Below are 72,089 nucleotides of genomic sequence, written 5' to 3'. Positions count from 1 at the left end.
AATAAAAGCCGTAGGTTGTATAGACCCTTATACAGAATATAAGGGTCACCATCCCTCCTGTTGAGGCATGAGTACAACCATGGCTCAAAAGTGCTGCCCACTTATATAATCTTGGTTTATTAATGTATATCTTTCAATATAATAAATATTGGGCTTTTTTATTTCACAATAACTACTAAGTGTTATTTACTACATATTATTTACTTTTATTCATATATAATAATAACATTGTCTTAGAAAATAATATTGTCTTATAAGAAACAATTGTTTCAAAAATAAAATTGTTTTAAATTATTTTTGTTATAAAAATAACATAATATATTATTTTAAATTATATTGGCCCAAAAACATTGTTTTATAAGTAGTGTTTTAAAATAAAAAATTATAAATATTGTTTTAATAATAACATTGTTTTAATTGATTTTTGTTATAAAAAGAACATTGCCTTAGAAAATAATGTATTTTTTAAAAATGATATTGTTCTAAAAAAAACATTGTTCTATAACATCTGTTTTAAAATATTATTTTTAAATTGTATTGTTTTAAAAAATAACGCAGAAAATATTTTAAGAATAAGTTTTTAAAATTATGCTGTCTTATAATTGTTTTATAAAGTTTGTTTTAAAAAATAATATTTTTTTTAAATATTGTTGTTATAAAAACAACATTGCCTTAGAAAATACATATTTTTAATGATATTGTCCTAAAAAAACATTGTTTTAAAAATATTATTTGTAAGATACTTTGTAAATGATATTGTTTTAAAAATAAGATAGACAATATTGTTTTAACAATAATACATTTTTAAAATGATACTGTTTAAAAATAATATTTTTGAAGTGTTTTGAAAAATATTTTAATTTTTTTTATAAATATATATATATATATATATATATATATATATATATATATATATATATATATATATATATATATATATATATATATATATATATATGCATATATATATATAGTTTTAAAAATAATTGTCTCAAAAATATAATTGTTTATAAAATTATATTGCATACAAATAAAATTATTTTTTAAAGTATGTTTTAAAATATATATACAGTTTTAAAAATAACATTGTCTTAGAAAATAATATTGTCTTATAAAAAACAATTGTTTCAAAAATAATAATTGTTTTAAATTATTTTTGTTATAAAAAGAACATAATATATATTTTCTAATTATATTGGCCTAAAAACATTGTTTTATAAGTAGTGTTTTAAAATAAAAAATTCTAAATATTGTTTTAATAATAACATTGTTTTAATTGATTTTTGTTATAAAAAGAACATTGCCTTAGAAAATAATATATTTTTTTAAATTATATTGTTCTAAAAAAACATTGTTTTATAACATGTGTTTTAAAATATTATTTTTAAATATTGTTTTAAAAATAACGTAGAAAATGTTGTTTTTAGAATACATTTTTAAAATTATGCTGTCTTATAATTGTTTTATAAAGTATGTTTTAAAAATAATATTTTTTTTTTTCAAAATATTGTTGTTATAAAAAGAACATTGCCTTAGAAAATATATATTTTTAATGATATTGTCCTAAAAAAACATTGTTTTAAAAATATTATTTGTAAGAAACTTTGTAAATGATATTGTTTTAAAAATAAGATAGACAATATTGTTTTAACAATAATACATTTTTAAAATGATACTCTTTAAAAATAATTATATTTTTGAAGTGTTTTGAAAAATATTTAAAAAAAAATTATAAATATATATATATATATATATATATATATATATATATATATATAAACATATATATGTACATAGTTTTAAAAATAACAATGTCTCAAAAATATAATTGTTTGTAAAATTATATTGCATACAAATAAAATTATTTTTTAAAGTATGTTTTAAAAAATATATACAGTTTTAAAAATAACATTGTCTTAGAAAATAATATTGTCTTATAAAAAAAATGTTTCAAAAATAATTATTTTAAGTTATTTTTGTTATAAAAAGAACATAATATATATTTTTTAATTATATTGGCCTAAAAACATTGATTTATAAGGAGTGTTTTAAAATAAAACATTCTAAATAATATTGTTTTAATAATAACATTGTTTTAAATGATTGTTGTTATAAAAAGAACATTGCCTTAGAAAATAATGTATATTTTTAAAAGATATTGTTGTAAAAAACCATTGTTTTGTAACATTTGTTTTAAAATATTATTTTTAAATGATATTGTTTTAAAAATAACGTAGAAAATGTTGTTTTTAGAATACATTTTTAAATGTATGCTGTCTTATAATTGTTTTATAAAGTATGTTTTAAAAATAATATTTAAAAAAAAAAAAATTGTTATAAAAAGAACATTGCCTTAGAAAATATATTTTTTAATGATATTGTCCTAAAAAAACATTGTTTTAAAAATATTTATTTGTAAGAAAATTTGTAAATGATAGTGTTTTAAAAATAAGATAGACAATATTGTTTTAACAATAATACATTTTTAAAATGATACTGTTTAAAAATAATATTTTTGAAGTGTTTTGGAAAATATTTTTTAAAAATGTATAAATGAATATATATATAATTTTAAAAATAACATTGTCTCAAAAATATAATTGTTTATAAAATTATATTGCATACAAATGTATTTTTTAAAGTATGTTTTAAAAAAAAAAAATTTTTTTAAACATACTTTGAATAATATTTTTTAAAATATATATTGTTTTAAAAATAACTTTTTAAATTATATTGTCTTAAAAATAACATTGTTTTATGAAGTCAGTTTTGAAAATAATATTTTTTAAAGCTATTGTTTGTTTTAAAAAGATATTGATAGTGTCTTTGAAATAATATTGTAAAAGAAGATTGTTTTAAAAATGTTTTTTTTTAGAAAAGAAGATTGTTTAAAAAATGTTTGTTTTTTTAAAAGAAGATTGTTTAAAAAATGTTTTTTTTTTTTAGAAAAGAAGATTGTTTAAAAAAAACGAATTGTTTTAAAATAAAACATTTTTAAAAATGTATTCTTATAAAGATTAATTGTTTAGAAAAAAGAGTTGAAAAGCAAGTATTTGAAGTTGTAATGCAGATGAAGCGCTAATGACCACGTGTGTGTTTTTAACCAGGAACATTTTCAGATTTTCTAAAAATGTCAGCAAGTAAAAGAAAAGTTCTTCATTTCCTGTCTGCACAGAAAGTGTAAGACGTGATAGCGGGGTTAAAGATTAACCAAGTTGCGAGCGGCGCTCACGTTGCAGCCGCACGTTGTCCCGCCAGACGTCCGCCATGAGCTCCTTCGCTCACATCCTCCAGGAGGTGGGAGAGTTTGGCTTCTTCCAGAAGCGTCTGGTGGCCATCTTGTGCATCCCCAGCATCTTCATCGCCTTCGACATCATCGGCCAGGTGTTCACGGGCCTGGCCTTCCCCGACTTCTGCGACACCTCCTGGATCCTGGAGCGAGGAGCCAACCTCAGCCTGCAGCGGCAGAAGGAGCTGAGTCTCCCTCGCCGCCCGGACGGAACTTTCCACGCCTGCTTGATGTTCACGCCCGTGCCCTGGGACCTGGACACCATCGTGGAGTACGGCCTCAACCGCACCACGCCGTGCCTCAACGGCTCCACCTTTGAGGCGCCGCCGGGAGCCTCCAGCGTGGTCACTGAGGTTAGGGGTCGTCATGGCGACCGGCGCTCATGCTCACTTATCGTCCGTCGTCACCTTTTTCTTCTTGTCAGTTCCAGCTGGTGTGTGACAGAAGTTCCTTCATCGAAGCGTCCCAGTCCGTCTACATGGCCGGACTTCTTGTGGGGGCCTTGGTGCTGGGGGCCATGGCTGACAGGTCATTAGTCCTCATTTGCATACTCATTTGCATATTCACGCCATCCATCCATTTTGCAAAGTGCTGATATTGACAAATATCCAACAATGTGATATTTATATTCCATGATTTTATTGGGGTTTATTTTGAAGAACAAATGTTAATATTGACTATTATTTATGATAATACTTGCATTAGTTATTTTCATAAAAATGGTAAATATAAATATTATATTTTGTGTATTTTTACACTGAAAGTATTTGAAAAACAGATTTAAGAAACATGATAAAAAAAAAATTATATACTGCAAATTTTATATTTTATCTTAAAATGTTGACTATTGACTATTATATTATACACTTACTATTATTTATGACGATTCTTACATAATGATCGTAAAAAGGCCAAGTTAGAACATAGATGTGTATATTTTGTGTTTTTACATTAAAAGTATTTCAAGTAGTATTTAAAGAAAATGCAAAATACCCAATAATGTAACATTTTTATTTTGTGATTTTTTTTAAACTAAAGACATTTTATTATTGACTATTATTTATGATGACGTATACATTATTTGTCATAAAAATGCTTCAAACATTTTTTACATATTTTGTGTATTTTAAATACTTTTTGAAAAACCCAACTGTTCAATTATGTGATAAACTTATTCTATGATTGTATTCATTTTGAATGGTATTATTAAGTTATTTTTATGAAAAGACTTATATTAATTATAAACACAATCAAGTTTGACAATCGTACTTTGTTTTTTTTTTTACCTAAAAACATTAGAAAATGCAACTTTCTTATTTTTCTTGCTGTTATGCATAGTGTTTTAAAATCTCAATTATTTGAGTGTAAATATGTACAATTCTGTTTATATGGTGTTTTAAATGGTCAAATATTTGACTATAAATATGTACAATTCTGTGTATATAGTTATTTAAAATATCAAATATTTGAATGTAAATACAGTCGTGGTCAAAAGTGTACATACACTTGTAAAGAACATCATGTCATGGCTGTCTTGAGTTTCCAATAATTTCTACAACTCTTATTTTTTTGTGATAGAGTGATTGGAGCACATACTTGTTGGTCACAAAAAACATTCATGAACTTTGGTTCTTTTATGAATTTATTATGGGTCTACTGAAAATGTGACCAAATGTGCTGGGTCAAAAGTATACATACAGCAATGTTAATATTTGCTTACATGTCCCTTGGCAAGTTTCACTGCAATAAGGTGCTTTAGGTAGCCATCCACAAGTTCACACCTTTCACACTTGTTTTACAGATTTTTCAATTTTCTTGTGGACTCCGCCGCCCTTCAGAATATTTCTTTACGGATTTTTCCATTTTCGTGGACTCCGTCACCCCTCAGGATATTGGTTTACGGATTTTTCACTTTTTGTGGACTCCGCCACCCCTCAGGATATTGGTTTACGGATTTTTCAGTTTTTCGCGTACGCCGCCGCCCTTCAGTATATTGGCCTCTTCATTTTTAGAATTTTCATTTTTTACGTGGACTCCGCTGTCCTTAATTTGGCTTATTTTCAATGTTGAATTTTACGGAATTTTCAGTTTTTTGCGGACTCCGCCATCCTTCTGATTATTTGGCCTTTTTACCTGTTCGAGCCTAGGATTTACAGGGTTTGTCTATGCGTCGTAACCCTCAGTCACACGCTCTTTCAGACTCTTTCCAAACAGAGACATAATTCAATTTAGCTCAATTGAGGAGAAACGTCTGGGCTGTACTTTTTGCACAGTCTCCCACCACGCTCTGACGAAAGATTTTTAAAAGTCCTCTTTTATTTGGACTTTCCCTGATTACATGGCAACAGCTGTTTCTAAAGGAAGGGGGGTCGTAAACAGCCGCCGCCTTTGGTTGCAAAACAGTTCAAAGAAAAGGTGCCTGGAGGGGGGTCAGGTCCTGCTTCCTCTCCGCTTTGTAGATCCCGGGTCAAGACAAAATCTTCCTGTGGATTACGATACATCAAAGAAACCGACACCTTCATGTTGCTTCCCATCCTATACAGTGGAGTTTTACAAGCCTTTTGATTGGTAAGATCAAAGACAGCTTTTGTCTGCTCGCCGGGAACTCGTGGCAACACAAAGTTTTGTGATAACTTAGATACAATTATTCTGACAGTTATTATGTACAATTCTGTGTCTATGGTGTTTTAAAATCCATCCATCCATCCATTTTCTACCGCGTGTCCCTTTCGGGGTGGCGGGGGGTGCTGGAGCCTATCTCAGCTGCATTCGGGCGGAAGGCGGGGTACACCCTGGACAAGTGGCCACCTCATCGTAGGGCCGTGTATTAAAATGTAAAATATAAAATATTTGAGTGTAAATAATATTTGTGTTGCAGGTTGGGTCGGCGTGTTGTGGTCCTGCTGGCTCATCTTCTTCTCTTCCTGTTCGGCGTCACTTCTGCCTTTTCTCCAAATATTTATTTTTACATCACACTCAAATTCCTGTGTGGATTTTCTCTGTCTGGAATTATCGCCAACGCGTTTGTGATCGGTAAATATCAAATGTTGTTGTTGTTGTTGTTGTTGTTGTTGTTGATGATGATGATGATGTGCTGTGTCCCAGGTGGAGAGTGGTGTGAGTCGTCCAAGTTCGCCCTGTGCACCATCGTCAGCCATTCCTTCACTGCGGTGGGCTTGATGCTGCTGTCAGGTCTTGCTTACCTCATCCCCCACTGGAGGATCCTGCAACTTGTCCTCTACTCGCCTCTTCTGCTGCTGCTGCCTCTTCTCTACTGGTCACAACTTTTCTTCTTAGACTTAGTCAAACTTTATTGATCCACAAAGGAAATTGTTCTGCAGAGTAGCTCAGTTACAAAGGATGGAAAGGATAATGCAGGTATAACGTAGACAAAACATTTACCATAGTTCCATTTTACATGTACCATATAAAATATAACATACATAATATTAACAGTATATAATATATATTGATTTATTATTACATTATATTATATTTGTATATTATACATATGTAACAGCTGCAGCATAAAATAAAGAGTAGATCCAGCAGAAAATATACATTATAAACAAAGAGAGGTAGCTAACATGTCAGGTGTCAGGTAATAGATAAATATCATCTATTGCTGTATGGCGAGTGATTATACAGCTGGATGGAGTGCGAAATGAAGGACTTCTTGAATCGCACACAGTGGGAACAAAGCTGAAGGAGTCTGTTGGAGTATGAGCCTCGCGGTCCCTCAATTGTCTGGTGGAGTGGGTGGGCAGAATTGTCAATGATGGCCAGCAGTTCATCCAGTGTCCTCCTGTCCCTCCAACTGTGTGCCAATAGTTTGGCTTGCTTTCCGGATCAGTTTGTCAAACTGATTTAAGTCCCTTTTGCTGGTGCTGTTCCCCCAACAAATTACAGCAAAGTACAGGGCATTGGCCACAACAGACTGATAAAAGATCTCCAACAGCTTGCTGCACACATTAAAGGACCTAAGCTTCCTCAGGAAAAAGAGTCTGTTCATGCCCAGTCCAGTCTGCTGTTCAAGTGAACTCCCAGGTTCTTGTACTGCCCCACTACTGCCACCTCCTGGCCCTGGATAATGATGGGCTCCGCAGGGGTCAATTTCTTCTTGAAGTCGATGATTAGCTCCTTGGTCCTGTCCACATTAAGGAGCAGATGGTTTGCCTGACACCACTCCACAAAGTCAGTGATCAGTGTCCTGTACTCCAATTCCTGTCCCTCTCTGATACACCCGACCACAGCAGAGTCATCAGAGTATTTCTGCAGGTGGCAGGATGTGGAACTATACTGGAAGTCTGAGGTGTACAGGGTGAACAGGAAAGGAGACAGGACGGTCCCCTGTGGAGCACCTACACCACTGACCACAGTATCCGACAGGGAGCTCCCCAGTCGCACAAACTGGGGCCTGTCAGACAAGTAATCAGTGATCCAGGAGACAATGAACTGACACCCATCCTGAGCAACTTGACATTCATCGGAATAGGCTGAATGGTGTTAAAGGCACTGGAGAAATCAAAGAGCATGATCCTCACAGAGCCCCTCCCACCATCCAGGTGAGAGTGAGCACGATGCAGAAGGTAGATAACAGCATCATCCACTCCTACATGGGGCTGATATGCAAACTGTAGAAGGTCCAGGGAAGGAGCCACCTTGAGCCATCAGGGTGAGGGGCAGTGGCACTGTATGCATCTTTTGAATTAGCATACAGTAGGTCCAGAGTTGTATTGTCCCATGTTACACCGTGCACAGTGCACATATTGGTGGAAAGTGGGTAAAATTGAGTCCAAAGAAGCATGATTAAAGTCACTCCAAATGAGAACAAGGGCATCGGGGTGTTTGGTCTGTTGCCTAGCAAGAGCGGCATGAATGGTGTCGCAAGCAGCAGCCTGGTCTGCAGAAGGAGGGATGTACACTCCGATGAAGATTACAGAAGTAAACTCCCTTGGCAAATATTATGGTCGAATTCCAACAGCCAGAAGTTTGATGTCCGGCATACAAACACTCCTTTACAGTAATATGTCCAGGACTACACCACCTCTCCTTCACCAAGATGGCAATCCCACCGCCTTTCTCCTTACTGCTCAGGAGTGTGTCTCTATCCGCCCGTGAGGTTGTGAAGCCGGGTGTGGAAGTCCGCGTGTAGCCAAGTCTCCGTAAAGCACATGATAATGCACACGGCATACTGCTTTTGAGTTCGGACGAGCCCCAACAATTCGTCCATTTTATCCGCCAAAGACCGCACGTTCCCCATGAGGACATAGGGAATTGCAAGCTTAAATTTCCTTCTCCGCTCCTTCATCTTTGTGCCGGCACGGCATCCCCGGCGCTTTTTCCGTGGTCCCGCGGGAATGTCCGACCGCGATCGCCGTAGCGCTGGCAAGGAGAGCACCGACAGCTCCTCGCGTGTGGAAACAAAAGGCCTGCTGATCAAAGACAAACACAAAACGGCCCGAAAAGAAAAAGAAAAGTAATGAAAACACACAAAAGAGCCCCAAAGCCATAATTAGTGGTTTATGGAAAAGATAAGTGATTAAAAAAAAGCAAGAAAAGAGAACAATAATAATACCAAAAATAAAAGTCCAATGAAGGAATTCAAAGGAGCTACTTTGATGTGCTGCCACTCTTTCAGGCTCATAAAAGAGACAGAAAAACAATCACCTTCTGCTCACCGTGACCACTAAACCCCAACACGCCCTGCAGGTTTCTGCCGGAATCTGCTCGCTGGCTCCTCACTCAGGGCAGGAAGGAGGAAGCCGTGAAGGAAGTGAGCAGAGCAGCAAAGGTCAACGGCAGGACCATCTCACAACATCTGCTGGACAAGGTCAATACCTTTATTTTCATACACTTCAAAAAGCAAATATGCAACATTTATGAAATACATATGTGTATTTATTTATATAAATATATATATATATATATATATATATATATATATATATATATATATATATATATATGTCTTAATTAGATTATTCCAAAAAAATAGTGCTCGATACCGTGGTAGAGCGTAATATGTTTGTGGGAAAAAAATCACAAGACTATTTCATCTCTACAGGCCTGTTTCATGAGGGGTTTCCTCAATCATCAGGAGATTTTGATGGAAGCATTCACATACCATGGTTTATATAGGGCACAGAGCGGGTGGGTACGGGCAGGCGTAGGGGCGTGGTGATTGGCTCATGTGTTACCTAGGAGGTGTTTCCTTCTGTGACGGCATGCTGATACAATTTCGCTGCGCTTGTTGAGGGATGACAAGTCTGGACGGTATATAATAAACAGTTTCTCTGTTAAGCATAGGTTGCATCTTTTATTACCACTGTTGTAAGGTGTGCTGGATGCAAGAATTTGCCATGTTATTGAGTATTCAACATTATTGTCTTTGAGATTCCAAATGTGTTTGCTGAGTTCTGTAGTGTTCCGCAGGCTTTTGCTTCTGAAAGAGGCTTTGTGATTGTTCCATCTGGTTTTGAATTGTCCCTCAGTTAATCCTACGTATGTGTCGGATGTGTTAATGTCCTTGCGTGTTACCTTTGCTTGGTCAACGACTGATGGTTGTAAGCACCCCCCGTTGAGAGGGCAATCAGGTTTCTTGCGGCAGTTACAGCCTTTGTCAGTTTTGGAGTCGTTCTGCCTGGTGGTGGGCGGCTCCTTTTCAATTGCTTTATTGTGGTTTGAAATGATTTGTCGTACGTTGTTCATGCAGCTGTAGCTGAATTTATTGTTGTTCTTGTTGAATACTTTTCTTAGGGTGTTGCCTTTGGGGAAGTGTTTGTCGATCAGGGTGAGGAATTCGAGGCCAATATTAGTTGAGACGTTTTTACTGTATGGGGGGTTGTACCAGATGATGTTGTTTCGTTTTCTGCTCCTTTTTGGTTGGTTTCCTGGTGTGGGTTCGTAGGTGAGGGTGAAGTTGTATCCGCTTTCATCAAGTGCTTTTTGGTAAGAGGCTAGCATATATCTTTGTATTTATATATATATATATATATGTGTGTGTGTGTGTATATATGTGTATACACTATACATATACATCTATATGTATATATAGATATATATATTATAATATATATATATATATATATATATATATATATATATATATATATATATATATAATGTATACAGTATATATATATATATATATATATATATATATATATATATATATATATATATATATATATATATATATATATACATATATATATAAATATACACAGTATGTATATGTATGTATATATGTATATTTCCAGTATGTGTATGTGTGTGATCAGCTGGAGATGGAGGCGTGTCCCCACAGAAGAAGCAGACAAAGCATGTTGGACATCTTCAGGATTTCCTACTTGAGAAAACGAGCGCTGGTGATGAGTTACATCTGGTGAATATTTCCATCTTTGACCGATGATGTCATCGTGTCCACATGGCAGGCAGAAGGTGAAAGTGTGTGCGTGGCAGGTTTGGCACCAGCCTGGTCTACTACGGCCTGAGTCTCAACGTGGGGAACTTTGGTGTCGACGTCTACTTGACCCAGTTCATCTTCGGCCTGGTGGAGATTCCCGCTCGCCTCGGCTCTCTGCCGCTCATCCAGCGCTTTGGCAGGCGGCCGTGCCAGGCAGGATTGTTGATGTTTGCGGGCGCCGCCTGCCTCGCCAGCATCGCCGTGCCCAAAGGTCACACACACACACACACACACACACACACACTTTTGTATATTTTATCTTTTTAGCACAAAAACAACAATCAACCTTCACATTGTTTACATAAAAAACAAAAATGGCTGTTTATTGATATGATGAGTTCAATCGTTTGATGGATTATTTTTATACGTGTTGCAGATAAACTAATTAACACAATTTAACATCTGCAATTTTTTACTCATTTTTTAATTATATGAAATATATGCCTCTGTGAGTTCTTTTTTCCATATAAAGCGGAAAAAATAACACAATTTAACATCTGTTAAAGTTCATTTTTATTAATTGTTTTTTTTAATAAGTTTTCCAGATAAATGGACAAAAGTAACACATTTAACACTAACAATTTTTAGTTATTTTTTCATGAAATAATATATGCTTCTTATGAGTTCTTTTTTTTACCATATAAACCGAAAAAATAACACAATTTAACATCTGTTTTTTAAAACTTGTATTATTAATATGAAATATATGCCTCTGTGAGTTAATAATTTTTATTAATAATTCCAGTTAAACACAATTTAACCTCCACAATTTTAACTTATTTTTAATGAAATTATATATGACTCTTGTGAGTTCACTATATGTATTAATTATCCATATACACCAACAAAAAAACAATTTAACATCTGATTTTTATTTTTACATGAATATAAAATATATGCCTCTGTGAGTTCATCATTTTTATTAATTATTTGTATGAGTGTTCCATATAAACAGACAAAAATAACACATTTTAACATCTACAATTTTTACTTATTTTTAATGATATAATATATATGCTTCTGTGAGTTCATCATTTGTATTCATTATTTTAATAAGTTTTCCATATAAACAGACAAAAATAACACTTTTTAACATCCACAATTTTAACTTATTCTTTAATGATATGAAATATATTTTCTGTGAGTTCATTATTTTATTAATTATTTCTATCCAATATATTCAAGCAAAAATAACACATTTCAACATCCACAATTATTTAGTTATTTTTGTAAATGATATGAAATATAGATACTGTTTCTTCTCTGCAATTTGTATTTATTTTCAATGACATATTTGCTTCTTGTGAGTTTATTATTTTTATTAACTATTTTCTGTTTTCCAGATAAACAGAAAGAAATAACCCCATTTTAACGTCTAATTATTTTTTTAAACTTTTATTAATTATATAAAATATGTGCTTTTGTGAGTTCATAATTTTTTCAAATTAATTTTAGGTTTTTCACATAAACAGAAAAAAACACAATACAATATTTAATATATATTCAGATGTAATTATATTATTTTATATATATCCAGATGTAATTATATTATTTTATATAAATTCAGGTGTAATTGTATTATTTTACATATATGTTTATATATATATATATATATATATATATATATATATATATATATATATATATATATATATATATATATATATATATATATATATATATATATATATATATATACTCAGGTGTAATTATATTATTTTGTATACATTTATATGTAATTATATTATTGGATATATATTCAGATGTAATTATATTTGATATATATTCAGATGTAATTATCTTATTTTATATAAATTCAGGTGTTATTATATTATTGTGTATGTATTCAGGTGTAATTATATTATTTTGTATACATTCAGATGTAATTATATTATTTTATATATATATTCAGATTTTACATATATATTCAGATGTAATTATATTATTTTATATAAATTCAGGTGTAATTATCTTATTTTACATATATATATATATATATATATATATATATATATATATATATATATATATATATATATATATATATATATATATATATATTCAGATGTAATTATATTATTTTATATAAATTCAGGTGTAATTATATTATTTTACACATTTATATATATATATATATATATATATATATATATATATATATATATATATATATACACTCAGGTGTAATTATATTATTTTGTATACATTTATATGTAATTATATTATTGGATATACTGTATATTCAGATGTAATTATATTTGATATATATTCAGATGTAATTATATTATTTTATATATATTCAGGTGTAATTATATTATTTTGTATACATTCAGATGTAATTATATTATTTTATATATATATTCAGATGTAATTATATTTGATATATATTCAGATGTAATTATATTATTAGATATATATTCAGACAAAAAAAATACATCACAGAATCACACTATTTTTGGCATTTTGTCACAAAGTAGAAGTAAAAAAAAATTGTATACATTTTTTAAATTGCTTTTTTTGGAGTGAAAAAAAAAAAAAGTCAAAAATATTCAGTGATAGCGCCCTCTGCTGGTCAGCGTTTTTGATTGATTGATTGATTGAGACTTTTATTAGTAGGTTGCACAGTGAAGTACATATTCCGTACAATTGACCACTAAATGGTAACACCCCAATAAGTTTTTCAACTTGTTTAAGTCGGGGTCCACTTAAATTGATTCATGATACAGATATATACTATCATATATACTGTCATCATAATATATACTAAAATATAATCACATTGAATTATTTACATTATTTACAATCAGGGGTGTGGAGGGGGGTGGGGGGGGGGGGGTAGGATATGGACAGCAAGTAGTGGACATAGAGAGAGAGAGAGAGAGAGAGAGAGAGAGAGAGAGAGAGATCAGAAGGCATAAGAAAAAGTATCTGCATTTGATTGTTTACATTTGATTATTAGCAATCCGGGGAGGGTGTTAGTTTAGGGTTGTAGCTGCCTGGAGGTGAACTTTTATTGCGGTTTTGAAGGAGGATAGAGATGCCCTTTCTTTTATACCTGTTGGGAGTGCATTCCACATTGATGTGGCATAGAAAGAGAATGAGTTAAGACCTTTGTTAGTTCGGAATCTGGGTTTAACGTGGTTAGTGGAGCTCCCCCTGGTGTTGTGGTTATGGCGGTCATTTACGTTAAGGAAGTAGTTTGACATGTACTTCGGTATCAGGGAGGTGTAGCGGATTTTATAGACTAGGCTCAGTGCAAGTTGTTTAACCCTGTCCTCCACCTTGAGCCAGCCCACTTTGGAGAAGTGGGTAGGAGTGAGGTGGGATCTGGGGTGGAGGTCTAGAAGTAATCTGACGTGTTCAATGCGCTTCTGACCAGACTGAAATGCGATCAATGAATGTTTACTTATATAGCCCTAAATCACAAGTGTCTCAAAGGGCTGCACAAGCCACATCATTTCCTGAACTTCTTGTTGTTTTTCTCCCACGCCCGTGGTCTTCAGATCTCCCCGCGGTGGCCACGGCCATCGCCGTCGTCGGGAAATTCGCCGCCACCGCCTGCTTCTCCATCGTGTTCGTTTACACGGCGGAACTTTATCCCACCACGCTGAGGTAAGAGCGTGCGCGCGACGATCCATGACGTCACAATCCGCGTCACGGAACGACGCGCGTGTTGCCAGGCAGAACGGCGTGGGCCTCAACTCCATGTGCGCGCGCGTCGGAGGCATCTTGGCGCCGCTGATCCGACTGCTCCACGCCTACCATGACGTCATCCCCATGTCCTTATATGGCGCGGTGCCCTTCAGCGCCGGGCTCCTGTGTTTGCTGCTGCCGGAGACGCGCGGCGCGGAGCTGCAGGATCACGCCGAGATGACGTAATGATGACGTCCTGACGCTGACGCGGCTCGGAGCATCGACGCCCTTCGCTTTGTCTTGCAGGCAAGACGGCGCCGGAAGCGGCGGCCGCGAGGAGGACGGAGAAAAGGTAACGCCCTTCTAGCGGAGATGCGCTGTTACCATGGCAACAGCCGCTCGCCAACACAGAAGAAAACATCAAATCCTCAAGATATTCCTCTCTTTTTGGACTTTATTTTTTTCTTTGTTATTATTTTTCACTCTCTCTTTTTTTTTGGACTTTTGAAAATTGACACGTCGTTTTATGATGTGTACTCGTTCTGTACTCCTGTTTCCATTGAAGTAAAAGTGCAATAATCGTGAAGATGAGTGCTTTTAAATCAAAGTAAACAACAAAAGATCCAACGTTCATGCTTTTAATTGGACAGAAAAAAAACATGTAATTTAATTACATGTTGAATTTAGTATGTTTTGTATGAACCTGGTAGCAATGGCTTTGTTAAAAAAAAGGAAAAAATATATATATGGGAAAGATTTTTACTTTTTAATTTAAATTATTGTAAAGGCATTACTGTCATTTCAAAATAGGCAACAACAACAAAAGGGTGCTTTTAAATCAAAGTAAACAACAAAAGATCCAACGTTCATGCTTTTAATTGGACAGAAAAAAACATGTTATTTAATTACATATTAAATTTAGTATTTTTTGTATTAAACTGGTAGCAATGGCTTTGTTAAAAAAACAAAACTTTAAATTAAAAAAAGGAAAAAAAATATAAATGGGAACATTTTTTACTTTTTAATCTAAATTATTTTAAATGCATTACTATCATTTCAAAATAGGCACAAATTTATTTTATTTTTTTTAGTTAAAGGAAAAAAATATATGTGGGAAAGATTTTTACTTTTCAATCTAAATTATTTTAAATGCATTACTATCATTTCAAAATAGGCAAAAACAAATAAAAAATTAGTGCTTTTAAATAAAAGTAAACAACAAAAGATCCAACGTTCATGCTTTTAATTGGACAGAAAAAAAACCCATGTAATTTAATTACATGTTGTATTTAGTATTTTTTGTATGAACCTGGTAGCAATGGCTTTGTTAAAAAAAAGGAAAAAATATATATATGGGAAAGATTTTTACTTTTTAATTTAAATTATTGTAAAGGCATTACTGTCATTTCAAAATAAGCAACATCAAAAAAAGAGTGCTTTTAAATAAAAGTAAACAACAAAAGATCCAACGTTCATGCTTTTAATTGGACAGAAAAAAAACATGTAATTTAATTACATGTTGAATTTAGTATTTTTTGTATGAACCTGGTAGCAATGGCTTTGTTAAAAAAAAACTTTAAATTAAAAAAAAGGAAAAAAAATATATAAATGGGAAATTTTTTAATTTTTTAATCTAAATTATTTTAAATGCATTACTATCATTTCAAAATAGGCACAAATTTATTTTATTTTTTTTAGTTAAAAAAAGGAAAAAAATATATATGGAAAAGATTTTTACTTTTCAATCTAAATTATTTTAAATGCATTACTATCATTTCAAAATAGGCAAAAACAAATAAAAAATTAGTGCTTTTAAATAAAAGTAAACAACAAAAGATCCAACGTTCATGCTTTCAATTGGACAGAAAAAAAACATGTAATTTAATTACATGTTGAATTTAGTATTTTTTGTATGAACCTGGTAGCAATGGCTTTGTTAAAAAAAAACCTTTAAATTAAAAAAAGGAAAACAAATATTATAAATGGGAAAATGTTTTACTTTTTAATCTAAATTATTTTAAATGCATTACTATCATTTCAAAATAGGCACAAATTTATTTTATTTTTTTTAATTAAAAAATGGAAAAAAATATTATATATGGGAAAGATTTTTACTTTACAATCTAAATTATTTTAAATGCATTACTATCATTTCAAAATAGGCAAAAACAAATGAAAAATTAGTGCTTTTAAATAAAAGTAAACAACAAAAGATCCAACGTTCATGCTTTTAATTGGACAGAAAAAAAGGAAGTTTGTTAGTTTACGGTTGAAGTTGCCTGGAGGTGTTCTTTTAGTGCGGTTTTGAAGGAGGATAGAGATGCCCTTTCTTTTACACCTGTTGGGAGTGCATTCCATATTGATGTGGCATAGAAAGAGAATGAGTTAAGACCTTTGTTAGTTCAGAATCTGGGTTTAACGTGGTTAGTGGCGCTCCCCCTGGCGTTGTGGTTATGGCGGTCATTTACGTTAAGGAAGTAGTTTGACATGTACTTCGGTATCAGGGAGGTGTAGCGGATTTTATAGACTAGGCTCAGTGCAAGTTGTTTTACTCTGTCCTCCACCCTGAGCCGGCCCACTTTGGAGAAGTGGGTAGGAGTGAGGTGGGATCTGGGAAGCAAGGAATCATGCAGAGACAGATTTCAATTTTGCTCAATGAGGAGAGACGTATTGGGCTGTACACTCAGTTCCAGTTCCAACCTACGCTCTAAGGCACAGCCCACGTGCTCCACTATTTATTCGGGAGGTCCCTGGTTACATCACTGAGGCCGCTTCTGAAGGAAGTGGGGTCATTTCAGCAGCCCCAGTTGGACACAATATATGATTATTTAGAAATGGAAATGTGCTGACACTCGTGATATCGCCCTGTCTCTGCTTTGTCTGCGTCAAGGTACTCGATGTTCGCCCTTGGCAGTCAGCAGGCCGGGTCTGGACACAAACACAGTGTGCGTCGAAGTGAGTCCGACTATATCTCGCCGGAACTTCTCCACCTGGCGCACTAGCTCAGGCTCCTTCCCCCCCCCCCCCCCCCCCCCAGCGAGGTGACGTTCCACATCCCAAGAGCTAGCTAATGTAGTCGAGGATCGGACCGCCAAGTGCCCTGCCTTCGGCTGCCGCCCAGCTCACATTGTTATATATTTTACTACAAAATCAATATATATTATTGTTTATTCACAAAACATTTTATTATACTGTACTAATTTTGAAGAATAAATATATACTGTTTTATATGTAGTATGTATTTTAATTTGTACAATCTTGGTTTAATAATGTATATATTTCTATATAATAAATATTGGGCTTTTTTATTTCACAATAACTACTATGTGTTATTTACTACATATTATTTACTTTTATTCATATATACATTTATATTAAATGCATATTTGTATAATTACTGTGAATTAACATGTATTCTACCATCACTATTAAGTAATTAATTTTTGTACAAAAAGGAAATGATCAGTTGTTACCTGGAAAGGATGTTTTTCAAAATAATATTCTTAAAAAAAAAAAAAAGTTTTAAAGATAACATTGTCTTAGAAAATAATATTGTCTTATAAAAAACAATTGTTTCAAAAATAACATTGTTTTAAATTATTTTTGTTATTAAAACAACATAATTTTTTTTAAATTATATTGACCTAAAAGCATTGTTTTATAAAGAGTGTTTTAAAATAAAAATAAACTCTAAATAATATTGTTTTAATAATAACATTGTTTTAAATGATTGTTGTTATAAAAAGAACATTGCCTTAGAAAGTAATTTTTTTTTAAATTATATTGTTCTAAAAAAACATTGTTTTATAACATCTGTTTTAAAATATTATTTTTAAATTGTATTGTTTTAAAAAATAACGTAGAAAATGTTTCAGAATACGTTTTTAAAATTATGCTGTCTTATAATTGTTTTATAAAGTTTGTTTTAAAAATAACATTTTTTTTTAAATATTGTTGTTATAAAAACAACATTGCCTTAGAAAATACATATTTTTAATGATATTGTCCTAAAAAAACATTGTTTAAAAAATATTATTTGTAGGAAACTTTGTAAATGATATTGTTTTAAAAATAAGATAGACAATATTGTTTTAACAATAATACATTTTTTAAATGATACCGTTTAAAAATAATATTTTATAAAGTGTTTTGAAAAATATTTTAAAAAAAATTATAAATATATATATATATAGTTTTAAAAATAACATTGTCTCCAAAATATAATTGTTTATAAAATTATATTGTATACAAATAAAATTATTTTTTATTTTATTTTATTTTTTATTTTATTTTATTTATTTATTTATTTATTTATTTTTTTGTCCTGTCCAGCTTCTCAGGCAAATCATATAGTAGATGTAGATGCCCATATCGGCTGTTCAGATTGACTTTACAAAGAAGTGTAAGATACTTCTCTTGTTGCCTTATTAGTATTTGACTTTATTAAATGTATTTATATTATCATTTGGTGCAGCCGGGCCGGAGCAGGAGGGGGTAAAAAGAGAAAAAAAAGAAGACAGAGGGGGAAATTGTGGGGACAAGAGGGGGATTAGACAGAGAGACAAAAACAACAACAGCAAACACAACAACAACAACAGAGCAACATCAGCAAATACGACATGTACAAATATGATGGTAGAAGTGATAGAAAATAAGCAGTTAGCGAAAATAAAAAATAATACAGAAATGACAATGAGCATTATTACACTACAAATGGAGCAATACAAATACCAATAGAAATAACGCTATTGATAATGAATAATACCAATAATTTACCTTTATTATCAACAATACAATTGTTCAAATGCAACAATACATATACGTAATGATAACTTGAGATACGAAAGAATGCAGAAAAATGGAGGGGAAGAAAGTGAAGTAACTCACATTAACCTTGTAGATTGTTATAGTAACAATAGGTTAAGCTTTGTCAGTGTGCCATGTGTTATACCCAGTTTACCCTAGGGCAACAACGTTGATATATGTTTGATGAAACGTGATTATGTGCATGAGTGTATGTGTGCATATGTACTTGTATATGTACAGTATGTGTATATGTGTCAAATAATTTTTTAAAGTATGTTTTAAAAATATTTTTTTGATAATATTAAAAAAATATATATATTGTTTTAAAAATAACTTTTTAAATTATATTGTCTTAAAAATAACATTGTTTTATGAAGTCAGTTTTAAAAATAATATTTTTTAAAGCTATTGTTTGTTTTAAAAAGATATTGAGTTAGTGTTTTTGAAATAATATTGTCTTAAAAGAAGATGGTTTTAAAAATGTTTTTTTTAGAAAAGAAAATTGTTTAAAAAACCCGAATTGTTTTAAAATAAAACATTTTTAAAAATGTATTCTTATAAAGATGAATTGTTTGGAAAAAAAGAGTTTAAAAGCAAGTATTTGAAGTTGTAATGCAGATGAAGCGCTAATGACTTTTTAACCAGGAACATTTTCAGATTTTCTAAAAATGTCAGCAAGTAAAAGAAGAGTTCTTCATTTCCTGTCTGCACAGAAAGTGTAAATATGATAGCGGGGTTAAAGATTAACCAAGTTGCGAGCGGCGCTCACGTGGCAGCCGCACGTTGTCCCGCCAGACGTCCGCCATGAGCTCCTTCGCTCACATCCTCCAGGAGGTGGGAGAGTTTGGCTTCTTCCAGAAGCGTCTGGTGGCCATCTTGTGCATCCCCAGCATCTTCATCGCCTTCGACAGCATCGGCCAGGTGTTCACGGGCCTGGCCTTCCCCGACTTCTGCGACACCTCCTGGATCCTGGAGCGAGGAGCCAACTTCAGCCTGCAGCGGCAGAAGGAGCTGAGTCTCCCTCGCCGCCCGGACGGAACTTTCCACGCCTGCTTGATGTTCACGCCCGTGCCCTGGGACCTGGACACCATCGTGGAGTACGGCCTCAACCGCACCACGCCGTGCCTCAACGGCTCCACCTTTGAGGCGCCGCCGGGAGCCTCCAGCGTGGTCACTGAGGTTAGGGGTCGTCATGGCGACCGGCGCTCATGCTCACTTATCGTCCGTCGTCACCTTTTTCTTCTTGTCAGTTCCAGCTGGTGTGTGACAGAAGTTCCTTCATCGAAGCGTCCCAGTCCGTCTACATGGCCGGACTTCTTGTGGGGGCCTTGGTGCTGGGGGCCATGGCTGACAGGTCATTAGTCCTCATTTGCATACTCATTTGCATATTCACGCCATCCAATCCATTTTGCAAAGTGCTGATATTGACAAATATCCAACAATATGATATTTATATTCCATGATTTTACTGGGGTTTATTTTGAAGAAGAAATGTTAATATTGACTATTATTTATGATAACACTTACATTAGTTATCTTCATAAAAATGCTAAATAAAAATATATTTTGTGTATTTTTACAATGAAAGTATTTGAAAAACAGATTTAAGAAACATGTTAAAAAAAAAAAAATTATATACTGCATATTTAATATTTTATCTTAAAATGTTGACTATTATATTATACACTTACTATTATTTATGACGATTCTTACATAATGATCATAAAAAGGCCAAGTTAAAACATAGATGTGTATATTTTGTGTTTCTACATTAAAAGTATTTCAATTAGTATTTAAAAAAATGCAAAATACCCAATAATGTAACATTTTTATTTTGTGATTTTTTTTAAACTACAGACATTTTATTATTGACTATTATTTATGATGACATATACATTATTTATTTTACATATTTTGTGTATTTTAAATATTTTTTTAAAAAGTCAACTGCTCAATTATGTGGTATTCTTATTCTATGATTGTATTCATTTTGAATGGTATTATTACGTTATTTTTATGAAAATACTTGTATTAATTATCATAAACACGGTCAAGTTTGACAATCGTGCTTTGTTTTTTTTACCTAAAAACATTAGAAAAAGCAACTTTCTTATTTTTCTTGCTGTTATGCATAGTGTTTTAAGATGTCAAATATTTGACTATAAATATGTACAATTCTGTGTATATAGTTATTTAAAATGTCAAATATTTGAATGTGAATACAGTCGTGGTCAAAAGTTTACATACACTTGTAAAGAACATCATGTCATGGCTGTCTTGAGTTTCCAATAATTTCTACAACTCTTATTTTTTCGTGATAGAGTGATTGGAGCACATACTTGTTGGTCACAAAAAACATTCATGAAGTTTGGTTATTTTATTAATTTATTATGGGTCTACTGAAAATGTAGGTTGCCATCCACAAGTTCACACCTTTCACACTTGTTTTACGGATTTTTCAATTTTCTTGTGGACTCCGCCGCCCTTCAGAATATTTGTTTACGGATTTTTCACTTTTTGTGGACTCCGCCACCCCTCAGGATATTGGTTTACGGATTTTTCACTTTTTGTGGACTCCGCCACCCCTCAGGATATTGGTTTACGGATTTTTCAGTTTTCCGTGGACGCCGCCGCCCTTCAGTATATTGGCCTCTTCATTTTTAGAATTTTCATTTTTTACGTGGACTCCGCTGTCCTTAATTTGGCTTATTTTCAATGTTGAATTTTACGGAATTTTCAGTTTTTTGCGGACTCCGCCATCCTTCTGATTATTTGGCCTTTTTACCTGTTCGAGCCTAGGATTTACAGGGTTTGTCTATGCGTCGTAACCCTCAGTCACACGCTCTTTCAGACTCTTTCCAAACAGAGACAGAATTCAATTTAGCTGAATTGAGGAGAAACGTCTGGGCTGTACTCTTTGCACAGTCTCCCACCACGCTCTGACGAAAGATTGTACGCCTCCTCTTTTATTTGGACTTTCCCTGATTACATGGCAACAGCTGTTTCTAAAGGAAGGGGGGTCGTAAACAGCCGCCGCCTTTGGTTGCAAAACAGTTAAAAGAAAAGGTGCCTGGAGGGGGGTCAGGTCCTGCTTCCTCTCCGCTTTGTAGATCTCGGGTCAAGACAAAATCTTCCTGTGGATTACAATACATCAAAGAAACCGACACCTTCATGTTGCTTCCCATCCTACATAGTGGAGTTTTACAAGCCTTTTGATTGGTAAGATCAAAGACAGGTTTTGTCTGCTCGCTGGCAACACAAAGTTTTGTGATAACTTAGATACAATTATTCTGACAGTAATTATGTACAATTCTGTGTCTATGGTGTTTTAAAATCCATCCATCCATCCATTTTCTACCGCGTGTCCCTTTCGGGGTGGTGGGGGGTGCTGGAGCCTATCTCAGCTACATTCGGGCGGAAGGCGGAGTACACCCTGGACAAGTGGCCACCTCATCGTAGGGCCGTGTATTAAAATGTAAAATATAAAATATTTGAGTGTAAATAATATTTATGTTGCAGGTTGGGTCGGCGTGTTGTGGTCCTGCTGGCTCATCTTCTTCTCTTCCTGTTCGGCGTCACTTCTGCCTTTTCTCCAAATATTTATTTTTACATCACACTCAAATTCCTGTGTGGATTTTCTCTGTCTGGAATTATCGCCAACGCGTTTGTGATCGGTAAATATCAAATGTTGTTGTTGTTGTTGTTGTTGTTGTTGATGATGATGATGATGTGCTGTGTCCCAGGTGGAGAGTGGTGTGAGTCGTCCAAGTTCGCCCTGTGCACCATCGTCAGCCATTCCTTCACTGCGGTGGGCTTGATGCTGCTGTCAGGTCTTGCTTACCTCATCCCCCACTGGAGGATCCTGCAACTTGTCCTCTACTCGCCTCTTCTGCTGCTGCTGCCTCTTCTCTACTGGTCACCACTTTTCTTCTTAGACTTAGTCAAACTTTAGTCATCCACAAGGGAAATTGTTCCGCAGAGTAGCTCAGTTACAAAGGATGGAAAGGATAATGCAGGTACAACGTAGACAAAAAATTGACCATAGTTCCATTTTACATGTACCATATACAATATAATATATATAATATTTACATATTACGTGTACAGTATATAATATATATTGATTTATTATTATATTATATTATATTTGTATACTAAACCCCAACACGCCCTGCAGGTTTCTGCCAGAATCTGCTCGCTGGCTCCTCACTCAGGGCAGGAAGGAGGAAGCCGTGAAGGAAGTGAGCAGAGCAGCAAAGGTCAACGGCAGGACCATCTCACAACATCTGCTGGACAAGGTCAATACCTTTATTTTCATACACCTCAAAAAGCAAATATGCAACATTTATGAAATATATTTATATATATAAATATACACAGTATGTATATGTATGTATATATGTATATTTCCATTATGTGTATGTGTGTGATCAGCTGGAGATGGAGGCGTGTCCCCACAGAAGAAGCAGACAAAGCATGTTGGACATCTTCAGGATTTCCTACTTGAGAAAACGAGCGCTGGTGATGAGTTACATCTGGTGAATATTTCCATCTTTGACTGATGATGTCATCGTGTCCACATGGCAGACAGAAGGTGAAAGTGTGTGCGTGGCAGGTTTGGCACCAGCCTGGTCTACTTCGGCCTTAGTCTCAACGTGGGGAACTTTGGTGTCGACGTCTACTTGACCCAGTTCATCTTCGGCCTGGTGGAGATTCCCGCTCGCCTCGGCTCTCTGCCGCTCATCCAGCGCTTTGGCAGGCGGCCGTGCCAGGCAGGATCGTTGATGTTTGCGGGCGCCGCCTGCCTCGCCAGCATCGCCGTGCCCAAAGGTCACACACACACACACACACACACACACACACACACACACACACACACACACACACACACACACACACACGCACTTTTGTATATTTGATCTTTTAAGCACAAAAACAACAATCAACCTCCACATTGTTTACATAAAAAAAACAAAAATGGCCGTTTATTGATATGATGGGTTCAATCGTTTGATGGATTATTTTTATACGTGTTGTAGATAAACTAATTAACACAATTTAACATCTGCAATTTTTTACTCATTTTTTAATGATATGAAATATATGCCTCTGTGAGTTCTTTTTTCCATATAAAAAACACAATTTAACATCTGTTAAAGTTAATTTTTATTAAGTGTTTTTTTTAATAGGTTTTCCAGATAAATGGACAAAAATAACACATTTAACACTAACAATTTTTACTTATTTTTTTAATGAAATAATATATGCTTCTTGTGAGTTCTTTTTTTACCATATAAATACAATTTAGCATCTGTTTTTTAAAACTTGTATTATTAACATGAAATATATATTTTTATTCATTATTTTTATAATAATTCCAGTTAAACACAATTTAACCTCCACATTATTTTTAATGAAATTATATATGACTCTTGTGAGTTCCCTATATTTATTAATTATCCATATAAACAAAAAAAACAAACAATTTAACATCTGATTTTTATTTTTACATGAATATAAAATATATGCTTCTGTGAGTTTATCATTTGTATTCATTATTTTAATAAGTTTTCCATATAAACAGACAAAAATAACACATTTTAACATCCACAATTTTAACTTATTCTTTAATGATGTGAAATATATTTTCTGTGAGTTCTTTATTTAATTAATTATTTCTATCCAATATATTCATTATTTTTATTAATTATTTTAATAGGTTTTCCATGCAAACAAGCAAAAATAACACATTTCAACATCCACAATTATTTAGTTATTTTTGTAAATGATATGAAATATAGATACTGTTTCTTCTCTGCAATTTGTATTTATTTTCAATGATATATTTGCTTCTTGTGAGTTTATTATTTTTATTAACTATTTTCTGTTTTTCAGATAAACAGAAAGAAATAACACAATTTAACATCTGATTTTCTTTAAACTTTTATTAATGATATGAAATACGTGCTTTTGTAAGTTCATAACTTTTTTAAATAAATGTTAGGTTTTTCACATAAACAAAAAAAAAACACAATAAATTATTTTATATATGTATTCAGATTATATTATTATATAAATATTCAGATGTAATTATATTTTTTGTATATAAATTCAGGTGTAATTATATTATTTTATATATATATATATATATATATATATATATATATATATATATATATATATATATATATATATATATATATATATATATTCAGGTGTAATTATATTATTTTATATACATTCAGATGTAATTATAGTATTTGATATATATATTCAGATGTAATTATATTTGATATATATTCAGATGTAATGATATTATTTTATATATATTCAGATGTAATTATATTTTTTATATAAATTCAGGTGTAATTATATTATTGTATGTATATTCAGATGTAATTATATTATTTTTTTATCTATTCAGACCAAAAAAATACATATATATATATATATATATATATATATATATATATATATATATATATATATATATATATATATATATATATATATATATATATATATATATATGTATATATATATATATATATATATATATATATATATATATATATATATATATATATGTATATATATATATATATATATATATATATATATATATATATATATATATATATATATATATATATATATATATATATATATATATATATATATTCAGGTGTAATTATATTATTTTATATATATTCAGATGTAATTATATTTGATATACATTCAGATATAATTATATTATTTTATAAATATTCAGATGTAGTTATATTATTTTTTTATATATTCAGACAAAAAAAATACATCACAGAATTTAAATGCTTTTTTTCCCTCGCACTATTTTTTGGCATTTTGTCACAAAGTAAAAGTTTTAAAAAAAAAAGTATACTATTTTTTTAATTGCTTTTTTTGGAGTAAAACAAGTCAAAAATATTCAGTGATGGCGCCCTCTGCTGGTGAGTGTGTTCAATGCGCTTCTGACCAGACTGAAATGCGATCAAATGACGTATCAATCAATCAATCAATCAATGTTTATTTCTAAGTGTCTCAAAGGGCTGCACAAGCCACATCATTTCCTGAACTTCTTGTTGTTTTTCTCCCACGCCCGTGGTCTTCAGATCTTCCCACGGTGGCCATCGCCGTCGTCGGGAAATTCGCCGCCACCGCCTGCTTCTCCATCGTGTTCGTTTACACGGCGGAACTTTATCCCACCACGCTGAGGTAAGAGCGTGCGCGCGACGATCCATGACGTCACAATCCGCGTCACGGAACGACGCGCGTGTTGCCAGGCAGAACGGCGTGGGCCTCAACTCCATGTGCTCGCGCGTCGGAGGCATCTTGGCGCCGCTGATCCGACTGCTCCACGCCTACCATGACGTCATCCCCATGTCCTTATATGGCGCGGTGCCCTTCAGCGCCGGGCTCCTGTGTTTGCTGCTGCCGGAGACGCGCGGCGCGGAGCTGCAGGATCACGCCGAGATGACGTAATGATGACGTCCTGACGCGCCACGACGGCTCGGAGCATCGACGCCCTTCGCTTTGTCTTGCAGGCAAGACGGCGCCGGAAGCGGCGGCCGCGAGGAGGACGGAGAAAAGGTAACGCCCTTCTAGCGGAGATGCGCTGTTACCATGGCAACAGCCGCTCGCCAACACAGAAGAAAACATCAAATCCTCAAGATATTTCTCTCTTTTTGGACTTTTTTAAATTTTTCACTCTCTCTTTTTTTTGGACTTTTGAAAATTAACACGTCGTTTTATGATGTGTACTCGTTCTGTACTCCTGTTTCCATTGAAGTAAAACAGTGCAATAATCGTGAAGATGAGTGCTTTTAAATCAAAGTAAACAACAAAAGATCCAACGTTCATGCTTTTAATTGGACAGAAAAAAAACATGTAATTTAATTACATGTTGAATTTAGTATTTTTTGTACGAACCTGGTAGCAATGGCTTTGTTAAAAAAAATAATATTTTTTTAAAAGGAACAAAAATATTATATATGGGAAAGATTTTTACTTTTTAATCAAAATTATTTTAAATGCATCACTATCATTTCAATATAGGCACACATTTTTTTTATTTTTTATTTTTTTTAATTAAAAAAAGGAAAACAAATATATATGGGAAAGATTTTTACTTTTTAATCTAAATTATTTTAAATGCATTACCATCATTTCAAAATAGGCACAATTTTTGTATTTATTTTTTTATTAAAAAAAGGAAAAAACAAATGATATATGGGAAAGATTTTTACTTTTTAATCTGACTTATTTTAAATGCATTACTATCATTTCAAAATAGCCACACACACAAAAAAAAAGAGTGCTTTTAAATGAAAGTAAACAAGAAAAGATCCAACGTTCATGCTTTTAATTGGACAGAAAAAAACATGTAATTTATTACATGTGGAATTTAGTATTTTTTGTATAAACCTGGTAGCAATGGCTTTGTTAAAAAAAAAAAAAAAAAAAAATTTTAAAAGGAAAAAAAATAGTATATATGGGAAAGATTTTTACTTTTTAATCTAAATTATTTTAAATGCATTACTATCATTTTAAAATAGGCACAACATTTTTTTTTTAATTAAAAAAAAGGAAAAAAAATTATTTATGGGAAAGATTTTTACTTTTTAATCTAAATTATTTTAAATGCCTTACTATCATTTCAAAATAGGCACACATTTTTTTTTTTATTACAAAAAGGGGAAAAAAATTATACATGGGAAAGATTTTTACTTTTTAATCTAAATTATTTTAAATGCATTACTATCATTTCAAAATAGGCAACAACAAAAAAAAGTGCTTTTAAATAAAAGTAAACAACAAAAGATCCAACGTTCATGCTTTTAATTGGACAGAAAAAAAACATGTAATTTAATTAATGTTGAATTTAGTATTTTTTGTACGACCCTGGTAGCAATGGCTTTGTTAAAAAAAAAAAAAATTTTTTAAAAGGAACAAAAATATTATATATGGGAAAGATTTTTACTTTTTAATCAAAATTATTTTAAATGCATCACTATCATTTCAATATAGGCACACATTTTTTTTATTTTTTATTTTTTTTAATAAAAAAAGGAAAACAAATATTATATATGGGAAATATTTTTACTTTTTAATCTAAATTATTTTAAATGCATTACCATCATTTCAAAATAGGCACAATTTTTGTATTTATTTTTTTATTAAAAAAAGGAAAAAACAAATTATATATGGGAAAGATTTTTACTTTTTAATCTGAATTATTTTAAATGCATTACTATCATTTCAAAATAGCCACACAAAAAAAGAAGAAAAAAAAAGAGTGCTTTTAAATAAAAGTAAACAACAAAAGATCCAACGTTCATGCTTTTAATTGGACAGAAAAACAAACATGTAATTTAATTACATGTTGAATTTAGTATTTTTTGTATGAACCTGGTAGCAATGGCTTTGTTAAAAAAAAAAAAAAAAAAAAAAATTTAAAAAGGAAAAAAAATTGTATATATGGGAAAGATTTTTACTTTTTAATCTAAATTATTTTAAATGCATTACTATCATTTCAAAATAGACACAACATTTTTTTTTTAATAAAAAAAAGGAAAAAAAATTATATATGGGAAAGATTTTTACTTTTTAATCTAAATTATTTTAAATGCCTTACTATCATTTCAAAATAGGCACACATTTTTTATTTTTTTTTATTACAAAAAGGGGAAAAAAAATCATATATGGGAAAGATTTTTACTTTTTAATCTAAATTATTTTAGATGCATTACTATCATTTCAAAATAGGCACAAAATTTTTTTTATTGCTTTTAAATAAAAGTAAACAACAAAAGATCCAACGTTCATGCTTTTAATTGGACAGAAAAAAAACATGTAATTTAATTACATGTTGAATTTAGTATTTTTTGTATGAACCTGGTAGCAATGGCTTTGTTAAAAAAAAAAAAAGGAAAAAAGGAAAAAATATATAAATGGGAAAGATTTTTACTTTTTAATCTAAATTATTTTAAATGCAATACTATCATTTCAAAATAGGCAGCAAAAACAAAAATTACAAAAAATTAAATAAAAGGAATAAAAAATTATACATGGGAAAGATTTTTACTTTTTAATCTAAATTATTTTAAATGCATTACTATAATTTCAAAATAGGCCACAAAAAAAAAAGGAACACAAATATTATATATGGGAAAGATTTTTACTTTTTAATCTAAATTATTTTAAATGCATTACTATCATTTCAAAATATGTAAAAAAATAATAATAATAATTCACAAATTTCAATCATAAAAAACTATTTTGAATGCAATTTTGTACTTTTGATGCTTCGTGATGGCCTTTACGTCCACTGAAAAGAGGAAAAAAAGGGTTTAAAAATGTTAAATGTGTCCGGCGTCGATATTCCTTACTCACGTAATCCCGGGGGGGGGGGGGGACGTTCAAAGGCTGGGGTTCCGAGGTGTTTAAAAGCCATCGCTTCTCGTTCTCGGTGTCTCCCAACTAAAGTCGTAATTCCCTTTCCTTCGGAACAGTTGTTGGTAGTGAAATATGCAGTAGAATTCCCCGTGCAAAGGTGTGTAATTCAACACGCTAAGAACCAAGCACAAGTTGCAAAAGGTCATATCTTGAAATATTGCTGGCGTCCACGGATCTTGCCGTTTTGGATTGTTGATTCACGACGTCCATAAAGATGCACAATGATTCAAGATGGACAGATTAAGATCATTGGGACTAACGAGCGGTAAAATAGAGGCCAAAGGTGCATGCAATAATACAAATCAAGCACACATAAGTACAAACCCCGTTTCCATATGAGTTGGGAAATGGTGTTAGATGTAAATATTTAATCGTAATACAATGATTTGCAAATCATTTTCAAGCCATATTCAGTTGAATATGCTACAAAGACAACATATTTGATGCTCAAACTCATAAACTTTTTTTTTTTGTTGCAAATAATCATTAACTTTAGAATTTGATGCCAGCAACACGTGACAAAGAAGTTGGGAAAGGTGGCAATAAATACTGATAAAGTTGAGGAATGCTCATCAAACACTTATTTGGAACATCCCACAGGTGAACAGGCTAATTGGGAACAGGTGGGTGCCATGATTGGGTATAAAAGTAGAAATGCTCAGTCTTTCACAAACAAGGACGGGGCGAGGGTCACCACTTTGTCAACAAATGCCTGAGCAAATTGTTGAACAGTTTAAGAACAACCTTTCTCAACCAGCTATTGCAAGGAATTTAGGGATTTCACCATCTATGCTCCGTAATATCATCAAAGGGTTGAGAGAATCTGGAGAAATCACTGCACGTAAGCAGCTAAGCCCGTGACCTTCCATCCCTCAGGCTGTACTGCATCGACAAGCGACATCGGCGTGTAAAGGATATCACCACATGGGCTCAGGAACACTTCAGAAACCCACTGTCAGTAACTACAGTTGGTTGCTACCTCTGTAAGTGCAAGTTAAAACTCGCGAAAACTGTTTATCAACAACACCCAGAAACGCCTTCCCTGGGCCTGAGCTCATCTAAGATGGACTGATACAAAGTGGAAAAGTGTTCTGTGGTCTGACGAGTCCACATTTCAAATTGTTTTTGGAAAGTGTGGACGTCGTGTCCTCCGGACCAAAGAGGAAAAGAACCACCCGGATTGTTCTAGGCGCAAAGTGTAAAAGGCAGCATGTGTGATGGTATGGGGGTGTATTAGTGCCCAAGACATGGGTAACTTACACATCTGTGAAGGCACCATTAATGCTAAAAAGGTACATACAGGTTTTGGAGCAACATATGTTGCCATCCAAGCAACGTTACCATGGACGCCCCTGCTTATTTCAGCAAGACAATGCCATAGTAAAAGAGTGCGGGTACTAGACTGGCCCGCCTGTAGTCCAGACCTGTCTCCCGTTGAAAATGTGTGAAGCCTAAAATAGCACAATGGAGACCCCCGGACTTTTGAACAACTTAAGCTGTACATCAAGCAAGAATGGGAAAGAATTCCACTTCAAAAATGTGTCTCCTCAGTTCCCAAACCTTTACTGAGTGTTGTTAAAAGGAAAGGCCATGTAACACAGTGGTGAACATGCCCTTTCCCAACTACTTTGGCACGTGTTGCAGCCATGAAATTCTAAGTTAATTATTATTTGCCAAAAAAAAAATAAAGTTTATGAGTTTGAACATGAAATATGTTGTCTTTGTAGTGCATTCAACTGAATATGGCTTGAAAAGTATTTGCAAATCATTGTATTCCGTTCATATTTACATCGAACACCATTTCCCAACTCATATGGAAACGGGGTTTGTATTCATTAACACGCACACGTCCACTTTAAACCTCGAGAAGAGTCGTCGTTTAATCCTAAAAAGTGCTGCTGAAGAAGCAACGGGCCACAATTGGCGGTGCTGAACTGAGTACACTTAGTAAAGCTGCTGAGTACACTTAGTAAAGCTGCTGAGTACACTTAGTTAAGCCAGTGTTTTTCAACCTTTTTTGAGCCAAAGCACATTTTTTTAAGGTTAAAAAATGAAACTCCACCAGGTTGTCGTGCCTTATTTGGAGTTTGTTGTTGTTTTCCTGTGTGTAGTGCTTTACTTCCTGTCTTGCGCTGTTATTTTGGTGACCCTTCCTTCCTGTTTTGTTCGTGTTTTCCTGTAGCGGCTTCACGCCTTCCTTTGAGTGCTATTGATTTGTGTTAGTAATCGAGACTATTTAAGTTGTGCGGACGCTATCCTTCTTTTCAGGACATTGTTGATTGTCATGTCATGTACGGATGTACTTTGTGGACGCCATCTCTGCTCCACACGCTGTAAGTCTTTGCTGTCGTCCAGCATTCTGTTTTTGTTGACTTTGTAGCAAGTTCAGTTTTACTTTCGTTATGCTACAGTGCTTTTTCCTATCCCTTTTGTTCATTTTTGTTTTAATCATTACACACCATTTTACTCTGCACATTGGGATCACGACAAAACCATCCTCGACACATTCCGACTTCTACAAAGCAATGCTGCCACCTACTGGTGTGGAGTATTACACGGTTAACCTGCCGGGTTCGACACCGCACAGACACTAGACAACGGCAAATTATAATTATTGATTTGCAAAAAATATTTTTGGGACCAATTAGGTGAAGTTGCAAAATTTCCCAGGGCACACCAGACAATATCTTAGTGTGCGCCGCGGCACAGTGGTTGAAAAACACTGAGTTAAGCTATTATAAAAGATTTAGAAATGATTGCCACCGGTTGTTAGAATAATTATGTATATATTATCACACTAACTTTAGTATGCTTAAAGTCCGTTGCTTTAGTTATTTAGCTATTGTGCTCAAGTTGGATTTTTTAATCTGTGCAAGGACAAAGACTTCCTGTCTGAGGGGTGGCCTCAGCCGTAGATGTTATCTTTGTTTTAGCCCGCTAACGGCCAAGGACTTCAACGACCTGACAGCACGCAGACGAAGCAGAGACTTCAAGGACCTCAACGAAGATAAGATGCCAACACGCAGACGAAGCGGGGACAAGGCGAAATCACAAGGCCCCCAGCACATTCCGTCACGTATTGTGCGTCCTGGACCTGCTTTGCATAATATACACTACCGTTCAAAAGTTTGGGGTCACCCAAACAATTTTGTGGAATGGCCTTCATTTCTAAGAACAAGAATAGACTGTCGAGTTTCCGATAAAAGTTCTCTTTTTCTGGCCATTTTGAGCGTTTAATTGACCCCACAAATGTGATGCTCCAGAAACTCAATCTGCTCAAAGGAAGGTCAGTTTTGTAGCTTCTGTAACGAGCTAAACTGTTTTCAGATGTGTAAACATGATTGCACAAGGGTTTTCTAATCATCAATTAGCCTTCTGAGCCAATGAGCAAACACATTGTACCATTAGAACACTGGAGTGATAGTTGCTGGAAATGGGCCTCTATACACCTACGTAGATATTGCACCAAAAACCAGACATTTGCAGCTAGAATAGTCATTTACCACATTAGCAATGTATAGAGTGTATTTCTTTAAAGTTAAGACTAGTTTAAAGTGATTTTCCTACAAAAATAAGGACATTTCAATGTGACCCCAAACTTTTGAACGGTAGGGTATGTGACCCCTCCTTTTAGAGGCGGCCTTAGTGTTGTTGACTGTGGAACTCCTGAATAAATAGAGGGACGCAAGAGCTGAACCTTAGGGCGTAGGGCGAGACTGTGACTAAGTGTTCAGCTCCATGCGTTCTCCTCATGAGCTAAATTGAACTCTGTCTCTGACTGATTCCTTGCTTCTTGTCTGATTAATAGATGTCATCAGTGCTTGAACCTATGTTAGCAAGAGCTTTCACGCTCTTCTTTAAGTGAACAGCTTCTCAAAAGTAGGATATTTAAACACTGGAAGCACAGATAAAGAAGGAAAGAGAATATTGTGTTGTTTTGTGGGACTAAAACAACAAAACATTCACTTCCTGGTTCAAAGTGCTAGTGTAACCTAATTTTATGGGCTTGCCTCTTTGTGATGTTAAGTTCCTGTTATAAGCCGTAATACAGTATATGCCTTGAGCTCTTATTTTGAAGGCGCTAAGAGCGGAAGTGGTGACACGTTGTAGTGGAGCAGAGGTTTTAATTCCTTTCTTTCAAAAAACCCAGCTCCACCACAACGTGTCACCACTTCCGCTCTTAGCGCCTTCAAAATAAAGGCATAACAGGAACTTAACATCACAAACAGGCAAACCCATAAAAACGGTCACTTGGTATCAGATCGATACGAACATCGGTAGTATCGCCCACCTCTACCTTGCAAGCTGGTGGTCGGTTTTAAAATGATTATTTTTCTCACCTGAGAGTTTTCTTGCACTTTTTACAGCAGAAGCAACTTTTGTGAAAAATGTATTTGTCTGCCGTCATTTTCTCCATGGGGTAGACGGGCTTGAGACAGGCCGAGCATGTCTCCGACGGACTTGCTTGGAACTGATGAGACAACCAGGCAGTTAAGACGGCTTTTTATCTCAAAAACACCAACAAAAGTGGAGGACAATATGAAACCGCAACCAAACATGAATTCTGTACACGTGAGAAGGTTTTGTCACGACTGCTTGTGGTCGTTGCTCGGCAGGGGGATCTCGGGGTATGCGGCGATCTGACACATCGCCGGCATGACCACGACCGGAGCTGTTGACGAGGCCACGCTTGCAGGCGCAGTGGTGACCACGGCGGACGATTTGGACGAGTAAATCCTGTTTCCGCAGGCGTCCGTCCTCTCGTAGTTTTCCGTGATGGCCTTGGTGCTCCCGTGGAGGTCCGTGTGCACCTCCAGTACGCTGATCTCCCGTGGAGGGGAGTTAGATTCTTTGCTGTCGTCCTTCTTCCTGTTCAGACCGGGACTGTTGCATTGAAGGACTTTGGTCGTGCAGAAAGTCTCTTCTGATCTTTGACTGTGCTGGCATGTTGGGCAGAGGGCGGTCTCTGCGGGCTTTCTCGCAGCTGACTGGATGGAGATGAACGCAGGTGAAGATGTGCACTGTGGAGTCCTTTCAAGGTTCTGTCCCCCAGCCGGAGCTGTGGGGACTTCTTGTTCTTGCAGTGGTTTAGTTTTGCTCGAGCCGATGCTTATTTTGCTAATGTTGGCAGAGGATCCTTGCATGCTTCCTAAAGACTCCTTAAACAGGCAAGACAGACCAGCTATGTCAGAGTCCGATTTCAGCGTGGAGACGGAATACAGAGCCTTCTTGATGGCGTCCTCTATGTCCACCAGCCTTGCTAGCGTCTGCTCTTTGAGATTCATTATTTCCTCACTGGCTCTTTCCAGATCTCCAAAAACGTGCGCCATGGGGGATTTATGGTCCGATAGTGTCAGCGTCTCTCCTTTGAGTTCTTTCTTTACCGGCTTTTCTTTCTTTTTGTTGGAGCGAACAACCCAGTCGGGAACGTCCTCGAACACTCTCCTCAGCGACCTGACATCCACCTTGCTGGTGTCCTCCTCGATTTCTTCAACTCGACAGAGGATGCTCTGCAGCTCTTCCTGCTTTCGCAGGTTGTCAAAGATCTCCGTGGCGGCGGAAATGTTTCCCCGCATGATCTCGTCCATGTGGACCGAGAGACGCTGTCGCCGTTCATCCTCCGTCTCCGTCCTTCCCTTCTTTTGCCTCAACGCAACCTTAACGTCCTGTTTAGTTTTTGGCTCGTCTTTTTGTCCGGGTGGATTACCATGTGACTGATTGAGTAGAGTTGGTTGTGATTGGAGATCTACTTGTCTCACCTCAGATAAGTCTTCTGGGTCTTTGTTGTGAGGTTGGGCCAGTTTAACTCTCTTTGGTTTCACAGGTGGCTTCTTCTTCGAAGGAGCCTTTTTACCGCCAAACATTTGACATGCCTCGTTGAAGTCTAAGTGGATTTCCTCACTGTCATTAATCTTGTCTCCCACTGGGATGTCCTGGGTGACATTTATCTCTTCTTTCTGGTCCTTTTCCACGGTGACTTGGATTGGTTGTTCTTTGTCAATTTCCTGAGATGTTTGTGAATTAGTTTCAGTCGCACCAGGTCTTTCCTGACCCACTACATCTTGTTCAAAGACCATAACAGTCTTTCTTTTCGACAAATCTTCCTCAGGTTGATCTGTATTTATTGTATTTTCACCTTTAAGTAGCTTAGTTGTGTGTTTCTCTGTGTTTGACTGTTTGTGTTCTTTTGCTTTCAGGTGTTCAGGTTTTGGAGGGATGTCTGGTTTTGGGCCAACATTCCTTCTGCTTTTCTCTGATATACTTGTTGTGAATTTGCCTTTGCTTGTAGACTCTGCGTTTGTGGTGTTGATCCCTTCTTCTCTGACCGTATTTTGACTCAAATGAGATGATGGTACACAAACGTCTTGGTCGACTGTCTTTTCACCAGAAACTGCATCAGTTTTCAGTCTTTCTTGAGGAGGTTTTGATGAGTTACGGTATATCATTGCTGCTCTGAAATCTCCTTGGCTGACGTTAATGTTGGACCTCTCCAGGGAATCCAAGGCTGCCTTGAGTTTACCTTGAAATACGTTTTCCTCTCCCTCTTGTTGTGTGGACGTTTCTGAAACATCTGGAGGGACCACAGCAGTGTGGAAGTGGCATTCCTGGACATCCTCAGCTCTGTGAATGTCTTCAGAAGCAACATCTTTTAGACAAGTTGTACTATCTGAAGCAGAATTGATGCTGACTGCCTGTTCTGATTGTCCACAGTCTTTTGGCAACGTGTTTTGTTCGGTGCGTATCTTCTGCGAGTTGACATCAACTGGTTGCTCAATAGGTTTCTGCTTTTCTTGCAATGACGTATGTAAAGATCTGGCTTCCGTTGTGGCCTGTTGCAGGCTGTGAATTGCAGTTCGAAGGTTGGACATTTCATTGTTATCTACAACCTCCACTAACTCGGCTAGGAGGACTGTGTCTCCATATTGTGTGTCAAATTGCGACAGACTGACGGAGCCTTTAACTTCTTCATGAGCTTTGGTGCTACATTTCATGTCTTCACGTGGAGGGACATCAACAGCTGTCTCTGGTGTCACGTTTAGTCTTGGAGAAATTGTGATTCCGTCAGTGTATTGTCTGGGTTGGCTCGGTTTTTGACCTCCAGAAAACATGCTTCTCAGCTTCTTCACATCCACTGGTGCCCACTCTTGAGCACCCTCGTCTGCATGCTCAGGTTGAATCTCTGCGATTTGTTCCGTCGTCAGTTCTTCAACTGTTGGCGCTGCCTGAAGAGTTTTCAGATACTCCAGTTCTCCCTTCTCAATGCAACTTTTGAATAATTTCACATTTCCTTTGACTGCAGGATGGCTCGAAACTTGACAGGTCCTATCTGGAGAGACGACTGGTGACTTGCGTGTGTTCATCTCTGAACAATGCGCCTGTGGAGGACAATATTGTCTCACATCTTCCTCGTCCGAATACTTGTAGAGGGAGTAAACGATGATGTCTTCAGATTTGTTATCCTCCTGAATGATCACGCCTTTCCTCAGAGAGTTATCTTGATTAAGAACATCCTCAATAAATTGCAGCACATTAGCAGTTTTACACTCCTGATGCTGGTTCACAGGTACAATTAGCAATGAGCTCTTTATCTCTCCGTCACAAGCCTCCTTCAGGTAAGTCACCTGAGGCTTGAGGTTTGCTCGTGGCAGAACACGCAGGATGAAGTTTTGGAAATTGCCTTCAGACACCTCTTCATAATTTATCTCGAGTCTGCTCTCTGATATGGTGTACTCTGCCTTTTTGGCTAGCGTGGTCTCGTTCACTTCAATGATGGAACCATTAACGTGAATGACGTTGAGGCGATGGAGGGAGTGCAGGGATTCTTTGAGCGTCTCCACCATTGTTTCTATTTCGTCCTTGTTCTGGCGTCTGATTCTGTCAAACGGCATCGACTCAAACAAATGGGCTCTGTCCTTAACTATAGCGTAAACATCATCCTCCGCTGCTGGACTTGCGTGAAAGTGGGAATGTTCTTTTATGTTTTGTGACATGAATGGGTTGTTTTGCATCAGGGCCGATTTGGTTTTTATACGGTCTTCTTTTCCCTCAAACTGTGTTGAAACGTCTCCATCTCCATGAGTATTGCATGGTTCGCATTTTTGGGCTTGCTGTCCTTGGATTAACGCCATGGCATCACCTGAATTAGAAACTTTACGCCCGTGCTTGCTATCTGAATTTGGCTGAGATGTTTCCACACACTGACTTTCAAACATCCTTCTGGTTGCCTGTACATCTATTCTCATAGGCTCGTCCTCACACTCTCTGTTGGGTTCTGGGCTACAAGACAGCCTTTGGTCAGAGTCCAGGATTGGTTGAGCAAGACTTGACCTCTCGTTCGGGTCCTCAAGCACAGCTGATGTTTTACTGACATTCCCCTTTTCTAACGTTTCCTCAGCCATGTGCATCCTGGGGTTGTAAGACGATACTTTATCACTCAGGGAACTGTTCTCAAATATCAGCCGTCTGGAGCGAACTTCCCCCTCAAATCCACTTTTATCAGCGGTCACCTCGGAGTCCGAGTTCAAAACCTCAGCAAGCTCCTCGTCCACCACCTCATCCAGCATCTTCAGCTCAGGGTGTGTGTGCTTCAAGAGTCTCCTCAGCTCACATTTCTGACGCTGTTGGGACAACGTTTCTTCGGGAGTTTGGGATTGTGAGAACCGTCGCGGCTGTGTCCCTAATTGATGTCCAAGCTGGTCATCTCGGTTGAGTTGGGCATCTTCGGCCATCTTTGAAGAACAAAGTGATGTGGTCATGATTTGGCACCAAGTCTGATTTCAAGATTGCCAGTGCCATGCTCCGGTTAATGAGATGCTTTTGTTACCTTCCAAAAAGCAGCTGATTGATGCACAGGTCAGTTTGTTAGCTGAACTCCCAAGGCAACCAACAACTGTAGGCACTCAATGTGAACCTAACTGTTGATTGTTATTAGTTTATGCTTTCAACACAAAACATGCAACTGTCTTCAAATCCAACATACAGTTTGAAACAGATCACGTGATGCCGGAACTCACCCTCTTTCGAGTCACTCGTCTCTGCGGTTCAGGTGCCCGATCTTGTGCCTGCTGGGAGACATAAAGCAAGCATGTTCTGGTTTGTAGAAAGAGCAGCATTTATTGTTCACGGCCAATAAAACTAATTGTTTTGCGATTGTTACAAGGGCATAGGTCCTTCTAGCAAAGCTTGTAAGACACCGTTAACAAAGCGACACTTTGAATGGCAATAAAAACTGAATAGTCCCGACTGTAAAAAGGGCTCAAGAGGGAGATGGTTTACCGGCTTTAAAATGGTCTGCTCTTCTTCCTGAGTTGCTACTTTTGACAGATAGAGAGCAGACAGAGCTCTGACGGAGACACACAGTTTCTCGTTCTCGGGGAGGAAGAGGTTTTCCCTGAAGTCTGCGATCGACCTCCGCTTTTCATCTGCTGACACAAGACATCTTTACTCGTACTTCACAGCAAGGCAGCGGCATGACGCCCGACGAACAACAGTGCAACAACAGCTCGTAACGGAATGCTTCAAGTAGCACAGTCATGCAGTTACAGCACAGTTAGGGTTTTGGATATAGCGCTTTCTAAGCTTCTGTGTGCCAACTGCTATGCGTCAGAGTTAAAAATATATAGCACTTGTGATGGTAAGTGAGATACATGACTCCACTGACACACATACTGACTAACGAGTCAAGTCACTGTTGAAGCAACCTTTTATTTAGGGCTGGACAATTCATCGAATTCATCGAACAGTTTCAATTTTGGCTTCTCAAGAACATAAAAATAATTTGAAATGATAATAATAATGGGCGGTGCAACGTGTATGCAAATATCTGAGCTTGTTGCAGTGAAACGGATGAGTGGGTGTTTAGTGAAAACAAGACCACATCTATTAGAAGTTAGGGATCTCACATTAACGTAACCGCGGACAGACAGAGTCACAGAATTGGCCAGTGAAGCAGAATCCGCTGTTAAAACGCAGAATATCAGTTAAATTGACATACACTACCGTTCAAAAGTTTGGGGTCACATTGAAATGTCCTTATTTTTGAAGGAAAAGCACTGTACTTTTCAATGAAGACAACTTTAAACTAGTCTTAACTTTAAAGAAATACACTCTATACATTGCTAATGTGGTAAATGACTATTCTAGCTGCAAATGTCTGGTTTTTGGTGCAATATCTACATAGGTGTATAGAGGCCCATTTCCAGCAACTATCACTCCAGTGTTCTAATGGTACAATGTGTTTGCTCATTGGCTCAGAAGGCTAATTGATGATTAGAAAACCCTTGTGCAATCATGTTCACACAGCTGAAAACAGTTTAGCTCGTTACAGAAGCTACAAAACGGACCTTCCTTTGAGCAGATTGAGTTTCTGGAGCATCACATTTGTGGGGTCAATTAAACGCTCAAAATGGCCAGAAAAAGAGAACTTTCATCTGAAACTCAACAGTCTATTCTTGTTCTTAGAAATGAAGGCTATTCCACAAAATTGTTTGGGTGACCCCAAACTTTTGAACGGTAGTGTACATGTGAGTGAAATGCTGTCATTGTGAGAAAAATGAACATTTGTTTGGGGAAATACAATGTCTGGAACCGCTCATTCATCCCCCGAAACACGTCCTAAACAAAACTATGTGGAGACGGACACTTGAAAACGCGACTAAACCAAGAAGCTAAAGCTAGCAAGGACAACCCATGCACCCACAACACTTGTCAACCGCTTGTGTTGTTGTGAATGACATCATGGATGTAAGATCAATGTACAAACAATTCATAGACCCACAACGCATCTCATCCGCTTGTGTTGTTGTGAACGACATCATGGATGTAAGATCAATGTACAAAAATTCATAGACCTACAACACATCTCATCTGATTGTGTTGTTGTGAACGACATCATGGATGTAACATCAATGTACAAACAATTCATAGACCCACAACGCATGTCATTCGCTTGTGTTGTTGTGAACGACATCATGGATGTAAGATCAATGTACAAACAATTCATAGACCTACAACACATCTCATCTGATTGTGTTGTTGTGAACGACATCATGGATGTAACATCAATGTACAAACAATTCATAGACCCACAACACATCTCATCTGATTGTGTTGTTGTGAACGACATCATGGATGTAACATCAATGTACAAACAATTCATAGACCTACAACACATCTCATCTGATTGTGTTGTTGTGAACGACATCATGGATGTAACATCAATGTACAAACAATTCATAGACCTACAACACATCTCATCCGCTTGTGTTGTTGTGAACGACATCATGGATGTAAGATCAATGTACAAACAATTCATAGACCCACAACGCATGTCACCCGCTTGTGTTGTTGTGAACGACATCATGGATGTAACATCAATGTACAAACAATTCATAGACCCACAACGCATGTCATTTGATTGTGTTGTTGTGAACGACATCATGGATGTAACATCAATGTACAAACAATTCATAGACCCACAACGCATGTCATTTGATTGTGTTGTTGTGAACGACATCATGGATGTAACATCAATGAACAAACATTCCATGCACCCACAACACATCTCATCCGCTTGTGTTGTTGTGAACGACATCATGGATGTAAGATCAATGTACAAACAGCAGTCGCAACTTGAGAGGTTTCTCTTTTTTTTCTAAACTGCCTCAAATCTAGCTCAGAAGAGGAGCACACTTCCCCTCCTTCACAATAATGGCGCAGTGCACAACATCTGCACCAAGAAAATAAAGGTTTAAAAATAAAAAATAAAAGTACCTTACACAAGCATAATGCTCTTTAAGTATTTATTGCTACATTTACAAAAATGTTATTCTTTGACTTAAAATATTGGTGTAAATTGTCCAAATATGAATTGCACCAGTAAATGTGAGGATGTTTGCATTTTATTAAATTGTAAAATAAGTGTGAAAGTTAGAAAAATTCAAACTGATTGTTCTTGTTATTTCGATGTTGTTATTATTTTACTTGTTGTTTATTTGTTACTAATTCATATCCATTGTTTCTTTGAATTGAGTTTTGGTGGTGCAAAAAAAACCTCAAATCGCGATTCTCACGTTGTGCGATTCAGAATCGATTGTCATTTTTAAAAAATCGATTTATTTTTATTTTTAATTTTTATTATTTATTTAAAAAAAATGTTTTTTTAAATTAATTAATCCAACAAAACAATACACAACAATACCATAACAATGCAATCCAATTCCAAAAGCAAACCCGAGCCAGCAACACTCAGAACTGCAATAAACAGAGCAATTGAGAGGAGACACAAACACCACACAGAACAAACCAAAAGTAGTGAAACAAAAATGAATATTATCAACAACAGTATCAATATTAGTTACAATTTCAACATAGCAGTGATTAAAAATCCCTCATTGACATTATCATTAGACATTTCGTTTATGAGATGCGATGCAAGTGTAAGCCACTGTGACACTATTGTTCATTTATTGTAATTTTTTTTATTTATTAATGTTTGTAATGATAATATCAATGAGGGATTTTTAATCACTGCTATGTTGAAATTGTTACTAATATTGATACTGTTGTTGATAATATTCATTTTTGTCTCACTACTTTTAGATTGTTCCGTGTAGAGATATATGCGTTAAAATGTAATATCGGAAATTATCAGTATCTGTTTTTTTATTATCGGTATCGTTTATTTTTATTTTTTATTTTTTATTTTTTTTAATTAAATCAACATAAAAAACACAAGATACACTTACAATCAGTGCACCAACCCAAAAAACCTCCCTCCCCCATTTACACTCATTCACACAAAAGGGTTGTTTCTTTCTGTTATTAATATTCTGCTTCCTACATTATATATCAATATATATCAATACAGTCTGCAAGGGATACAGTCCGTAAGCACACATGATTGTGCGTGCTGCTGGTCCACTAATAGTACTAACCTTTAACAGTTAATTTGACTCATTTTCATTCATTACTAGTTTCTATGTAACTGTTTTTATATTGTTGTACTTTCTTTTTTATTCAAGAAAATGTTTTTAATTTACTTATCTTATTTTACTAATTTTTTTTAAAAAGTACCTTATCTTCACCATACCTGGTTGTCCAAATTAGGCATAATAATGTGTTAATTCCACGACTGCATATATCGGTTGATATCGGTATCAGTTGATATCGGTATCGGTAATTAAAGAGTTGGACAATATCGGGATATCGGCAAAAAGCCATTATCGGACATCCCTAGTTCCGTGTCATGTTTGTGTCTCCTCAATTGCTCTCAATTGCTCTGTTTACTGCTATTCTGAATGTTGCTTGGTCGGGTTTGGTTTTGAAATTGTATTGCATTATTATGGTATTGTTGTGTATTGTTTTCATTTAAAAAAAAATAAAATAAATCGTTTTTGAATCGAGAATCGTGTTGAATTGAAAAAAAAAATCGATTTTGAATCGAGTCGTGACCCCAAGAATCGATTTTGAATCGAATCGTGGGACACCCGAAGATTCACAGCCCTACTAAATATCAATACAAACAATCACAATTATTATTTTTGCCTTAATGGTCCGCCCTAATTTAATTCCTATGGACTAATATTGGAAATGTGTGAAATATACCTTTCAGTCCTTTTTGACAGTAAACTGTCCAATAGTTAAAGCTCAAAGTTGCAAGCTGATATCGTTTTTAGTCAATATTCCCATTAAACAGTATCAAAAAAATAAAGGATTCCTGCTGGGATACGTGGTATGACATGCAAGACGGTGTATCCTTTTACACAGCAGATCAGTGCATTGTCGTCATTCAGACTTTGACCCTTTTGTGAGCTGCTAAAAATCCGGTGTAGAAAACCCAAATGTGTACTCACCAGCAAGAAAGTGCTCCCATTCCTGCTCACTCTCTACCAAATCTGCACGGACGTCCTTGAGTAGTTTCCTGTGGCTGTGTTTGCCGCGCTCACTAGCTATCTGCTGCTGCTGCCGCCACCCTGTTGTGACAGCTGGCCGTCCCCCGCACTTATTCTGGGCTCGCAGGCCGACTATTTCTGTCCCGCACCGGAGTGGCCCACCGTGTTGATGCACACCAGGTGCAGTCAATCACTGCTGCCTGCAAAGTCACCTTTCCTTCCTTCCTTCCTTCCTCGACTGTACAGTATGTCTGACAATCAGACCAGCGTGCTTGATTTATTTGCTACCGGGCAACTTCTAGAGCAGGCGTGTCAAGCTCGTTTTCATTGAGGGCCACATCGCAGTAATGGTTGCCCTCAGAGGGCCGCTTTTAACAGTGAATAATCTACAGCAGGGGTCACCAACGCGGTGCCCGCGGGCACCAGGTAGCCCGTAAGGACCAGATGAGTAGCCCGCTGGCCTGTTCTAAAAATAGCTCAAATAGCAGCACTTACCAGTGAGCTGCCTCTATTTTTTAAATTGTATTTATTTACTAGCAAGCTGGTCTCGCTTTGCCTGACATTTTTAATCCTAAGAGAGACAAAACTCAAATAGAATTTGAAAATCCAAGAAAATATTTTAAAGACTTGGTCTTCACTTGTTTAAATAAATTCATTATTTATTTTTTTTTACTTTCCTTCATATAACTTTCAGAAAGACAATTTTAGCGAAAAAATACAACCTTAAAATGATTTTAGGATTTTTAAACACATAAACCTTTTTACCTTTTAAATTCCTTCCTCTTCTTTCCTGACAATTTAAATCAATGTTCAAGTAAATTTATTTTTTTATTGTAAAGAATAATAAATACGTTTTAATTTAATTCCTCATTTTAGCTTCTGTTTTTTCGACGAAGAATATTTGTGAAATATTTCTTCAAACTTATTATGATTAAAATTCAAAAAAATTATTCTGGCAAATCTAGAAAATCTGTAGAATCAAATTTAAATCTTATTTCAAAGTCTTTTGAATTTCTTTTAAAATTTTTGTTCTGGAAAATCTAGAAGAAATAATGATTTGTCTTTGTTAGAAATATAGCTTGGTCCAATTTGTTATATATTCTAACAAAGTGCAGATTGGATTTTAACCTATTTAAAACATGTCATCAAAATTCTAAAATTAATCTTAATCAGGAAAATTTACGAATGATCTTTTTTTAATTTTTTCAAAAAGATTCGAATTAGCTAGTTTTTCTCTTCTTTTTTTCGGTTTAATTTTGAATTTTAAAGAGTCGAAATTGAAAATAGACTATGTTTCAAAATTTAATTGTAATTTTTTTCGTGTTTTCTCCTCTTTTAAACCGTTCAATTAAGTGTAAATATCATTAATTATTAATAATAACATAGAGTTAAAGGTAAATTGAGCAAATTGGCTATTTCTGGCAATTTATTTAAGTGTGTATCAAACTGGTAGCCCTTCGCATTAATCAGTACCCAAGAAGTAGCTCTTGGTTTCAAAAAGGTTGGTGACCCCTGATCTACAGTATTATGTATATATATAAAACGTAGGGGTGTAACGGTACGTGTATTTGTATTGAACCGTTTCGGTACAGGGGTTCCGGTTCGGTTCGGAGGTGTACCGAACGAGTTTCCACACGGACATATTAAGTAGCGTAACGCACGTTGTGTAAACAATGCACACCGAGGCACAACACACGGCATGCTAGCAGTTAACGGGCTACGATAGACTGACCATACGTCCTCTTTCCACCGGACATGTCCTCTTTTGCGGAGTTTCTTAAATGCCTCAAATGTCCGGCATTTTGAGTTAGGGTTGCGTGTATTTTCAATGTATGTTCAGGGTTAAGAAGGGGTTAAAAACAAAACAAATTGGTGAGGGAGGGGCAGAGAGAGAGAGAGAGAGAGAGAGTTATGATAAACGTGCATGCGTCGCCAGGCTCTGCTTTTTATCCATAGATTTATCACATTTAATTTTTTATTAACTATAGCAGGGGTGTCAAAAGTGTGCCCCGGAGGCCATTTGCGGCCCACAGCTAATGTTTTAAAGGCCCACGGCACATTCTAAAAATAATGTTAAAATAAACAAAAACATAACAAAAGTGAAATAAAAAAGCTTAAAGGTGAAATGTAATTTAGAAAAAGTTGCAATGTTGACTAATAAAACAAAGCTGTTTTTGTTTCTTTCAAACTGTCATTGCTCAAAACATAATATTGAATCAAAATTATTATGAATTATTGACCTATCCAAGGTTCCCATTACTTCACATCAAATATTCCACTAAGAAAAATATTTTTGGTGGAAGATTTTGCAAATTTGGTAAATAATAGGGGTGTGGGAAAAAATCGATTCGAATTCGAATCGCGATTCTCACGTTGTGCGATTCAGAATCGATTCTCATTTTTAAATTTTTTTTTTTTTTAAATGTATTTATTTATTTATTTATTTTATTTTTATTTTTATTTTTATTTTTATTTTTATTTTTATTTTTATTTTTATTTTTATTTTTATTTTTATTTTTATTTTTATTTTTATTTTTATTTTTTTATTTTTTATTTTTTAAATTAATCAATCCAACAAAACAATACACAGCAATACCATAACAATGCAATCCAATTCCAAAACCAAACCCGAGCCAGCAACACTCAGAACTGCAATAAACAGAGCAATTGAGAGGAGACACAAACACCACACAGAACAAACCAAAAGTAGTGAAACAAAAATGAATATTATCAACAACAGTATCAATATTAGTTACAATTTCAACATAGCAGTGATTAAAAATCCCTCATTGACATTATCATTAGACATTTATAAAAAAAAAGAACAATAGTGTGACAGTGGCTTACACTTGCATCGCATCTCATAAGCTTGACAACACACTGTGTCCAATATTTTCACAAAGATAAAATAAGTCATATTTTTGGTTCATTTAATAGTTCAAACAAATGTACATTATTACAATCAGTTATTAAACATTGTCCTTTACAATTATAAAAGCTTTTTACAAAAATCTGCTACTCTGCTTGCATGTCAGCAGACTGGGGTAGATCCTGCTGAAATCTATGTATTGCATGAATAGAGAATCCTTTTGAATCGGGAAAATATCGTTTTTGTATCGAGAATCGTGTTGAATTTAAAAAAAAAAAAAAATCGATTTTGAATCGAATCGTGACCCCAAGAATCAATATTGAATCGAATCGTGGGACACCCAAAGATTCACAGCCCTAGTAAATAAATAACCCAAAAGTTTATATTTTGTTGTTTTCTTACTGTACCGAAAATGAACCGAACCGTGACCTCTAAACCGAGGTACGTACCGAACCGAAATTGTTGTGTACCGTTGCACCCCTAATAAAACGTGTCTTTTTTTAGGTACGCTGTACAAAACAAAATATTTAGATTGTACTGTATATAACTGGCAGCATAGTCGCCACCATTTTACCGTTTTTCTTTTTTCTTTTTCCACAGCATATAAAATAAAATAAAAAAATACATGGAATTAAATGGAATGGAAAAACGGTACCACCGTTTTTTTTTTTAACGTAAAAATTCATACAAGTTGTGTTTTATAGTGTATCATTCTACATGTAAAGCGACTTTGGGTACTTAGAAAAGCGCTATTTAAATCCCAGGTATTATTATTATTATTATCATTACTCTATATTGAAAGTTTTAAAAAAAATTTACTGTAAAATTTTGACATAAACAGTTTGTTGGATTACTTGCTTTGAAATCATAAGTCAAGCAATATTTATCTTTATTTGAACAATAACATTGTTTTGAAATGTATGATGATATAATATTTAGTTGTATTATTAGTGTGTGTACTGTATATGTAATTGTATGCAGTTCATTTATTTTTGTGATGCATGTATTAACAAAAGATAAGGTACTTTATTTGCACTATTTCCACGCTTTCGGAGGCCGCTCAAATTGATGTGGCGGGCCAGATCTGGCCCCCGGGCCTTGAGTTTGACACCTGTGTTCTAGAACAGTGGTCCCCAACCTTTTTGTAGCTGGGGACCGGTCGACGCTTGAAAATTTGTCCCACGGACCGGGGGTGGGGTGGGGCTTGGGGGGGGGGTAGTTTAAAAAAAAAAAAAAAAAAATTTTTTTTTTTTTTTGTCATAAAGAAATACAATCATGTGTGCTTACGGACTGTATCCCTGCAGACTGTATTGATTTATATTGATATATAATGTATATATTGTGTTTTTTATCTTGATTTAATAAAAAAAAAATAATAATAAAAAAAAATAAAAATAATTTAAAAAAAAAAATTTTGTGCGGCCACGGCCCGGTACCAATCGGTTCACGGACCGGTACCGGTCCGTGGGCCGATTGGTACCGGGCCGCGCAAGAAATAAAAAAAAAAAATTTTTTTTTTTTTTTTTTGTCATAAAGAAATACAATCATGTGTGCTTACGGACTGTATCCCTGCAGACTGTATTGATTTATATTGATATATAATGTATATATTGTGTTTTTTATCTTGATTTAATAAAAAAAAAAAAATAATAAAAAAAAATAAAAATAATTTAAAAAAAAAAATTTTGTGCGGCCACGGCCCGGTACCAATCGGTTCACGGACCGGTACCGGTCCGTGGGCCGATTGGTACCGGGCCGCGCAAGAAATAAATAAAAAAAAATTTTTTTTTTTTTTTTTTGTCATAAAGAAATACAATCATGTGTGCTTACGGACTGTATCCCTGCAGACTGTATTGATTTATATTGATATATAATGTATATATTGTGTTTTTTATCTTGATTTAATAAAAAAAATTTAAAAAATTATTATTTTTTTTTTTTCAATTTTTTGTGCGGCCGCGGCCCGGTACCAATTGGTACCAATTGGTACCGGGCCGCGCAAGAAATAAAAAAAATTAAAAAAGTCTGCAGGGATACAGTCCGTAAGCACACATGATTGTATTATTATTATATGATTGGGGCGGCATGGCGTAGCGGGTTGAGCGCCCGTGTCAGAAACCTGAGGGTTGCAGGTTCGCTCCCCGCCTCTTACCATGCCGTTGTGTCCTTGGGCAGGACACTTCACCCTTGCCCCCGGTGCCGCTCACACCGGTGAATGAATGTTGAATGAATGATAGGTGGTGGTCGGAGGGGCCGTAGGCGCAAATTGGTAGCCACGCTTCCGTCAGTCTACCCCAGGGCAGCTGTGGCTATGAAAGTAGCTTACCACCACCAGGTGTGAATAAATGATGGGTTTTTAACATGTAAAGCGACTTTGGGTACTTAGAAAAGCGCTATATAAATCCCAGGTATTATTATTATTATTCTTATTATTTCTTTCTGAAAAAAAAAAAATATATATATATATATATATATATATATATATATATATATATATATATATATATCCCCCCCCCCCCCCCCCCCCCCCCCGGTCCGTGGGACAAATTTTCAAGCGTTGACCGGTCCGCAGCTACAAAAAGGTTGGGGACCACTGTTCTAGAGCAATCTGTCAACTATGACTTCATTAGGCCGTGTCCAGGTTGTTCAGTTTGTTTACGAGGGTGCAAAAATCCTCCAAGGTAATTCATGATTGTAGATCGATAAAATGAAGTACTTTTATCATCCCACAATGAGGAAAGTACATGGTTCAAAGTCAACAAATGAATGAAAGGAATGGTTCCGGTTCGGGTTTTTACATAGAGTAACATTATTATTAATAAAGAATACATATTGCACTATGTATAGATCACATTAAAACAAACAAACCCTATCTTAACACTCGTATTGCACACCAAGAGAAAGATCACAGCAATTACATAAGTGCGTTGTTAAGTCTTTTATGGCTGTGGCTAGAAAAGACCTGCGGTAGTTCTCCTGGATGTAACGTCTAATGCACTGTGGGTGTAACAGTGTAATGCACTGTGGATGTAATGGTCTAATGCACTGTGGGTGTGACGGTCTAATGCACTGTTGATGTAACAGTCTAATGCACTGTGGGTGTGACGGTCTAATGCACTGTGGGTTTAACGGTCTAACGCACCATGTTTGTAATAGTCTAAAGCACTGTGGGTGTAACAGTGTAATGCACTGTGGATGTAATGGTCTAAAGCACTGTGGGTGTAACAGTGTAATGCACTGTGGATGTAATGGTCTAACGCACTGTGGGTGTGACGGTCTAATGCACTGTGGGTGTAACGGTCTAATGCACTGTGGGTGTGACGGTCTAATGCACTGTGGGTGTAACGGTCTAATGCACTGTGGGTGTAACGGTCCAATGCACTGTGGGTGTGACGGTCTAACGCACTGTGGGTGAAACTGTTTTAATGCACTGTGGCTGTAATGGTCTAATGCATTGTGGATATAAAGTCAAATGCATTGTGGATATAATGTCAAATGCACTGTGGATGTAACGGTCTAATGTACTGTAGATGTAACGTCTCATGCACTGTGGGTGTAACAGTCTCATGCATGCACAGTGGGTGTAACGGCCTAATGCACTGTGGGTGTAACGGCCTAATGCACTGTGGGTGTGACGGTTTAATGCACTGTGGGTGTGACGGTCTAATGCACTGTGGGTGTAACAGTGTAATGCACTGTGGATGTAATGGTCTAACGCACTGTGGGTGTGACGGTCTAATGCACTGTGGGTGTAACAGTCTAATGCACTGTGGGTGTAACGGTCTAATGCACTGTGGGTGTAATGGTCCAATGCACTGTGGGTGTGACGGTCTAATGCACTGTGGGTGAAACTGTCTTAATGCACTGTGGGTGTGACGGTCTAATGCACTGTGGGTGTGACGGTCTAATGCACTGTGGGTGAAACTGTCTTAATGTACTGTGGCTGTAACGGTCTAATGCATTGTGGATATAAAGTCAAATGCATTGTGGATATAATGTCAAATGCACTGTGGATGTAACGGTCTAATGTACTGTAGATGTAACGTCTCATGCACTGTGGGTGTAACAGTCTCATGCACAGTGTGTGTAACGGCCTAATGCACTGTGGGTGTAACGGCCTAATGCACTGTGGGTGTGACGGTTTAATGCACTGTGGGTGTGATGGTCTAATGCACCGTGGGTGTAACAGTGTAATGCACTGTGGATGTAATGGTCTAACGCACTGTGGGTGTGCACTGTGGGTGTAACGGTCTAATGCACTGTGGGTGTAACGTCTCATGCACAGTGGGTGTAACGGCTTAATGCACTGTGGGTGTAACGGTCCAATGCACTGTGGGTGTGACATCTAATGCACTGTGGGTGAAACTGTCTTAATGCACTGTGGCTGTAATGGTCTAATGCATTGTGGATATAACGTCAAATGCATTGTGGATATAATATCAAATGCACTGTGGATGTAACGGTCTAATGTACTGTAGATGTAACGTCTAATGCACTGTGGGTGTAACGTCTCATGCACTGTGGGTGTAACGGTCTCATGCACAGTGGGTGTAACGGCCTAATGCACTGTGGGTGTAACGGCCTAATGCACTGTGGGTGTGTAACGGCCTAATGCACTGTGGGTGTGACGGTCTAATGCACTGTGGGTGTGACGGTCTAATGCACTGTGGGTGTAACGGTCTAATGCACTGTGGGTGTAACAGTCTAATGCACTGTGGGTGTGACATCTAATGCACTGTGGGTGTAACGGTCTAATGCACTGTGGGTGTAACAGTCTAATGCACTGTGGGTGTGACATCTAATGCACTGTGGGTGTGACGGTCTAATGCACTGTGGGTGTAACAGTCTAATGACCTGCTTTAAGTACCTTGAAGGTAGAAAAGTATAATCCATATACCATTTAAAGTGGGTACATTGGTCAGGACACCTACAGTATGTTTTACACACCCAGACCAGGTTCTTGTTCCAGTTCTCACTCAGGACATTTTCTAGATCAAATATCATTCGGTCTCCTACTCACCAGCTTTAGAGGCTGCAGGTCTTTCGAAACCACTTCCTCCAATGGTTTTCCTTCTCTCCGTGCGACTCACCACCTGGTGTTTAGTAAACATACATGGTCAACTATCAGTGACCACCTTCAGGATAAACACACAAGAACTATTTGGAGTTGTTCCCTGGTAAGATGAGGACTACATAATCGGGTGATTTAGTCTGCTCGCCAAATCCAATATGCACCCTGATCCTCCTGTCCTACAGCAGGTGTACTAGCGACCAAAGTTGATTTATATAGCCCTTAATCACAAGTGTCTCAAAGGGCTGCTAAATTGTCTTCACCTGTTTTGGCGCTTTGTCCTTCATCGCATCACTTCTGGCGTAGTTCAGAGAGGCACGAGGAGGCTTCTGCTCCTTCTTCACCGCCTCCATCTTTCCGGTCTTCACTGGCTTCACCTCTCTGGAAGGCCGTCTGACGTCCACGGCTTTGACCGCGCTCTTCAGCTCTTTTTGCGGCGCCGTGGACTCAAAGCGGGCCTTTAGGTCCTCGATGGACTCTGTTTTGTTTTGAAGGCTCCCCATCGACTTACTGCGGTACAAGGTGGTCTTGGCCTCGGAGCGCTCCTGTCCTCTCTCAGGGTTTCTGCTCTTTGGTGGCTCCAGCTGAGGCTTTTTGCGAAGGGTTACTGTAGTCTGAGGACACATTGTACAGTCGTGGTCAAAAGTGTACATACACTTGTAAAGAACATGATGTCATGGCTGTCTTGAGTTTCCAATCATTTCTACAACTTAAGTCAGGACTTTGGGAAGGCCATTCTAATACCTTAATTCTAGCCTGATTTAGCCATTCCTTTACCACTTTTGACCACAGAACGTTCCTCCGGAAGGTCCTTATCTTTGTCCATGTAATGTCAGATGAAACACAAATGGAGCTGTTTGGCCGCAATACCCAGCAATATGTTTGGAGGAGAAAAGGTGAGGCCTTTAATCCCAGGAACACCATCACCGTCAAGCATGGTGGTGGTAGTATTATGCTCTGGGCCTGTTTTGCTGCCAATGGAACTGGTGCTTTACAGAGAGTAAACGGGACAATGAAAAAGGAGGATTACCTCCAAATTCTTCAGGACGACCTAAAATCATCAGCCCGGAGGTTGGGTCTTGGGCGCAGTTGGGTGTCCCAACAGGACAATGACCCCAAACACACGTCAAAAGTGGTCAAGGAATGGCTAAATCAGGCCAGAATTGAAGGTTTTAGAATGGCCTTCCCAAATTCATGACTTAAACGTGTGGAAACAAGTCTGTGGAGGTGGCCGTGGTCTGCGGGCTTGCCGCGGAGCGAGGTGTGTAAGGACCGGCCTCGAAGCACAGCTGGCAGGTGAATGGATTACCCAGCTGGGGCTGGTCATCCAATCACCTGCCATGCTTATCAGCAGCAGCCGGGCATGTGTTGCAATGTTAAGATTTCATCATTGATATATAAACTATCAGACTGCGTGGTCGCTAGTAGTGGCTTTCAGTAGGCCTTTAACATTGCTGTATGTATACTTTTGACCCAGCACATTTTCAGTAGAGCCATAATAAATTCATAAAAGAACCAAACTTCATGAATGTTGTTTTGTGACCAACAAGTATGTGCTCCAATCACTACATCACAACAAAATAAGAGTTGTAGAAATGATTGGAAAGTCAAGACAGCCATGACATGATGTTCTTTACAAGTGTATGTACACTTATGACCACGACTGTATGTTGTTTTGTCTCTGAGTTCTACCTGATTCTGTTGCCAAGTGACAACTTACCTGTTTAACTGATGACCTCTGGTTCCTTTCACTTTTTTTCTCCAAGGCGGCCTGGGCTGGGGTATTTCCATCAGCGTTATCTTGATATCTGTCACAGTCATAAGGATTTGAGCAACTTACAGCGACAGACCAGACAACTGCTTCTTGGACCTTGAAACCATCTGGGACACGGACACCGCCCTGCTCAGCAGCTTCGTGTCCGTCCTGGCGGCCTCGTCACATGACGTAGAGACTCTCCTTAGGGACTGGCTCCGTGTCGCCCTGTACTTCCTGTCCATGGTCGTCGTCCAGGAACTAGAAACCTGTGGCAGACGTCATGAGACTCAGTCATCCTCACATTTCACCCGCATTTGTCTGCTGTCAAACAATCGTTACCGTCCGAGATGTTGGTCGGGTGGTTTCTCCGTGAGACGCTCCAAAGTCCTTCCACAACGTCACAAGACTCCGTCTGGAAACAAAGTCCGTTTTTGTCCCAAGTTCAGCGGTCTGTAGTTACCTGGTCGCACGTACAGTAGGACCAACATCTACAGTGCAGCTGCAGTATGAATCACGTACAGTATCTTCTCTTGTCCAAGTGAAAGTGATGTTTCATTGGCTGCTTTTCCAGGGTTGGCTGTTCCTGTGGTCGTATTTCATCCAGCCAGTTATACATTGACTATTCAAGATAGCAACCACACACACAGTCAGTACACACGTACATCTACACTACTTGTTACACACGTACATCTACACTACTTGTTACACACGTACATCTACACTACTTGTTACACACGTACATGCAGACACAGTCAGTACACACGTACATCTACACTACTTGTTACACACGTACATCTAAACTACTGGCATTCACACAGTCAGTACACACGTACATCTAAACTACATGTTACACACGTACACCTACACTACTTGTTATACACGTACATGCAGACACAGTCAGTACACACGTACATCTACACTACTTGTTACACACGTACATGCAGACACAGTCAGTACACACGTACATCTAAACTACTTGTTACACACGTACACCTACACTACTTGTTACACACGTACATCTAAACTACTGGCATTCACACAGTCAGTACACACGTACATCTAAACTACATGTTACACACATACACCTACACTACTTGTTATACACGTACATGCAGACACAGTCAGTACACACGTACATCTACACTACTTGTTACACACGTACATCTACACTACTTGTTACACACGTACATCTAAACTACATGTTACACACGTGCACCTACACTACTTGTTATACACGTACATGCAGACACAGTCAGTACACACGTACATCTACACTACTTGTTACACACGTACATCTACACTACTTGTTACACACGTACATGCAGACACAGTCAGTACACACGTACATCTACACTACTTGTTACACACGTACATGCAGACACAGTCAGTACACACGTACATCTACACTACTTGTTACACACGTACATCTACACTACTTGTTACACACGTACATCTACACTACTTTTTACACACGTACATGCAGACACAGTCAGTACACACGTACATCTACACTACTTGTTACACACGTACATCTACACTACTTGTTACACAAGTACATGCACACAGTCAGTACACACGTACATCTACACTACTTGCATGCACACAGTCAATACACACGTACATCTACACTAATTGTTACACACGTACATCTACACTACTTGCATGCACACAGTCAGTACACACGTACATCTACACTACTTGTTACACACGTACATCTACACTACTTGTTACACACGTACATCTACACTACTTGTTACACACGTACATCTACACTACTTGTTACACACGTACATCTACACTACTTGTTACACGCGTACACCTACACTACTTGTTACACACGTACACCTACACTACTTGTTACACGCGTACATGTACACTACTTGTTACACTTAAAGTCAAAGATTGTAGTTTTAAAACCTCAGCTTGAAAACGTTAAGATGGTGGACCTCAGAACTGAAAGTCAACAATCATCCTTGTTGTTGTTGTTATTGTTGTTGTTGTTGTTGAATGGTACATCTTGTGGCAAATGTGTCACACAACATACAGTACTCGTACGGCGTGTATTTGACACTAGTACTGTGTGTATTTGACACTAGTACTGTGTGTCTTTGACACGAGTACTGTGTGTATTTGACACTAGTACTGCATGTATTTGACACTTGTACTGTGTGTCTTTGACACGAGTACTGTGTGTATTTGACACTTGTACTGCTTGTATTTGACACTTGTACTGCATGTACAGTATTTGACACTTGTACTGCATGTACAGTATTTGACACTAGTACTGCATGTATTTGACACTAGTACTGCATGTATTTGACACTAGTACTGCATGTATTTGACACTAGTACTGCGTGTATTTGACACTTGTACTGCATGTATTTGACACTAGTACTGCATGTATTTGACACTAGTACTGCATGTATTTGACACTAGTACTGCATGTATTTGACACTAGTACTGCATGTATTTGACACTAGTACTGCATGTATTTGACACTAGTACTGCGTGTATTTGACACTTGTACTGCATGTATTTGACACTAGTACTGCGTGTATTTGACACTTGTACTGCGTGTATTTGACACTTGTACTGCATGTACAGTATTTGACACTAGTACTGCATGTATTTGACACTAGTACTGCATGTACAGTATTTGACACTAGTACTGCATGTATTTGACACTAGTACTGCATGTATTTGACACTAGTACTGCATGTATTTGACACTAGTACTGCGTGTATTTGACACTTGTACTGCATGTATTTGACACTAGTACTGCGTGTATTTGACACTTGTACTGCGTGTATTTGACACTTGTACTGCATGTATATGACACTAGTACTGCGTGTATTTGACACTTGTACTGCGTGTATTTGACACTAGTACTGCGTGTATTTGACACTTGTACTGCGTGTATTTGACACTAGTACTGCATGTATTTGACACTAGTACTGCGTGTATTTGACACTAGTACTGCATGTATTTGACACTAGTACTGCATGCATTTGACACTAGTACTGCATGTATTTGACACTCGTACTGCATGTATTTGACACTAGTACTGCATGTATTTGACACTTGTACTGCATGTATTTGACACTAGTACTGCATGTATTTGACACTAGTACTGCATGTATTTGACACTAGTACTGCATGTATTTGACACTAGTACTGCATGTATTTGACACTAGTACTGCATGTATTTGACACTAGTACTGCATGTATTTGACACTAGTACTGCATGTATTTGACACTAGTACTGCATGCATTTGACACTAGTACTGCATGTATTTGACACTAGTACTGCATGTATTTGACACTAGTACTGCATGTATTTGACACTAGTACTGCATGCATTTGACACTAGTACTGCATGTATTTGACACTAGTACTGCATGTATTTGACACTAGTACTGCATGTATTTGACACTAGTACTGCATGTATTTGACACTAGTACTGCATGTATTTGACACTACTTCTGCCTGTATTTGACACTAGTACTGCATGTATTTGACACTAGTACTGCATGTATTTGACACTAGTACTGCATGTATTTGACACTACTTCTGCCTGTATTTGACACTAGTACTGCATGTATTTGACACTAGTACTGCATGTATTTGACACTACTTCTGCCTGTATTTGACACTAGTACTGCATGTATTTGACACTAGTACTGCATGTATTTGACACTACTTCTGCCTGTATTTGACACTAGTACTGCATGTATTTGACACTAGTACTGCATGTATTTGACACTAGTACTGCATGTATTTGACACTACTTCTGCCTGTATTTGACACTAGTACTGCATGTATTTGACACTAGTACTGCATGTATTTGACACTAGTACTGCATGTATTTGACACTACTTCTGCCTGTATTTGACACTAGTACTGCATGTATTTGACACTAGTACTGCATGTATTTGACACTACTTCTGCCTGTATTTGACACTAGTACTGCATGTATTTGACACTAGTACTGCATGTATTTGACACTAGTACTGCATGTATTTGACACTACTTCTGCCTGTATTTGACACTAGTACTGCATGTATTTGACACTAGTACTGCATGTATTTGACACTATTACTGCATGTATTTGACACTAGTACTGCATGTATTTGACACTAGTACTGCATGTATTTGACACTCGTACTGCATGTATTTGACACTAGTACTGCATGTATTTGACACTAGTACTGCATGTATTTGACACTAGTACTGCATGTATTTGACACTAGTACTGCATGTATTTGGCACTAGTACTGCATGTATTTGACACTAGTACTGCATGTATTTGACACTAGTACTGCATGTATTTGACACTAGTACTGCATGTATTTGACACTAGTACTGCATGTATTTGACACTAGTACTGCATGTATTTGACACTTGTACTGCATGTATTTGACACTAGTACTGCGTGTATTTGACACTAGTACTGCATGTATTTGACACTAGTACTGCATGTATTTGACACTAGTACTGCATGTATTTGACACTAGTACTGCATGTATTTGACACTTATACTGCATGTATTTGACACTAGTACTGCATGTATATGACACTTATACTGCATGTATTTGACACTAGTACTGCATGTATTTGACACTAGTACTGCATGTATTTGACACTAGTACTGCATGTATTTGACACTAGTACTGCATGTATTTGACACTAGTACTGCATGTATTTGACACTAGTACTGCATGTATTTGACACTAGTACTGCATGTATTTGGCACTAGTACTGCATGTATTTGACACTAGTACTGCATGTATTTGACACTAGTACTGCATGTATTTGACACTAGTACTGCATGTATTTGACACTTGTACTGCATGTATTTGACACTAGTACTGCGTGTATTTGACACTAGTACTGCATGTATTTGACACTAGTACTGCATGTATTTGACACTAGTACTGCATGTATTTGACACTTGCAGTATAGTTTTGACCACCTGGAGGCAGTAAACACAAGACAAAACAAGTCATGCTGCATGAAAGCTGACTTTTTTTTGCAGTTTTCGAGCGTTTGAACTTAAGATATAATATTTATTGCAATTAAGACGTGATGGGTGGTGTCACATGACTTGACTAAAGTAAGATATAATATTTACTGCAATTAAGACATGATGGGTGGTGTCACATGACTTGACTAAAGTAAGATATAATATTTACTGCAATTAAGACATGATGTTGTGTGTCACATGACTTGACTAAAGTAAGATATAATATTTACTGCAATTAAGACGTGATGGGTGGTGTCACATGACTTGACTAAAGTAAGATATAATATTTACTGCAATTAAGACATGATGGGTGGTGTCACATGACTTGACTAAAGTAAGATATAATATTTACTGCAATTAAGACATGATGGGTGGTGTCACATGACTTGACTGAAGGTGCAGTACAGCTTTGAGAGACAATGGCCGCTCTTGCCTTTCACTTGGTTTTTTCCCCCTCCTTTTGTGTTCCTAAAGCGAGCGAGCAGCCCTCACCCACAGGGCAAGAACAGATTGTAGTCCACCTCCCCCAACCCTGACTTGAACCTTCATCCCTCCCTGACGTCTCCGCCTCTGAGGCGCTGCACACATGAAAGGAATACTTCAGGACTGTGAAGTTGTATTAATGGCAACTCTACTCACCAACAACACACACTGGCTGTCCAAAATACCTTCTTAATCCAAACTTTGCATGACTAAACATACACAGAACACATTTCAAGTTGACGTTTGCAGCGACTAACTTCTTTTTACACTTGTGTGATGGGTAAGCTTATATATACAGTATATACGTGTATATATGACATATGTACACACACCTATTGGTGTACTTGTTGGACAATTAATAGAATGCTGGTATGTCAATTTAATAATCATAAAGCTCTCTGAGTTTAACACTCGAATTTCCAATGTTCTGTGTTCAACCTTACAAGCAAGTATTTAATATATAATACAGAGCAGTGATGCAATTATCCATATGCCGTATGTGCGCCGGACTAGACAATTTTGTAACAATAGATTAAATTATGTCTTAATCGAAGCACAAGTATAAGAAAAAGAAGACATAATGAGCCCTTTTTGTCATGACGGGGGCCCGGAGTGGTTTAGGGGGGTCGCAGCTTGCTGCGAAGTTTGTTCTCCCGGGATGCAAACGGACTTTTCCGGACAAGGGTAGCAGGTAGGAACATATTTATTAATCTAACTACAGCTCTCTTAACTGTGGCATGATATAAACCAGACTTATGTAGAGGGTTGCGTGACAATAGCGTGAAGCAAACAACTAGCATACACTATAGCATAGCAAGAAACAAACAACTAACATGAACTATGGCATGGAACAACTATGAAACTGTGGCATGAAACAACTAACATGAACTATGGCATGGAACAACTATGAAACTGTGGCATGGAACAACTAACATGAACTATGGCATAGAACAACGTGAAACTGTGGCATGAAACAACTAACATGAACTATGGCATGGAACAACTATGAAACTGTGGCATGGAACAACTAACATGAACTATGGCATGGAACAACTATGAAACTGTGGCATGAAACAACTAACTTGAACTGTGGCATGGAACAACTATGAAACTGTGGCATGAAACAACTAACCTGAACTATGGCATGGAACAACTATGAAACTGTGGCATGAAACAACTAACATGAACTAGGGCATGGAACAACTATGAAACTGTGGCATGAAACAACTAACATGAACTATGGCATGGAACAACTATGAAACTGTGGCATGAAACAACTAACATGAACTATGGCATGGAACAACTATGAAACTGTGGCATGAAACAACTAACATGAACTATGGCATGGAACAACTATGAAACTGTGGCATGAAACAACTAACATGAACTATGGCATGGAACAACTATGAAACTGTGGCATGAAACAACTATGAAACTGTGGCATGGAACACCTAACATGAACTATGGCATGGAACAACTATGAAACTGTGGCATGGAACAACTAACATGAACTATGGCATGGAACAACTATGAAACTGTGGCATGAAACAACTAACATGAACTATGGCATGGAACAACTATGAAACTGTGGCATGAAACAACTAACTTGAACTATGGCATGGAGCAACTATGAAACTGTGGCATGAAACAACTAACATGAACTATGGCATGGAACAACTATGAAACTGTGGCATGAAACAACTAACATGAACTATGGCATGGAACAACTATGAAACTGTGGCATGAAACAACTAACTTGAACTATGGCATGGAGCAACTATGAAACTGTGGCATGAAACAACTAACATGTACTATGGCATGGAACAACACGAAACTGTGGCATGAAACCAATAACTAGCATACCTATAGAATCAGACCTGAAACGAGCAAGGGCGCCAGGCCGACTGACTGGCAAAGGCGGTTTGAATAGTCTCTTGATTAGAGCCAGGTGAGCGTCCGAACACCAGAGGCAGGTGAAAATCATGTGCCACCATGGCAACCAAAACAAACAAGAGTGCACAAAAAAACAGGAACTATGGAGTCTAAAACTAACAGAACATAACAAAAACATGATCCGGACCACGGATCAAGACATTTTTGAGTTTTTCAAGGTGTTCTTAAAGGATTCATTGGCTCTATATCCATTCCGGTTTTGGTTTTCACACGATTGGGTCTTCATCAGACCTTTTGGAACAGATTAGGAACGACAACCGAGGGACCAGTGCACTTGTAGCTACGGCAGGGCGATAAAACGATATCGATATGTTAAAACAGACATCCGTATCAATAAAAACATGGCTGCTGTTGTCTTGTTGTCTGCCGCTTCATTCTTTGTATGGAGTGAGAAGAGAAAGTCCAAATAAAGTAATTGTGGATAAAGGAGGAAATTTTTTTTTGGATATTTTCAAACCAATGTGGTCTGGAAATGATGCGAGGCTCTAGTCCCCACCAGGACCGCTAATACCACACAAATGTAGCCGTGCTCACACTTTAGAGCACACCTGTAACTTCCTGCCACTAAACCTGCAGAAAATAGTTCTTCTCAGGTTTCTATGTTTACATTTTCACACTTTGCACTATTTTCTTACACTTTATGAAGCAATTCTTACATATTCCTTCATTTTAAGAGCTTATTGTCAAGTGTTGAATGCGATTTTACTATTTTGTTGACATTTCCTTTCTGCCTTGATAGCTGAGGGATTATAATCACAGGAAGTTACATTTCAAATAAAATATTTAATTTTTCCGCTCCCTATTTTCCATTAGTCATAAAAATGTCAATAATTATCGATATCGACCGACATATTCATGATATTTAAACAATTACTGCATAACAAAACATCATTTCCATAGTTAAATAAGAATAACAGGGCAAATTAATGTTACAAAGCCGTTATTTCTTGCCACTAAACCTGCAGAAAATAGTTTTTCTCAGGTTTCTCTGTTTGCATTTTCACACTTTGCACTATTTTCTTACACTTTATGAAGCATTTCTTACATATTGCTTCATTTTAAGAGCTTATTGTTAAGTGTTCAATGGGATTTTACTATTTTGTTGACATTGTTTGAGTGTTTTCCATGCTTGTGTTGACATTTCCTTTCTGCCTTGATAGCTGAGGGATTATAATCACAGGAAGTTACTTTTCTAACAAATATTGTTCTCTTGCTCCTTATTTTCCACGAGTCATAAAAAATGTCTATGATTATCGATATCGAATGATTTATTAATGATATTTAAACAATTACTGCATAACAAAAAAATTATTTCCATAGTTAAATAGGAATAACAGGGCAAATTAATGTTACACAGCCATTATTTCCTGCCACTAAACCTGCAGAAAATAGTTCTCTGTTTACATTTTCACACTTTGCACTATTTTCTTACATTTTATGAAGCATTTCTTACAAATTCCTTTATTTTAAGATCTTATTGTTAAGTGATTTTACTATTTTGTTGACATTTTTTGAGTGTTTTCCATGCTTGTGTTGACATTTCCTTTCTGCCTTGATAGCAGAGGGGTTATAATCACAGGAAGTTACATTTCTAATACAATATATTTTTCTCCTGCTCCTTATTTTCCAAAGATCATAAAAATGCCAATACCCATCAATATCGACGTATATGTTCATATTCAAACAATTACTGCACAACAAAAAATAATTTCCATAGTTAAATAAGAATAACAGGGCAAATTAATGTTACACAGATGTTATTTCCTGGCAGTAAACCTGCAGAAAATAGTTCTCTGTTTACATTTTCACACTTTGCACTGTTTTCTTACACTTTATGAAGCATTTCTTACATATTCTTCCATTTAAAAAAAAATAAATTGATAATTATTGAAATCAACCGATGCGGTACACCTCTATCATGATGCACTTTTCAACTGTCCTACTGCTTTTGGAGTGACGATAGCCTACTCAGTGGCCTAGTGGTTAGAGTGTCCGCCCTGAGATCGGTAGGTTGTGAGGTTCAAACCCCGGCCGAGTCACACCAAAGACTATAAAAATGGGCCCCGTTACCTCCCTGCTTGGCACTCAGCATCAAGGGTTGGAATTGGGGGTTAAATCACCAAAAATGATTCCCGGGCGTGGCCACCGCTGCTGCTCACTGCTCCCCTCACCTCCCAGGGGGTGAACAAGGGGATGGGTCCAATGCAGAGGACACATTTCACCACACCTAGTGTGTGTGTGACAATCATTGGTACTTTAACTTAACTTAAAGGCCTACTGAAAGCCACTACTAGCGACCACGCAGTCTGATAGTTTATATATCAATAATAAAATCTTAACATTGCAACACATGCCAATACGGCCGGGTTAACTTATAAAGTGCAATTTTAAATATCCCGGGAATCTTCCGGTTCAAAATGTCGCGGTATGATGACGTATGCGCGTGACGTCACGAGGTCAAGGGTAGTGTTTGGACCCTATGCAAATAGCTGTTTTCTTCGACGAAATTCCACAGTATTCTGGACATCTGTGTTGGTGAATATTTTGTCATTTGTTTAATGGACAATGGAGACTGCAAAGAAGAAAGTTGTAGGTGCGATCGGTGTATTAGCGGCTGGCTGCAGCAACACCAACACCAGGAGGTTGTGTTGTGTTTTGAGCAGGATAGCAGACGCACTACGGTGAGTACAGCTTTGGCTTCCAAACATTTGATCGCTTGCCCGTACGTGCGTGTCGATATGTGCATGTCACGCACGTAACTTTGGGGAAATATATGTTTCTTGCCGACTCTGATGGCGGCCGGGGTGTCGTCGAAAGCTACAACGCCCGCCGCCGCCCCGTAGCTAACTTAGTTTCTATTTTTTTAGCTTCGCCAAGCTGAAAATTAATAACCGTGTATTTACATGTTCATGGTTTAATAGTATTGTTGATCTTCTGTCTATCCATCCAGTCAGGTTTTTTTTTATTTTGTTTCTATCTGCATTTGAGACTGATGCTATCACATTAGCTCCGTAGCTAACTTAGCTTCTATTTTTTTAGCTTCGCCAAGCTGAAAATTAATAACCGTGTATTTACATGTTCATGGTTTAATAGTATTGTTGATCTTCTGTCTATCCATCCAGTCAGGTTTTTTAAAATTTTGTTTCTATCTGCATTTGAGAGTGATGCTATCACATTAGCTCCGTAGCTAACTTAGCTTCTATTTTTTTAGCTTCGCCAAGCTGAAAATTAATAACCATGTATTTACATGTTCATGGTTTAATAGTATTGTTGATCTTCTGTCTAGCCTTCCAGTCAGGGTTTTTTTAATTTTGTTTCTATCTGCATTTGAGACTGATGCTATCACGTTAGCTCCGTAGCTAACTTAGCTTCTATTTTTTTTTAGCTTTGCCAAGCTTAAAATTAATAACCGTGTATTTACATGCTCATGGTTTAATAGTATTGTTGATCTTCTGTCTAGCCTTCCAGTCAGGTTTTTTTAAATTTTGTTTCTATCTGCATTTGAGACTGATGCTATCACATTAGCTCCGTAGCTAACTTAGCTTCTATTTTTTTTAGCTTCGCCAAGCTGAAAATTAATAACCGTGTATTTACATGCTCATGGTTTAATAGTATTGTTGATCTTCTGTCTAGCCTTCCAGTCAGGGTTTTTTAAATTTTGTTTCTATCTGCATTTGAGACTGATGCTATCACATTAGCTCCGTAGCTAACTTAGCTTCTATTTTTTTAGCTTCGCCAAGCTGAAAATTAATAACCGTGTATTTACATGTTCATGGTTTAATAGTATTGTTGATCTTCTGTCTATCCTTCCAGTCAGGGTTTTTTTTATTTTGTTTATATCTGCATTTGAGACTGATGCTATCACATTAGCTCCGTAGCTAACTTAGCTTCTATTTTTTTAGCTTCGCCAAGCTGAAAATTAATAACCGTGTATTTATATGTTCATGGTTTAATAGTATTGTTGATCTTCTGTCTATCCTTCCAGTCAGGGTTTTTTTTAATTTTGTTTCTATCTGCATTTGAGACTGATGCTATCACATTAGCTCCGTAGCTAACTTAGCTTCTATTTTTTTAGCTTCGCCAAGCTGAAAATTAATAACCGTGTATTTACATGTTCATGGTTTAATAGTATTGTTGATCTTCTGTCTATCCTTCCAGTCAGGGTTTTTTTTATTTTGTTTATATCTGCATTTGAGACTGATGCTATCACATTAGCTCCGTAGCTAACTTAGCTTCTATTTTTTTAGCTTCGCCAAGCTGAAAATTAATAACCGTGTATTTATATGTTCATGGTTTAATAGTATTGTTGATCTTCTGTCTATCCTTCCAGTCAGGGTTTTTTTTAATTTTGTTTCTATCTGCATTTGAGACTGATGCTATCACATTAGCTCCGTAGCTAACTTAGCTTCTATTTTTTTAGCTTCGCCAAGCTGAAAATTAATAACCGTGTATTTACATGTCCATGGTTTAATAGTATTGTTGATCTTCTGTCTAGCCTTCCAGTCAGGGTTTTTTAAAATTTTGTTTCTATCTGCATTTGAGACTGATGCTATCACATTAGCTCCGTAGCTAACTTAGCTTCTATTTTTTTAGCTTTGCCAAGCTGAAAATTATTAACCGTGTATTTACATGTCCATGGTTTAATAGTATTGTTGATCTTCTGTCTAGCCTTCCAGTCAGGGTTTTTTTTAATTTTGTTTCTATCTGCATTTGAGACTGATGCTATCACATTAGCTCCGTAGCTAACTTAGCTTCTATTTTTTTTAGCTTCGCCAAGCTGAAAATTAATAACCGTGTATTTACATGCTCATGGTTTAATAGTATTGTTGATCTTCTGTCTAGCCTTCCAGTCAGGGTTTTTTAAAATTTTGTTTCTATCTGCATTTGAGACTGATGCTATCACATTAGCTCCGTAGCTAACTTAGCTTCTATTTTTTTTAGCTTCGCCAAGCTGAAAATTAATAACCGTGTATTTACATGTTCATGGTTTAATAGTATTGTTGATCTTCTGTCTAGCCTTCCAGTCAGGGTTTTTTATATTTTGTTTCTATCTGCATTTGAGACTGATGCTATCACATTAGCTCCGTAGCTAACTTAGCTTCTATTTTTTTTAGCTTTGCCAAGCTGAAAATTATTAACCGTGTATTTACATGTTCATGGTTTAATAGTATTGTTGATCTCCTGTCTAGCCTTCCAGTCATGGTTTTTTTTAATTTTGTTTCTATCTGCATTTGAGACTGATGCTATCACATTAGCTCCGTAGCTAACTTAGCTTCTATTTTTTTTAGCTTCGCCAAGCTGAAAATTAATAACCGTGTATTTACATGTCCATGGTTTAATAGTATTGTTGATCTTCTGTCTAGCCTTCCAGTCAGGGTTTTTTAAAATTTTGTTTCTATCTGCATTTGAGACTGATGCTATCACATTAGCTCCGTAGCTAACTTAGCTTCTATTTTTTTAGCTTCGCCAAGCTGAAAATTAATAACCGTGTATTTACATGTTCATGGTTTAATAGTATTGTTGATCTTCTGTCTAGCCTTCCAGTCAGGGTTTTTTAAAATTTTGTTTCTATCTGCATTTGAGACTGATGCTATCACATTAGCGCCGTAGCTAACTTAGCTTCTATTTTTTTAGCTTCGCCAAGCTGAAAATTAATAACCGTGTATTTACATGTTCATGGTTTAATAGTATTGTTGATCTTCTGTCTAGCCTTCCAGTCAGGGTTTTTTTAAATTTTGTTTCTATCTGCATTTGAGACTGATGCTATCACATTAGCTCCGTAGCTAACTTAGCTTCTATTTTTTTAGCTTCGCCAAGCTGAAAATTAATAACCGTGTATTTACATGTCCATGGTTTAATAGTATTGTTGATCTTCTGTCTATCCATCCAGTCAGGTTTTTTTAAATTTTGTTTCTATCTGAAATTGAGACTGATGCTATCACATTAGCTCCGTAGCTAACTTAGCTTCTATTTTTTTAGCTTTGCCAAGCTGAAAATTATTAACCGTGTATTTACATGTTCATGGTTTAATAGTATTGTTGATCTTCTGTCTAGCCTTCCAGTCAGGGTTTTTTAAATTTTGTTTCTATCTGCATTTGAGACTGATGCTATCACATTAGCTCCGTAGCTAACTTAGCTTCTATTTTTTTTAGCTTCGCCAAGCTGAAAATTAATAACCGTGTATTTACATGTTCATGGTTTAATAGTATTGTTGATCTTCTGTCTAGCCTTCCAGTCAGGGTTTTTTTAATTTTGTTTCTATCTGCATTTGATACTGATGCTTTCACGTTAGCTCCGTAGCTATCTTAGCTTCTATTTTTTTAGCTTCGCCAAGCTGAAAATTAATAACCGTGTATTTACATGTTCATGGTTTAATAGTATTGTTGATCTTCTGTCTAGCCTTCCAGTCAGGGTTTTTTTTATTTTGTTTCTATCTGCATTTGATACTGATGCTATCACGTTAGCTCCGTAGCTATCTTAGCTTCTATTTTTTTAGCTTCGCCAAGCTGAAAATTAATAACCGTGTATTTACATGTTCATGGTTTAATAGTATTGTTGATCTTCTGTCTAGCCTTCCAGTCAGGGTTTTTAAAATTTTGTTTCTATCTGCATTTGAGACTGATGCTATCACGTTAGCTCCGTAGCTAACTTAGCGTCTATTTTTTTAGCTTCGCCAAGCTGAAAATTAATAACCGTGTATTTACATGTCCATGGTTTAATAGTATTGTTGATCTTCTGTCTAGCCTTCCAGTCAGGGTTTTTTAAAATTTTGTTTCTATCTGCATTTGAGACTCATGCTATCACATTAGCTCCGTAGCTAACTTAGCTTCTATTTTTTTTAGCTTCGCCAAGCTGAAAATTAATAACCGTGTATTTACATGTTCATGGTTTAATAGTATTGTTGATCTTCTGTCTAGCCTTCCAGTCAGGGTTTTTAAAATTTTGTTTCTATCTGCATTTGAGACTGATGCTATCACGTTAGCTCCGTAGCTAACTTAGCGTCTATTTTTTTAGCTTCGCCAAGCTGAAAATTAATAACCGTGTATTTACATGTCCATGGTTTAATAGTATTGTTGATCTTCTGTCTAGCCTTCCAGTCAGGGTTTTTTAAAATTTTGTTTCTATCTGCATTTGAGACTGATGCTATCACATTAGCTCCGTAGCTAACTTAGCTTCTATTTTTTTTAGCTTCGCCAAGCTGAAAATTAATAACCGTGTATTTACATGTTCATGGTTTAATAGTATTGTTGATCTTCTGTCTATCCTTCCGGTCAGGGTTTTTTAAAATTTTGTTTCTATCTGCATTTTGAGCCTGCTATCACGTTAGCTCTGTAGCTAACATAGCTTCTATTTTTTTTTTAGCTTCGCCAAGCTGAAAGTTATTAACCGTGTATTTACATGTTCATTTTCAAGAGGATATAGTATCCCAGGTGGTTTAAAATACAAATCCGTGATCCACAATAGAAAAAGGAGAGAGTGTGGAATCCAATGAGCCAGCTTGTACCTAAGTTACGGTCAGAGCGAAAAAAGATATGTATTTCACTGCATTCTAGTCCGTCACTCTAACGTTCCTCATCCACGAATCTTTCATCCTCGCTCAAATTAATGGGGTAATCGTCGCTTTCTCGCTCCGAATGTCTCTCGCTCCATTGTAAACAACGGGGAATTGTGAGGAATCCTTAGTCTTGTGACGTCACGCTATACTTCCGGTAGGGGCAAGGCTTTTTTTTTTTATCAGCGAGCAAAAGTTGCGCAGTTTATCGTCGATTTTCTCTACTAAATCCTTTCAGCAAAAATATGTCAATATCGCGAAATGATCAAGTATGACACATAGAATGGATCTGCTATCCCCGTTTAAATAAAAAAAAATCATTTCAGTAGGCCTTTAATGATATGTTCCCCCCGCCCCCTTCTGTGTCCATATGGTTGTCGGCCAGCAGGGGGTGCAAAAGACCAGGCAGAAGACAGACTGGGGCTTCTGTGGAGCATTCAAGAGTGAGGTGAGTCCAGGCCAAGCTGTGGTTATTCCAGGAGAAGCAGGAGCATTCAGGTCAGCTCCAGTAAACACACACACACACACACACACCTGCTTCCATCATAGGTGATGATCATATGGGTAATAACAGACATCGGGTCATGAAAAGGAAATCAATGCGTCATTAGCAAAAATCTTTGCTGCACTGAGGAGAGAAAGTTGTGCAGCACATTCCAGCCATTAGTGGGAACAGCCTTTCCTCTTTCACATGCACACACCACCACTCTGCAGGTGTGTGTGTGTGTGTGTGTGTGTGTGTGTGTGTGTGTGTGTGTGTGTGTGTGTGTGTGTGTGTGTGTGTGTGTGTGTGTGTGTGTGGAGGAGCAACGTGCCTCAGTACAGCTGACTGGGAGTGACCCGGCCCCTAAGCCCTCCCCTCCCCGGTCACAGCAGGCCTGGACAGGCCCCGCCCGCCTCATTAGTCCCGCACGGGCCGTGGCGAGGGCTCGGCCCCCCGCGTGTGCCGTCGTGTCGGCAGGAGTGTACGTTTCGCACGTGTGGCGGCGGCGGCGGCGGCGGCAGACCTGCGGGCTCTAAGCTGCTTTCGAGGGCTTCAGGAGGCCAGCGTTGCGCCGACGACATAACCCAGTTCTCTGCGGGAAGGGTTGGCGTAACGATGAACTGTGCGCGGGCCAAAACACGGCCCTTGTTCAGCCCGTCAACTGCAGGGTCGTGTTCCTCTCAGGGAATAAAACACACCGGTTATTTTGGATGACATATATGTTGAGTAAAAAAGGACCCCAGTGACCAACGTTCCCTCTAAGGTGCGCGCCTGCGCAATTGCGCACCGCTCACGCGTCCTCAGCGCACAGCAAATTAATGATTTTGCAATGCCTCTCCAGGTTTCAGTGCCGCTGCCAACATGAGCGTTGAAGTCAAGGACCCTGCCGAGAGTATAGAGCTGGTCCACAGTTCCACGACCAGGGCGAAAACCACACTGTTCCTCCTGAATCCGAGGTTCGACTATCCGGCGTAGCCTCCTCTCCAGTACACCTGAATAGACCTTACCGGGAAGGCTGAGGAGTGTACTCCTCAGCCTTCCCAGCTCTATACTCTCGGCAGGGTCCTTGAGGGTGCATGGGAGTTTGCCCAACCAGTCTACATGTGTTTTGTGGACTTGGAGAAGGCATTCGACCGTGTCCCTCGGGAAGTCCTGTGGGGAGTGCTCAGAGAGTATGGGGTATCGGACTGTCTGATTGTGGCGGTCCGCTCCCTGTATGATCAGTGCCAGAGTTTGGTCCGCATTGCCGGCATTAAGTCGGACACGTTTCCAGTGAGGGATGGACTCCGCCAAGGCTGCCCTTTGTCACCCATTCTGTTCATAACTTTTATGGACAGAATTTCTAGGCGCAGTCAAGGCGTTGAGGGGATCCGGTTTGGTGGCTGCAGGATTAGGTCTCTGCTTTTTGCAGATGATGTGGTCCTGATGGCTTCATCTGGCCAAGATCTTCAGCTCTCGCTGGATCGGTTCGCAGCTGAGTGTGAAGCGACTGGGATGAGAATCAGCACCTCCAAGTCCGAATCCATGGTTCTCGCCCGGAAAAGGGTGGAGTGCCATCTCCGGGTTGCGGAGGAGACCCTGCCCCAAGTGGAGGAGTTCAAGTACCTCTGAGTCTTGTTCACGAGTGAGGGAAGAGTGGATCGTGAGATCGACAGACGGATCGGTGCGGCGTCTTCAGTAATGCGGACGCTGTATCGATCCGTTGTGGTGAAGAAGGAGCTGAGCCGGAAGGCAAAGCTCTCAATTTACCGGTCGATCTACGTTCCCATCCTCACCTATGGTCATGAGCTTTGGGTTATGACCGAAAGGACAAGATCACGGGTACAAGCGGCCCAAATGAGTTTCCTCCGCCGGGTGGCGGGGCTCTCCCTTAGAGATAGGGTGAGAAGCTCTGCCATCCGGGGGGAGCTCAAAGTAAAGCCGCTGCTCCTCCACATGGAGAGGAGCCAGATGAGGTGGTTCGGACATCTGGTCAGGATGCCACCCGAACTCCTCCCTAGGGAGGTGTTTAGGGCACGTCCGACCGGTAGGAGGCCACGGGGAAGACCCAGGACACGTTGGGAAGACTGTCTCTCCCGGCTGGCCTGGGAACGCCTCGGGATCCCCCGCGAGGAGCTGGATGAAGTGGCTGGGGAGAGGGAAGTCTGGGCTTCCCTGCTTAGGCTGCTACCCCCGCGACCCGACCTCGGATGAGCGGAAGAAGATGGATGGATGGATGGATGTTCTTAATGGAAAGGCAACAAGGCAACCGCTTGTTACTCTCGGGGTTTCCTAGCCGCTCAGGCAAATCATATTGTCTAAAAATGCATTTTTCCATCGACGACATGACATCATCGCGCCAAGTGCGTGCTCTTTCAGTCAATTAGTGCGCATATATACAACCCGGCCCCCGGCCAGAAAATCTTTTATTGTAATTTTGAAGAATTTATCTGAATGTGCATGAACTATTTCTGTTCAAAATTGTTAGAAATGTCACATGTTAAATGTTTAAATATTAACTTTTTAACTAGTTTACTGTACTGTGCCAACTGTACTAGTACGTAGTTTCTATTGTTTCATTGAAAATAAAAAAATCAAAGCAAACGGGGGCCATTTTAATATTTTTTTATTTTAAAAACCAATACCATATGTATAAAAAATATACATTTAGGCCTCCATTTAGGCTTGATCCCGAGGACCCCAAAGGGTTTTGTTAAAAAAAAAATTAAAAATGTGTCATTATTCAGTATTATTATTTTTATTATTATTCAAGTTTTAAATCCATAGATCAACATTAGGTCTATCTGTCAATATAACGTTTTTAAAGATTTAAGTCGTATGCTCTTTTTGTCAAAGAAAACCCTGTTTTATGGAGAAAACACAAAATATGCAATATTTTCACCCATTAACATTTTTAAGTGGAATATTTGAGTAATAATTGGAGCCTTAAAAAGGTCAATAACTCATAACACCATTGATTTTAATTCATTATTATTTTTTGAGCAATGACACTTAAAAACAAATCACACTAAAATGATTGGGGATCCAAAAGGGTCCTACTCATTAAAGTGTTAAAAAATAAATTATACTTTTTTTTTACTGTTTACTTTTAACACAATAGTCTCGAGATCAACTTAAGATCCATCCGTCAATTATGAGTTGTATTTTTGTTTATGTTTTTTGTTTGTTCGTTTTAGGCCCTTCTTTAAAAAAAAAAAAACAGCTCAATTTCTTATATGGCAAACACAAAATATGCAACATTTTCCCCCAAAAAATATCTCAAAGTGCAATATTTAATGTGACGTAATTGGAGCCTTGGATAGGTCAATAATTCATAATAACATTGATTTTGATTCAT

At 36.9% G+C, this 72,089-nt stretch overlaps 3 protein-coding genes across 5 annotated transcripts; 2 read left to right on the top strand and 1 right to left on the bottom strand.

Moving 5' to 3' along the window:
* Positions 1-3,094: 3,094 nt before the first annotated feature.
* Positions 3,095-15,112, top strand: LOC133629717 (solute carrier family 22 member 13-like). Of its 2 annotated transcripts, XM_062020649.1 has the most exons (10): positions 3,095-3,642; positions 3,714-3,817; positions 6,168-6,322; positions 6,395-6,566; positions 9,002-9,122; positions 10,573-10,676; positions 10,754-10,968; positions 14,261-14,369; positions 14,438-14,632; positions 14,697-15,112. In XM_062020649.1, the coding sequence occupies exons 1-10, from the start codon at positions 3,268-3,270 to the stop codon at positions 14,755-14,757; spliced, it is 1,611 nt and encodes a 536-aa protein (XP_061876633.1). In that variant the 5' UTR covers positions 3,095-3,267; the 3' UTR covers positions 14,758-15,112. The 2 variants fall into 2 exon arrangements, with proteins under 2 accessions (XP_061876633.1, XP_061876634.1); XM_062020650.1 differs by lacking the exon at positions 14,697-15,112 and having other exon boundaries at positions 14,442-14,647.
* Positions 15,113-19,999: 4,887 nt separating this feature from the next.
* LOC133629718 (solute carrier family 22 member 13-like) lies at positions 20,000-27,016 on the top strand. 2 transcript variants are annotated; one of them, XM_062020651.1, is made up of 10 exons: positions 20,000-20,375; positions 20,447-20,550; positions 22,716-22,870; positions 22,940-23,111; positions 23,374-23,494; positions 23,631-23,734; positions 23,812-24,026; positions 26,327-26,429; positions 26,498-26,692; positions 26,759-27,016. In XM_062020651.1, the coding sequence occupies exons 1-10, from the start codon at positions 20,001-20,003 to the stop codon at positions 26,817-26,819; spliced, it is 1,605 nt and encodes a 534-aa protein (XP_061876635.1). In that variant the 5' UTR covers position 20,000; the 3' UTR covers positions 26,820-27,016. The 2 variants fall into 2 exon arrangements, with proteins under 2 accessions (XP_061876635.1, XP_061876637.1); XM_062020653.1 differs by lacking the exon at positions 26,759-27,016 and having other exon boundaries at positions 26,502-26,690.
* A 2,743-nt stretch (positions 27,017-29,759) lies between these two features.
* LOC133630537 (xin actin-binding repeat-containing protein 1-like) lies at positions 29,760-68,846 on the bottom strand. The gene is made up of 10 exons (XM_062022150.1): positions 68,803-68,846; positions 53,597-53,669; positions 53,372-53,523; positions 53,222-53,309; positions 51,765-52,115; positions 51,451-51,523; positions 38,946-39,091; positions 38,684-38,734; positions 34,010-38,446; positions 29,760-29,783 (listed from the first exon to the last, which is right to left on the bottom strand). Exons 1-9 carry the CDS (start codon positions 68,844-68,846, stop codon positions 34,256-34,258), a joined length of 5,169 nt encoding a protein of 1,722 aa, XP_061878134.1. The 3' UTR covers positions 29,760-29,783; positions 34,010-34,255.
* Positions 68,847-72,089: the final 3,243 nt, after the last annotated feature.

The sequence above is a fragment of the Entelurus aequoreus genome, linkage group LG15 (genome assembly GCF_033978785.1).
Source record: "Entelurus aequoreus isolate RoL-2023_Sb linkage group LG15, RoL_Eaeq_v1.1, whole genome shotgun sequence".
Taxonomy (NCBI): domain Eukaryota; kingdom Metazoa; phylum Chordata; class Actinopteri; order Syngnathiformes; family Syngnathidae; genus Entelurus; species Entelurus aequoreus.
The sequence above is the reverse complement of the archived record's forward strand: the minus strand, read 5'-3'. Positions and strand labels throughout refer to the sequence as shown.

Coding starts and splice junctions, on each gene's coding strand:
- LOC133629717 (XM_062020649.1), top strand. CDS start 3,268: ATGAGCTCCTTCGCTCACATCCTCCAGGAGGTGGGAGAGTTTGGCTTC. Junction 3,818..6,167: donor CTGGGGGCCATGGCTGACAG/GTCATTAGTCCT, acceptor TTTGTGTTGCAG/GTTGGGTCGGCGTGTTGTGG. Junction 6,567..9,001: donor CTGCTGCCTCTTCTCTACTG/GTCACAACTTTT, acceptor CACGCCCTGCAG/GTTTCTGCCGGAATCTGCTC.
- LOC133629718 (XM_062020651.1), top strand. CDS start 20,001: ATGAGCTCCTTCGCTCACATCCTCCAGGAGGTGGGAGAGTTTGGCTTC. Junction 20,376..20,446: donor CCTCCAGCGTGGTCACTGAG/GTTAGGGGTCGT, acceptor TCTTCTTGTCAG/TTCCAGCTGGTGTGTGACAG. Junction 23,735..23,811: donor CTGGTGATGAGTTACATCTG/GTGAATATTTCC, acceptor TGTGCGTGGCAG/GTTTGGCACCAGCCTGGTCT.
- LOC133630537 (XM_062022150.1), bottom strand. CDS start 68,846: ATGTCTGTTATTACCCATATGATCATCACCTATGATGGAAGCAG. Junction 53,310..53,371: donor GTGTCCCAGATGGTTTCAAG/GTCCAAGAAGCA, acceptor TGACTGTGACAG/ATATCAAGATAACGCTGATG. Junction 39,092..51,450: donor ACCTGCAGCCTCTAAAGCTG/GTGAGTAGGAGA, acceptor TTGTGTCAGCAG/ATGAAAAGCGGAGGTCGATC.